We start from the raw sequence: 72,089 nt of genomic DNA, 5'->3' as shown, positions 1-72,089 counted from the left end.
GAAGAACAATCCCTCAAAGCAGTTTTGTGAATGGAGCTTTGAGCAAGGAGATCGAAAATGGCAGCAAGATGAGCAAGAACTCGGGTTTGAGCTGGTGGATGATTTTTTTTGGAGCAAGACGAAGTGTGTGGGTGCAAGGATAAGTGGAGGGGACCCACATGGGGTCCATTAGGCAGGGGGGCGCGCCCTCCACCCTTGTGGGCACGTGGCTGCTCCCCCTGCTGTGTTCTCAGTGCCTAAAATCCTCAAATATTCTAGAAAAAATCATATTTCTTTTTCAGGGCATTTGGAGAACTTTTATTTTCGGGGTATTTTTTATTGCAAGCATAATTCAGAAAAAGACAAAAAAAATACTATTTTTGCTTTATTTAAACTAAATAACAAAAAGTAAAAATAGGATACAAAGAGTTGTGCTTTCTAACTTCATCCATCTCATGCTCATCAAAAGGAATCCACTAACAAGGTTGATCAAGTCTTGTTAACAAACTCATTCTGAATCGCATGAAACTAGAGAAATTTCGAATAACACTAGGTTACCTCAACAGAGATATGCACATCACCAACAATAAGAATATCATATTTCTTCTTGACAGTAGGAAGAGAAAATTCAAAGCCTCCAATAGTAATCATTGAAATTTTTCCAATAGAATTTATACTGTGGACTTGAGGTTGTTTCCTCGGAAAGTGTACTGTATGCTCATCAGCATTAACATGAAAAGTGGCATTGCCTTTGTTGCAATCAATACACTACAAAAAAAGACACATCCGTGACATTTGGGGCCGAACGAATTTTTTTTCTGTCATACATATGACACTTCTATGACGATAATTGTGACAAAACCCGGTATCATCATAGATGTGGTGGGATCCTACTTCCATGACAAAAAATCATGACAGAAAATGGGCTTTTCGTCCTGGGCGGGCCAGAGACGCAGCTGCATGACATTCTTTGGGCCGTCCATGACGGAAAAAACCGTGGTAGAAGCGAGGGCTCGAAAAATTTCGGGAAGTTCCCGGTTACGTGGGAGGTCGGGGGCCGAGCGATGAGTGTTTCTCTCGTACACGTACGCACGTGTGTGCGAGGCGTTGGCTCTAACTAAACCCGAGCGAGGCGTTGTGCTCTAACTGAACCCGAGCGATTGCACTGCAGGCTACGCGTTACTAAACCCGAGCGATCGATCGATGGTTGTTAACTGAACCCGATCGAGCGATTCTATAAGTGCATCTAGTGCCACCCCTAGTTGGTTTTGGAGTATTGACGACAAACCTGGTTGAGGGACTAATGTGTTTGTGAGAGTTGCAGGATAACACAGGTAGAAGTCCCTCATTGATTCGGTTTTCCTACCAGAGATGACCCCTAAAAATGTATGAAGACAATGAAGTCAAATGTGGTATGTGAAGACATTCACATTGAAGACTATGACAAGAGAAGACAACATCTGAAGACTATGGAGCACGAAGACTTAGTTGTTTCGTCGTTCTTTTTCTTCTTTGTTGAGTCATAGGAACCACCGTACTTTTAAGTGGGGTCCAAGTGAACCAGTCAGAATGACTGAAGTGATGCTTAACCAAAATCCTATGTCTTCGAGCGAAGACAATGAGAGCAAATCTTATCCAGAGCTGGGTAAGTCAGCTTTGCTTGTAGCTCAAGTAAAGTTGCCGTGTGTGTTTGAAATCTGACCGTTGGAACACGTGTCAGTTCCTTAGTGACCCAGGGTCATTTCGGACAAATCAGGTCGGGTTGCCTAGTGGCTATAAATAGCCCACCCCCTACAACCATAAATGGTTGGCTGCTCAGAGTTAGTGTACGGCTTTTGTCATTTGAGAGCAACCCACCTCGAAGCCTTTGAGAGAGAATTCCTTGCGAGGACAAAGCCCTAAACACCCAGAGCCAAAGAGTGTTAGGCATCACTGAAGTCTTCCTGTCTGTGTGATCTGAAGACTTATTACACTTGAGGACTATGAATCCTCCAGCCGGTTAGGCGTCACGTTCTGAGCATCCAAGAGTCATTGTGGATCGCCGGTGAACGAAGTCTATGAAGGTTTGGAAGTCTACCTTGAAGACTTACTAGAGTGATTGGGCGAGGACTAGGTGTCCTTAGCTCAAGGGGAATAAGGTGAAGACGTGGTGTTCTGAGTTGAATCTCAGCCTCCCTAACCAGACGTACAGTTGTCATAACAACTGGAACTGGCCCAACAAATCATTTTCTTCAACGTCACTGGTTTCATCCTTCCCATCCCTTTACTTGCTGTTGGCTCTAGTGAAGTCATTATATGATTGCATTATCTTTTGTCTTCACTGAGTGACAGCTTGTTCTTATTGGCTCCACACTATCTTCCTACCTGATCTATACTGCCTAGCTGCTATTAGTCGTTGTGCTTTCACTTCATTGAATACTTGACTATGGCTTGCTTATTGTAGTCTACCTTCCGCTGCATGATAATAGGTTCATTTCTATCGTCTATCTTCGAAACTTCCATGTTTTGAAGACTTTCATAAAAATCGCCTATTCACCCCCCTCTAGTCGATCACTAGCACTTTCAGATTCCTTCGCTACTACTGCTAACTGAAGCCGATCGATGCTGCCTCTGGATGAACAGTGAGCGTTGCATGGGGGGGGGGGTGGATGAACAGTTCCTGGTGGGGGTGGATGAACAGGACCCCATGGTGTTGCCTCTGGATGAACAGGACCCCGATCGATCGAGCTGGTTGGGGCTGGATGAACAGGACCCCGTGGAGGGCTGGATGAACAGGACCACCCCGTGGAGGGCAGGATGAACAGTAGACGATGGAGGGCAGGATGAATAGTAGCCCGTGGAGGGGTGGTTGAACAGGAGCCCGTGGAGAGGGCTGGTTGAATAGTAGCCGGTGGAGTAGCGCGCGGTGGAGGCTGGATGAACAGGAGCCCGTGGATGAACAGTCGCAGGTGGAGGCTGGAGGAGGTCGACGGTGGATGAACAGTAGCTCGTGGAGGCTGGAGGGGGTCGACGGTGGAGATGAACAGTATCCCATGGAGTCCCGTTTTGCGGTACGCCACACCCCTCCCGATGAACAGGACCCCCGTTTCGACCGTAGCGCTCCAACACAAGTCCGTTTCGTCCGTTTTGCGGTACGCCACACCCCTCCCGATGAACAGGACCCCTGTTTTGACCGTAGGAGGTCCGTTTCCGTTTTGCGGTACGCCAGACCCCTCCCGATCAACAGGACCCCGTTCCGAACATAGGAGGTCCGTTTCCTCCGTTGTGCGGTACGCCAGGCCTCGTTTCCATCGCCTGTTCCGTCCAAGCCCTCCCGATGAACACGACCACGCATTCCGTTCCGACCCAGCCGGTTGGCTCCCACGCGTTCCATTGCCTCCCGATGAACACGGCGCATTCCGTTGCCTCCCCATGAACACGACGCATTCCGTTGCCTCCCCATGAACACGACGACGGCGATGTTTCTTCGTTCCGACCCAGCCATGTACACGAGCCCTGGCCGTACGTATGCGCGAGTAGGCGTTCGAGACCCCGCCCGTATGTACACATACGTGGCCGTATTTTCTTTCTTGCACCCTGGCCGCTGTACGTACGTGTACATGCTACGTGCGCGCCTCTACTACGACACGTGCGTGCCTCTACTACGATACGTGCGCGCCTCTACATCGACCAGTATGTATGTACACGTTCGCGACCAGAACGACAACGCTACGTACACTTCGACCAGGTGGGTCCCGACTGTCAGGCACTTCCTTGCCTGTGAAGATGTAGCTGGTGGGTCCCAGCAGTCAGGGGGCGAATCGTTTTTTTTGCCCGGACGCACTTCCTTGCGTGCGAAGATGTAGCTGGTGGGTCCCAGCAGTCAGGGGGAAACGTTTTTTTTTGTGAAATATAGTGGCCCGTCCGGTGGGTCCCAGCTGTCAGGTGGAGGAATCATTATTTTCCACGTAATAACGAGGCACTTCCTTGCTGCGGCCGTGGACCCAGCTGTCAGCCTCTCCACGTACAGTCCACGTCCGATGGAAGTCGTTCCTTGACCATGTTGACCACGCCGCGCCGAGAGCACCAGGGCGGTGGACGACGGCGAGGCCTAGGAAGGGGACGACACGGAGGCAGGGAAGACTCGACAGTTGTTTCCCACACGGAGGGGAGTACGATTGTACGAGGGTTTACTGGTTCGTCTGCCGTCGCCGGAGAATAATAGCAGGTGTGGGTGAGTAGAGGGATGGCTAGGCTAGCGATGGGAGTAAGGTCGGGCGGTGAGGCCTGCGCGGTAGCACAGCCGGCCGCGAGGAGGAGGGAGCAGGCAGTCCCGCCGGCGCTTGTTTGAGCAGCTGGAGCAGGAAGAGCAGAGATTGAAGAAGCATGACGGTCGTTGGATGGACATCCAATAGTCAGTGCTTGTGCGTCAACTTTTTAGGAAAGCCTCAAATCTGTGGAAAACAGCATACATCCCATCTGCCATTATTTCTAATAATTTACAGCCCATTTGCTAATTCTTAAGGTTTGTTTTGGAGCCCATATTCTTTTTGTTAGCATTACAGCCCATATTGTGGCAACGGTTAAAAAATTATACGAAATTTTGCATATTTTGGTGCGGTCCGAACTGTTTTTAATCCCGAAATTTCGACTCACATTCAAACTGATTTTAAAAATAAATGTATATCAATATAAAATCCAACAAATTCTCCACGCATAAAAATTATTGTAATTTAAAATCTTGAAATAAAAAATATATTTGAAACTAATTGCCGGTTTGATGTGTTTTAAAAATGTACAACCCATTTCTCATTACTAATGGGCCATTTTATCGGCCTGCCGAATGAAAGCTCTCCTTGTTTTGAAAGATTTGCAGCCCAACAGGTCTGACAAAGCGACTTACTTGGCAAATCACAAAAAAACTGGGCTGTGGCTGTGGACCCAGCTGTCAGCCTCTCCACGTATAGTACTCTTCTGATGGAAGTCGTTCCTTGACCACGTTGACCACGCCGCGCGGAGAGCACCACGGCGGTGGACAACGATGAGGCCTAGGAAGGGGACGACGTGATAGTGGAAGCCCGCGCGGAGAGGACTACGAGGGTTCACTAGTTCGGCTGCGGTGTGAGGCTGCCGTCGCCATAGGGCTTAGCCAGCGGTGGGAATAGTAGGGGGCGGTGAGGCCTCTGCGGCAGCACAGCCGGCCACGGGAGGCAGGAGCATGCGGCACGACCGGCGCTGCTTTGGGCGGCTGGAGCAAGAAGACCAGAGGTTGAAGAAGCACTACGGCCGTTGGATGGACATCGTACGGTCACTGGAGCTAGAATCATTCATATTGACTAAGTTGACAAAGCCTTCATCCCCGTCAACTTAGTAGGCCCACAAGTCAGCCTCCCAGCAAGGTGGGTCCCAGCTAGCCGGGGGAGTATTCATTTTTTTGTGCGTAATAAGGAGGCACTTCCGATGGGTCCGAGCTGACAGCGGGGGGAACGTTTTTTTCGTGAAATACAGTGGCCTGTCCGGTGGGTCCCAGCAGTCAGGGGAAACGATTTTTTCGCAAAATACTGGTGGCCCGTCCGGTGGGTCCCCGCTGTCAGGTGGAGGAATAATTATTTTCCGCGTAATAAGGAGGCACTTCCTTGCGGCTGCCGTGGACCCAGCTGTCAGTCTCTCCACGTATAGTACTCTTCCGATGGAAGTCGGTCGTTGACCACATAGACCACGCCGCGCCGAGAGCAGCACGGCGGTGGACGACGGTGAGGCCTAGGAAGGGGACGACATGGAGCCGTGCAAGACGCGGTAGTGGATGCCCACGTGGAGAGGAGTACGAGCGTTCACTAGTTCGGCTGCGGTGTGAGGCTGCCGTCGCCGCAGAATAACAGGGGGTGTGGGTGAGTGGAGGGATGGCCTGGCCAGTGATGAGAGTAGTATGGGGGCGGTGAGTCCTCCGCGGTAGCACAGCCGGCCACGGGAGGCAGGAGCAGGCGGCACGACCGGTGCTGCTTTGGGCGGCTGGAGCAAGAAGACCAGAGGTTGAAGAAGCACTATGGCTGTTGGATGGACATCATACGGTCACTGGAAGAATGTGACAAATCTTGTGTTTGCACGGTTGGCTACATATCGTTCTAGCGTTATTGTCCTCAGTCGAATCTCATGAGAAGTGAGAAAATCCCGATGCTTACGAATCCACCGATTGGTTATAACTTTCTTACCCCGTCCTGTTGCCTAAATAGACATGAAGATTGAAAACAATTAAGGTCTAAAAGAAGAGTGTCGAAAGAGCAACAGCTGAACGGTTAATTCTAGTACACTATATGCGGGCTTCCAATGTGCGTGCAATTATCACCTTTATATACAAGTTCTCCAGACATGGAAAGCATTGCAGCAAGCCAATAATCTTGTTCAGATCAAAACTATTCATTTGGATATATAAGATCTTGACAGAATCCAGCACCATTGATAGGCCATCCATGGAGAAACTCTTCATTGAGCATAGAACATAATATTAGTACAAAATGTGTACTCCAAGATATATAAATTATGCGCGTGCGTGACGTCTACCTGCAGATAGACGGTGGGTGCGACGTGCGAGTCTGCGAGAGGACTCGGGAGAGTCATGACTCGTGAGGGTGCATGTGCGTGAGAAAGAGGGGGGCACGTATCAATGCAATGCATGTGTCCGTAAATCATTATCCGACAAACGTTCGCCACAAGCCTTTTCCCGACGAACGCCATAAGGACCATTAGATCGGCATCTGACAGTGTCAGTTTTGCCATGTCATTTAACAGAACAGCCACTCCTCCTACACACAAATCTTCCACATGAGTGTTAGCAACTGCCGTATGCTCCCTCCGTTCCGAAATGCAGTGCATATAGCTTTATTGAAAATTCGAACCTCGCAAACTTTAACCGAGTTTCCGTGTACCAAATTGCACCTGTAGAATACCATGTATATATCATTTCATTCATCTTCGAGAGGTAACTATAAAGTTGGGTGAAGATTCTACAAAGAAAGACCATCGTATCACCCGCAGCAATTTCAAGCATCCTTTAGTGTCGAGGAATATCATAGGAACTCTATATGATATGGTTTTTATAGGATTTTTTCCTTTAGAGCCAATTGGTTCATAGGAATAGATTCATATACTCCACATTTCAAAGGAAATAAACATGATATCATTTCTATAGCTTTAGAGCCACTTGGTTCATATGAATGGATTCCTATACTCCCTTAATTTCAAAGGAAAATAAACATTAGCGTAGATTCAATAGAAAAGTTCCTATGATATGAACCAAATTACATCTCTTTTCTAATCCCTCCTCATAGGAATTGAGAAACATGTCATCTCTATATTCAATAGAAAAGTTCCTATGATGTGAACCAAATGACATCTCTTTTCCAATCCCTACTCATAGGAATTGAGATGCTCCATGTCATCTCTTTCCCTACAACTTCCATGTATACATCTTCTATTCCTAAATAGATAGTACAACCCACTAGTAGCTTTTTTACAAAACATGCAATTATGGCACAAGAACTATATAGTGTGCCAATAACTTTGAAAGATGGTCGCTAGATGAAGCTAACCCGACAGTGCAGAGATAGGCAAATCCGAGCACTACCGGCCGTTGGATATCATCAACATTCCACCAGATCTGCCACATGTACAATTTAGAAGACTCCATGGTTGAACTTAAGCATAATTCACAAACCTCAAAACACAAGCACTTCTCCTTTGTTCTAGAATCTTCTGTATCATAATTGATTATTTTTTTCTAAATGAATTGCCATTATTTGTTTTTTCTAAGTTAGTGCAAAGTTGGGTCATCTATTTTGGAATGGAGGGAGTACAATGCACAACCCCATGAATCTTAACATTTTTATAAAACTTATTGATTTTGAATGAGATGAACTATAAGAACTAAACGAACATCTACATCATGCATATATGACTCAAAGCTTTACATGCTATAGTGTGTATTTATTCATAATTTGGTTTCGAAATCTCATGCGTTCAATACATGTGTACCTTACTAGTTTTGAGTAGAGTAGCAAATTTCATGCGGCCCCGGGTATATCAAAATGCAGGGCCCATGCATCATTGCCTTTCGGTCGAACCTACGTCCACAATTTTTTGTACGTACTATATCTCCACTGGTCCCCGAACCCAAAATGCTGCCTCGTTCCCGTAAAACCAAGCGGCCCACACATATTTAAGGCGTCGGCTCGAACCCGTTTACTATGACATGGCCCCGCACGTCGTAGTACTCCTACAAACCCTACCGCCGCACTCATCATTGGTTTTCTTCAAGAGGACGAGGGAGAAGCCGATTTTTAGTGGAGGTGCTTTAAAAAAAGGATCTACAATGGAGACCCCTACCCTAGGGTGCCCTAGGTAGCTGCCGCATGCATCATTGTTTTCTCTTTTCTTTATGCTCTTGCGCCCTAGAGTGAAATGATGGTTGCTTCATCCGTCCAGCTTAATGCGGGAAAGGTGGGGCTTTGTGATTTGACCCCTCGTCGCTCATTTTCTACTACTGCGGCGCTACGACCGGGGTGCCTCCAATTCCAACCGCTGCTCCGAACTATAATTTGGCGCATCGCACGTGGAACAAGACGGTGGATGAACCATATGTCGGCCAAAGGGGTCTTGTTAAGTGTGTCGCCATTTCATGTGCGGACTGACCCTGCTTGAGTTGCTACGCCAACACGATAGGAGCAACCTACCACTTGGTTTTGCTCCTTGGTGAATCCCGACTATATTGATCTAAAAAGATACGTGCTGAACTACCCTCTCCGTCTCGGTTTTTTTATTTTTAGGCGTCTCGGTTTATAGGGCCTGCACGTAGTTCTAGGTCATCCATTTGACTAACTAAATATGAGTTACTATGTCACAAAAAGTATATCATTGGATTCTTAAGTGGATGTAGTTGTATTTAAAAGTCGAGGGCGGGGCTTTTCCTGCGCGGTAGGCGGTGGGGCAGTTCCGCCTAGTCGGTTCGACAGAGACGCGAGAAGGCGAGGGAGTAGGCTGCTGCAAACATAGGGTTGTGTGATTTGACAGCGAGTTACTGCTGGACAGGTGGGGCCCCGTGATTTGACTTGCCATTATCATTTTAACCGCAGCGCTACGACCAGCGTGAGTCTCCCAGATTCCTGACCACCTCCATACAGGTGCCTCTCCCAATGCTCCACCATGTAGTAGAGGCTGGCTCTTGCATAAGAGCCCACTTCTCCACTTTTTCCTTGCCTCTCTTTCCTCCACATATGCAAAAATGCCATGTAAAGTGCACTATTGTACTTACTTTTACTTGCTCCTATAGGTGCTTAAGCTTGCCACATAGGCATAAAGTCTAATGTGGCAAGTTAATCAAGAAGAGAGAGACTAGTTTGGTGACCCAAGGAAGAAACAGTGCTAAGCGCGTGTACCTAGGTGAAAAGACAATTTTGAGTCTATAGCTAATTAAATGAAGCAAACTTAGCAACACCATTTCATTGGAAGAGGTCACTCCTTGGCAAATGCAATAAATACACGCGCTTAGCACTGTTTCTTCCTTGAGTACGAAGAAAGAGATAGAGAGGAGTAAAAAAAATACACTTATAGCCAACCTTGTTGTAGTATGAGTGACTAAGTGATGACTATGTATGACATGCCAACATCAGATAGCCTAACGCACCGTGTTAAATCTCCAAGGGCGCGACCGCGCGAGCGACACGACGGTCGTGGTAGGCGCGACCATTATACGGGCTGCTAGCAGCCCTTTGATCTGAGATCAAACGATCGCATGCTAAGTTGCTGAAAATTTGCAGAATAACCCTCCAGGATAGGATATTCACCCATAGGTCTAGAATCACACCATGCAACCATTTGATCTTAGATCCAAGGGCTCTCGGAAGCCCGTATCATGGGAGAATGGAAAGCCACTACCCTGCCGTTCACACGCTAGCAAGCTTCACCTCATCCCGCGAGCCACCGCGCCCGTGGGCGGGGTAGACGGCGTACTAAGCAAGCTTCTCCTTGTTCTGCGAGTTGACGGGACACATCAAAAGTACTCTAGTGTATAGAGCCTCGCCTCTAAGGTAGGCCCCACATGGTTTGCCTCTTTTTTTAATTTAACATAACACGTCAAGTCGCAATTTGTTTGTTCACCTGTGGTAGACGATGCTCCCTCCACCAAGTGGACAACCAGTACACGTGCCAAATTACCACGTGGGCTGCCTTTTTCGTACAGAAATGAGCTCCACCGTGTACCCGCGCGGGTGTGGTTGGGAAAGAGACGGGAGTACGTGCGCCGTGCGTGCACCTCTTCTCTTCGTGCACGTCCCCCACCTACGTGGGTGTGTGTGAGAGAGATACAAACCTAGACATAATGCGTCGTCCATCCCCATGCCTCCGCCCAGTCCGACCACCAGTCACCACCACGCCCCACTCCTCCTCACCTTATCTCTCATCTTTCTCCCTCCATTTTTATATACAAGGGGCCACTATCAAAATCACAATTTGCAGATATACAAGGCCACTAACACTAATCGATGCAATATTAATGGTGTTTGCCTCATGGTACTAGCAAAGGAGGACATTAATTAGCTTTCAAAAAAAGGAGGACATTAATTATCCCTTGCATGCATGCGAGAGTTTGTAAAAAAATGCATGCGAGAGTTTGTAAAAAAAGATGTTCCGTGCAATGCACGGGCATCTTGCTAGTCCATGAAAACAACACATGGCAAAATTCCACGGCGAACGAGGGATTTGAATCTATTGGGAGGGGCTGTTTGGATCTTGCCCGGGGTAGCCAAAATATTGGCGACCCTTTTGTCCACCGGTGCCTTTGCCACCGATGAACGAGGAATGGCTCGGGTGCTCATGCTGTCATGCATCCTCCAGCGCGCACGTTGGAGACGAGCTCGCACGAGCTATGTTTTTTTGTCCCACAACGCCGCCCGAGCTGCCCGCAGACCGACCGGCGACCCGCAAATTACGCCATCCAACCATAGCCGCACACATTATGACAGCAACTCAACCAACCGGACGAAATTCACGCAAACACGTAGACAAACTGATATTTCATATAAACAATGACGGAAATCATATAAAATACCGGATTTTCATACAAACATGATGGATTTCATTACATTCAAATGAACTACGCGGTGCTAGTTCTGGACAGCACAGGTATATAATACCTGGCCTAAATGGTCGCCTGCCGGTCGATTTGTGTTCCTCATGTCTAGCAGCATGATCACCGGACTGCCGGGAGCCCCGGAGGTATATGCTTAAGCGCAAAGGATGGCTCGCTTCCCCACTGCCCAACTGATATCATTGGCTGGTGCCGAAGATGATGGTGGCCGGCACCGGTTCGAGTTCATCACCGGCCACTACTTCGCCATGGCCGGCACCGGCTCGAGTTCATCCTAACATTCCCCTCTTCCGTGGAGCCCATGCGGGGTCGACGAAGGTCCTCGCAAAAAAAAGGATCCGGCAAGACACCTGCTGTGTACGCTGGCGTCGCCTCCGCGGTGGCCTTCATGGGACCCAAGCGGCGGCGGCCTCCCGTGTTCTACTTCTCCTCGATGATGGCGGCGGACGCGGAGGCGCTGGCCACCGACTCGTCGCTCTCCGCGCACCCCGCTTCTGTCGCTGCTTGCATGGCGCGGCCGCTGGCATGGGAGTCTCGGCCACAGAAACAGGAGACGCGGTACGAGGCAGCGGCGTGGACGGCAGCAACGACGCCCATGTGCCGCTCCTCGTCGAGCTGGCCTGGAGCGGCGAGTTGCTGAACCGCGTGCCGGCTTGGGGTGGCAACTGGCTCCGTCGGGCGAGGGGAGGGAGGTGGATCAGCGAGCTACATAGCTCATATCCGGCAGGCTACCCAGCCGGCTTGGATGCGGAATAATTACTCTTCGTAAGCCATTGTAAGAGTGGACAAAATGGTGGAGGAGATAGGGGAGCGGCGAGGTGTGCGATTCTTGGCCGGCGTTCGGCCTTATTTAAATAGGAGATTAAATAGATGGCGGACGGGAGGAGCTCGGCCGGCGTTGCGTTTAACGCCGGCCCGGTCATGAACGGACGTGTGTCCAGAGTGGGTTTCTCGGCTTCCACACGGGCGGGTTTCATGGAGGCGTTTGAATGCGGCACGGAGGCGTGTTCAGCAGGGCGTGCCATGAGTGGCGCCCTCAATTCTGACCTAGGACACTACGCCGTTCTTCCATTGACATGCGGGCTCTTTGGGTGCATGGCATGCATGTCAGTGACCCAACGCAGGCAGCGCACAACAGAGGAACCTTTGGTGGGCCAGGGCGGTCAGAAGCGGGCATTTCATAAATCGATGATTGTTCATTAAGTGTGACGTCATCTTTTTCATGTAGATAAGCCTACTATGTTGATAGCCCGTTCGATACGTTGTGATTCATAAAGACCGCTGCAAACATCAATGTTCTACTTATCACAGATAAGATTGATTAATACCCATAACAATCCATGTCCTTAACAAAGGGTGCATGCACGTATAGGTTGAACGTGTGTCTTGCATCATGTGTTGTGTGCATGCAGGCGTGCGAGTGTTGCGTGCGTGCAATGGTACGTTTCAGTGTTGCATGCATGGGTGCGTACGTGCGTGTGTTCATGAGTGCATGTGTACGTGTCAGTGTTGCACGCCAGCATGCGTGCGTGTGTACGTGTCAGTGTTGCACGCCTACATGCGTGCGTGTCTTACGTGCGTGCATGTGCACGTGCGGGGTGAGGCTACACGTCAGTGGACTGCCTTTTTCATCTTTGGTCATTAGATTTTCCAGCCGTTGGATACGAAATCAAGGGCCTCCAGTTTATCATCAAACTCCACCCCCCCTGAGCCGCCAGCCACCACCGGCCGAACCGCCAGCCCCCGCCGCCCGCGGCCGGCCCGCCCTCCCCGAAACCACTCCCCACCGCCGGTCCGCCGCCGCACCGGCCATCCCTCTAGCCCCCCCCCCCCGCTGAGCTTTTTCTCCGGGATCCCCACCCCACCACCCAATGAACGCCCCCAACCGCCGGTGACTGCCAACCAGAGGTCTCACGACTTCGAATACCCACCGACCACTAATTTATTACCATTTCTGTCCTTCATATACGCGCTGACGGGTGGGCCCTATGGTAATGTGCGCTGCTGAATGTGGACCATTCGACTGGTCAATTGATCGTGTTATCAACAAATTACGGAGCTGTATGGTGAGCCAGTGACCGTATGATCACCCTAAAATGTACTCCTATTTTATTAACATAGTACAGACTCAAACTACCATTTCTTTCTTTCATATACGGGCTGTCAGGTGGGCCCCACGGTTACGCGCCCCGATGGTGCAACACTAGTTGCGCCGCATGGAACGTTTGACTGGTCAATTGATTGTGTCATCAACAAAATACGGAGTTGTACGGGTGAGCCAATGACCGTATAATCATGATATGTATTTGGTTAACACGGTACAGACGCAAGGGCTCATATATACGCGCAAGCACTCACCGCTATAAGCGCACACACGCGAACTCTACCCCTATGAGCACCTTCGAGAGAGTGGGCCAGCATATATGATCTTGAGATTTTACGAAGTCACCATAGGTGCCTCGTAGTCGAGTGCAACGTCTCCTCCCACTGAACATACGTCGCCAGAAAATACTGAAATTAACACAAGATAAATGCAAGCACCGGGACTTTAACCTTGGTGGGCTCGAGAAACCACTATCCTCTAACCATCCAACCACATGTTGGTTAGCACGACAAAATGTATGTGGTGACCGTGATGAGCTTATTCTGAAGTCGAGTGACCATATCGTGCTTTCGCTTCAAATACAATGACCGTAAGTGTCGTCAACAAAATACGGAGCACACATCAAATGCAAAGCCCGTCAGTGTCATCAACAAAATATGGAGACCTATCGTGAGCTAGATACCGTTGTACTATTGTATATGCTTATTTTCTTAGTGGACGATTGCGTGTGTGGTGTGGTGGACACATCATTTCTAGTTGTGGTGGGTCAACATGAAGACTCATGGGTCGGTTCCATCCTGCGCCACATATAGGTTGGACCGAGACGTGTTATACGAAGACCCATGTGGAGGACTCGACGTACAACACGAAGCTACCAGAGTCGCGGAGGACTCTATCCCCACTGGTGATTAGCCGACTATACATGATTTGTAACCCTAAGCCCTTAGTATGTTATACAAGCTTGGGGGCTAGTTCGTCGATAGTATACACACACGCACAATGCCTGGTATTCACGTGTACTTTGTACACACCTCTATCACTAATATACAGTAACACGAGTAGGCTCTTTCTTCAACTGCAATTGAATTCTAGCATGTGCATGTGTTTATTCCATATTATCGATCCATTGAGTGAGAGCGGTTTGAAATACAGGCAATGGATGCTTTTGCAATTCATATATAAACATTAATTAGTGCACTCCATGTTGTTAGTGTGAAGCACTTTATACATTTGTCACTTGCATGGATACATTCCAAATTGCTAGCTATGAAATAGAATACATGTCGAATTCAACATAAAGGGGGTTTCGAAGATTCGAATTCATAGGAAGTGCATTCATCTATTTGAACCCGAGATAATGGCATTTGTAAATCAGATGTAAAAGGGGGCATCAATCTTTGTTGTGAGTTTGAACATGCTATATATATTCATACGCATATCTAACTTTTTTTTGCAACCAAGGAGATTATATCTGGAACCATGCATGAACTGAGGTAAGTTGCATATTTTTTTAATATATACTCATGTACAATGTATATTCAAATGTACCCCCTACAAGTGTATCTTCTTCTAGGCTAACTGTTTGAAGAACAAAACCAACCATTCTAAAGTGAAATTCCAACAGACCACAGGATCTCGTAGCTATATTGCACACTGCGAGGCTCTTGTAAATAGTTGCTACTTCCTTCTTTTTTTGTGCCATATTATCGTATCTATATTGACTTGTTCCAAATACAGAGGAAATCCCGTGCGGACCAAAAAGAACCTGAACCGAATGCAGTGCAAATCTTCAAGGATTGCCACACCAGCAAGATGAAGGGCATGAGCACACCAGTTCAAGCCGCTGTTGTAAGTCCTTACTCCTCCTGCCTTGAATTGATTGGTACTGTGATGTGTTCATTTAACTACTTGGTTTGCAGCCAATGTCAGTTACTCTGTTCACTTTTATTCACAGTTGTCTTAACGTATCATTTCACCTTAGGTTTAAAAGAGATGAAGGATATTCTTTTGGTCTTGATCTGTAATCTAGTTGTTATGTTCACGTGCGCACACAATGATAAAATAGCCTGTTTGTTTTATATCTATTTGCCCATGATATGAATGATGTCATACTATGTTCATCCTACTTTAAACCATGTCTCTTTATCCTTAGATGTCAACGAATGTGAGGAAATAGACAATACAGTAGGCATGCTACATGGACATATGTTCCGAAAGTGATTTTATTATGTAGTTGGCACTACAGTACATGCTAATGTATTATAGTAGTTCACCAAAATAAGTTATGTATAAACGTTTAACCTACTTTGTTTGTTTTTGTCACATTAGTAACTTATCGGGTACACTAATCTACAAGTTCAAACTTTCAGGAAGCTATGGAACAAATGATTGAACAGCCACAACCACCTGAAGGTGACGAGGCTACTACAGGCACAATGTCACCTCTTGCTGCAGTGCGTCAGTATCTCTCCACTAATAGTGCAAAAAGCACCTTCTTGCGTAATTCTGGGTTGGTTGTCAAGGTAACCTCGTCCAAATCGCCTACTGAACAAAATCTTCCTGCTAGAGAGAGTGATATATCTGTGCTCCAGACACAAGTCCAATCCCTAATGGACGTTGTTTCGGAAACAAGAATAGTGGTTGAGAAATGTCGTCAAGATATGAATGGTTTTGAAACCAGACTATCAGACACTCGTTTCGTTGTTCAAGAGCAATGGCGGAAAAAGGTGGAGATCGTGCTGCTCCATCAGATTCTACAGCCTGAAACATTAGCACTCAGGTCAAATGATCTATGCTTCTATACATCTGATGGTGCTTTTATCTGGAAGGACTGTAAACTTTATGCCAAGAGGCCTTTTGTTGTATGGTTGGAATTTATTTTGTTGTGATACAACATTTATGATGCTGCCTCAGGCTGTAGTAATTACGATGCTTTTTTTGTATAGTGTAGGTTTATCTTAGTAATGTATTCGGCCAAAAGCTTCGTAGGAGCCCAACATGCCAACATTTGTCGGGCCCATTCCAATTGGGCTAAAAACGATTACGGGCCGAAATTGGCATGTAGCCCACTAAAAATATCTGGGCCTAAATCAGCATAAGCTTTCATATTTTTCTGGTAGGCCTGTGCCCATAGTGGGCCTTTAACAGGCCTAAACATAATTTGGGCCCTCAGTAAAAATAGGCCGTTTACAGGTGTAAATATCTCGAGCCCATAAAATACATGGGCCTTTAATAGACCGAAAGTGAGATTGGCCCTGATTGTGCCAAATAACCCACGACTTTAATAGGCCGAAATTCGGACGGGCTGTAAATGCGCCGACCTAATACATGGGACTTTAACAGGCCGGAACTTCGGTCAGGCTAGATTATCGTCATTTTTATATGGGTCATTAATGGTCCCGATATAACATTGGGCCACATATGGCCCATGGTTTACGTCCGGCGTTAACAGGCCGAAAATGACAACAGGCCGGAAGTGGCCCAAAGCTATAGTGGGCCTCTAACAGGCCGAATGTCAGACATGGCCGAATATGACCCAAATCCTTCACGGTCGTTTATGGGCCGAAAGTTTTGATGGCCTATAAATGGGCCCAAATGAAGCCGGACCTTTAACAGGCCGGAAAGACACCGGGCCGTAATTCGGCCCAATTACTTAGCAGACTGTTAACGGGCTAGAAGTGACCATGGGCCGCGTTGATGACAAGTTTAGGACAGGCCATTGATGGGCTGATTTGACAGAGAATGTTGGGCCTTTAGCTGGGCCGGCCCATTATGGTCGGCAGAATCTTGTGGGCCTTTAGCTGGGCCGGCCCATTGTGGTCCGCAAAATCTTGTGGGCCTTTAGCTGGGCGAGCCCATTATGGTCTGTGAAATCGTGTGGGCCTTTAGCTGGGCCGGCCCATCATGGTCCGCTAAATTTTGTGGGCCTTTAGCTGGGCTGGCCCATTATGGTCCGCTAAATCTTATGGGCCTTCGGTTGGGCCAGCCCATTTAATCTTTATGGGCCACTTTTGGGCCGGTCCACGTGTCAACATATCATAGGCCCATCTCGACCGTTGGATGAGTGACACCTGTGCCAACGCGGAGCTGACGCGTGGATCCGTCAGCCAATGAGAATTTTACACGTGGAAAATCGGCATTGGTCGTGGCTGTTAACGGGTTATCGGATCCAAAATCCGACCCGATAGCTTAACGGCGTTCCATTACGGTGGATGCCATGTGTCGGTCACCCTTGATGAAAGCACTTCTGTGATGCATGATTTATCATCATGGAAGTGGACACTTCCGTGATGATAATTTTGGCAATGTCATGGAACACTTCTACGACAACACATGTATGACTATCTTGATTCTGTCATAAATTTGTCATGGATGTACATGCATGACAGAAAACGCGACCTACTGTGACAAACACATATCATCACAGAAGTGTATTTTTTTGTAGTGATAACAACCCCTGCAGTATTCAAAAAGGGTCTACCAAGGATAATCGACATATTATCGTCCTCGGGAATATCAAGAATAACAAATTTCGTTAAAATAGTAACATTTGCAACCACAACAGGCACATCCTCACAAATACTGACAGGTATAGCAGTTGATTTATCAGCCATTTGCAAAGATATTTCAGTAGGTGTAAACTTATTCATATCAAGTCTACGATATAAAGAGAGATGCATAACACTAACACCGGCTCCAAGATCACATAAAGCAGTTTTAACATAGTTTCTTTTAATGGAGCATGGTATAGTTGGTACTCCTGGATCTCCAAGTTTCTTTGGTATTCCACCCTTAAAAGTATAATTAGCAAGCATGGTGGAAATTTCATCTTCCGGTATCTTTCTTTTATTAGTAACAATATCTTTCATATACTTAGCATAAGGATTCATTTTAAGCATATCAGTCAAATACATACATAGAAAGATAGGTCTAATCATTTTAGCAAAGCGCTCAAAATCCTCATCATACTTTTTCTTGGATGGTTTAGGAGGAAAAGGCATGGGTTTTTGAACCCATGGTTCTCTTTCTTTACCGTGCTTCCTAGCAACAAAGTCTCTCTTATCATAACGTTAATTCTTTGATTGTGGGTTATCAAGATCAACAACAGGTTCAATATCTACATCATTGTCACTGCTAGGTTGAGCATCAACATGAACATCATTATTAACATTATCACTAGGTTCATGCTCATTACCAGATTGTGTTTTAGCATCAGAAATAGAAATATCATGGGATTCTTAGGTGTGTCAACAACAGGTTCACTAGAAGCATGCAAGGCTCTATCATTTTTCTTTTTCTTCTTCTTAGAAGAACTAGGTGCATCAACATTAATTCTCTGAGAATCTTGCTCAATTCTCTTAGGGTGACCCTCAGGATACAAAGGTTCCTGAGTCATTTTACTCCCTCTAGTCATAACTCTAACAACATTATCATTTTTCTTATTGTTTAATTTATTGAGCAAATCATTCTGAGCTTTAAGTACTTGTTCTACTTGAGTGGTAACCATAGAAGCATGTTTACTAATAAGTTTAAGTTCACCTTTAACTCTAGACATATAATCACTCAAGTGTTCAAGCATATCAGCATTACGTTTCAATTGTCTACCAACATAAGCATTGAAGTCTTCTTGCTTAACCATAAATTGATCAAACTCATCCAAGCATTGGCTAGCAAACTTAGTAGATGGGATTTCACATTTATCAAATCTATAGAGAGAATTTACCTTTACTACCTTTGTCGGGTTATCAAGACCATGTATTTCTTCAACGGGTGGTAAATTCTTAACACCTTCAGCTTTAATACCTTTTTCTTTCATAGATTTCTTTGCCTCTTGCATATCTACGGGACTGAGAAATAGAATACCCCTTTTCTCCTGAGTTGGCTTAGGAGTTGGTTCAGGAAGTGTCCAATCATTTTCATTACTCAACATATTATTCAATAGCAATTAAGCTTGATCAACAGTTCTTTCCCGGAAAACACAACCAGCACAACTATCCAGGTGGTCTCTGGAAGCATTGGTTAGTCCATTATAAAAGATATCAAGTATTTCATTTTTCTTGAGAGGATGATCAGGCAAAGCATTAAGTAATGTGAGAAGCCTCCCCCAAGCTTGTGGGAGACTCTCTTCTTCAATTTGCACAAAATTATATATTTCCCTTAAGGCAGCTTGTTTCTTATGAGCGGGGAAATATTTAGCAGAGAAGTAATAAATCATATCCTGGGGACTACACACACAACCAGGATCAAGAGAATTAAACCATGTTTTAGCATCACCCTTTAATGAGAACAGAAACAACTTAAGGATAAAGTAATAGCGACTTTTCTCATCGTGAGTAAACAGGGTGGCTATATCATTTAATTTAGTAAGATGTGCCACAACAGTTTCAGATTCATAGCCATAAAAAGGATCAGATTCAACCAAAGTAATTAACTCAGGATCGACAGAAAAATCATAATCCTTATCAGTAATAAAGATAGGTGAAGTAGCAAAAGCAGGGCCATATTTCATTCTAGCATTCAAAGACTTTTCTTTAGGCTTAGCTAATAATTTCTTAAGATCAGATCTATCATTGCAAGCAAAAAAGTCTCTAGCAGTTTCTTCATCCATAACATAACCCTCAGGCACAACAGGCAATTCATATCTAGGGGGAGAATCTTCATCATCACTTTCATCAATATTATCAGTTTCAATAATTTCATTCTCTCTAACCCTAGCAAGTTGTTCATCAAGAAATTCACCTAGTGGCACAGTAGTATCAAGCATAGAAGCAGTTTCATCATCAGCATCATGCATAGCAGAAGTGTCATCATCAATAACATGCGACCTATCAGAATCAATAGCATGTGTAGGTGTCGCAAGTTTACTCAAAACAGAAGGTGAATCAAGTGCAGAGCTAGATGGCAGTTCCTTACCTCCCCTCGTAGTTGAGGAAAATAAATCTTGGTTCTTTTATATTTCAAGTTCTTCATAGTGATCAGCAAATATAAATCCCAATTGACTCAAAGAATAGAGCTATTCTCCTCGGCAACGGTGCCAGAAAATAGTCTTGATAACCCACAAGTATAGGGGATCGCAACAGTTTTCGAGGGTAGAGTATTCAACCCAAATTTATTGATTCGACACAAGGGGAGCCAAAGAATATTCTCAAGTATTAGTAGCTGAGTTGTCAATTCAACCACACCTGGAAACTTAATATCTACAACAAAGTGTTTAGTAGCAAAGTAATATGATAGTAGTGGTAACGGTAGCAAAAGTAACGGTAGTAGTTTTGGTTTTATAGTGATTGTAACAGTAGCAACGGAAAAGTGAATAAGCGAAGAACAATATAAGAAAAGCTCATAGGCAATGGATCAGTGATGGATAATTATGTCGGATGTGATTCCTCACGCAATAGCTATAACATAGGGTGACATAGAACTAGCACCAATTCATCAATGTAATGTAGGCATGTATTCCGAATATAGTCGTACGTGCTTATGGAAAAGAACTCGTATGGCATCTTTTGTCCTACCCTCCCGTGGCAGCGGGGTCCTATTGGAAACTAAGGGATATTAAGGCCTCCTTTTAATAGAGTACCGGACCAAAGCATTAACACATAGTGAATACATGAACTCCTCAAACTACGGTCATCACCGGTAAGTATCCCGATTATTGTCACTTCGGGGTTAACAGATCATAACACATAATAGGTGACTATAGACTTGCAAGATAGGATCAAGAACTCACATATATTCATGAAAACATAATAGGTTCAGATCTGAAATCATGGCACTCGGGCCTTAGTGACAAGCATTAAGCATAGCAAAGTCATAGCAACATCAGTCTCAGAACATAGTGGATACTAGGGATCAAACCCTAACAAAACTAACTCGATTACATGATAAATCTCATCCAACCCATCATCATCCAGCAAGCCTACGATGGAATTACTCACGCACGGCGGTGATCATCATGAAATTGGTGATGGAGGCAGGTTTATGATGACGATGGCGACGGATTCCCCTCTCCGGAGCTCCGAACGGACTCCAGATCAGCCCTCCTGAGAGATTTTAGGGCTTGGCGGCGGCTCTATATCGTAAAACACGATGAATCCTTCTCTCCTATTTTTTTTCTCCCCGAACACGAATATATGGAGTTGGAGTTGAGGTTGGTGGAGCACCAGGGGGCCCACGAGGCAGGGGGCGTGCCCAGGGGGGTAGGCGCGCCCCCACCCTCATGGAGAGGGTGTGGGCCCCCTGGCCTTGATTCTTTCGCCAGTATTTTATATATATTCCAAAAATAATCTCCGTTGATTTTCAGGTCATTCCAAGAACTTTTATTTCTGCACAAAAATCACACCATGGCAATTCTGCTGAAAACAACGTCAGTCCGGGTTAGTTCCATTAAAATCATGCAAGTTAGAGTCCAAAACAAGGGCAAAAGTGTTTGGAAAAGTAGATATGACGGAGACGTATCATTGGGCCGGACTGATGGGCCGTGAAGATACAAGGTAGAAGGCCTTCCCCCGTGTCCAGATAGGACTCTCCTATGCGTGGATGACAAGATTGTCGTCCGGATGTATAATTTCCTTCTTCTGCAAGCCGACTCTGTACAACCCTAGGCCCCTCCGATGTCTATATAAACCGGAGGGTTTAGTCGGTAGAGGCTATCATAATTTACATAGGCTAGACAACTAGGGTTTACACGGCCAGGTGTCATGTACCTTGATCAGCTCCGCAGGACCTTAGTTCCTCGTCCGGCCTTCGCTGCTAAACGAGGCCCTGGACTTAATGTGATCTCTCGCCATTACGGAAGTATCATCTCCGAACTACGCCCAACCGGGATTAGGGGCTGAGAGCGAGGAATTTTATGTCCCACCCACCACCCACTTAATAGCCACTGTCGAAGACTTAACCGACATGCTAGATTACACCTCTGAAGACATCAGTGGTATGGACGACGATGTCGGAGACAAACCAGGACAAGACCCGCCATTTATCGGGCGCTGGACGGCCACCTCCACATATGATGTGTATATGGTGGATACACCTAACAAGGATGACAACGACGGCAGGAAGGACCCGAGCAAGGACAATCTCATCGAGGCACCACCGAAACGTCGACGTCAGCGGCGCCGCTCAAAATCGCGTCGCAAAAAGGAAAGCAATACCGGCACCAGAGACAATAACACTCTGGATGATGCCGAAGATCCTGAAGACCCCACCGAGCCTGGGTCCGAGCAGGATGATTGGGAGGAGGGACAAGTTAACCCCGACGAGCCGGTCGGGAATGAGGATTTGGAGGATAGTAACTATATACCGATCTCCTAGGAGGATGTCAGCCTCCGTAACGAGGACTTCATCATGCCAGAGGAACCCCTCGAGCAAGAGCGCTTTAAGCAGCAGCTAATCGCAACTGCGAGAAGCCCAAAAATGAAACAACAACAGCTCCAAGCCGAACATGATACACTCAATGACAGATGGACCCAGGTCCTAGCTGCCGAAGAATATGGACTCGAGCGCCCAACAAAGAGTTGTCCGAAGCGTCGGCTACTGCCACAATTCGATGATGAGGCCCTTGAGCCAATACCGTCAAGATATAATCATGCTGATAAACCAGACCGACCACCACATGGGCGAGGCAAAGCGGCTACTTATGTCGAACACCAGCCCGCACCACCTTGTCGTCGAGGCAAAGAGGTAGCAGCTCCGGGCTACACCTACGACTTACGCCAGGACCTGGACAATAGAGCCAGTCTGGCCAGATCAATCTATGGATCAAGGGGGCGTGCTCCAACGCGAGACGACGGCCATCAAGCCTGGCGCGATAAGCATAACCTCACCCGGGCTGAAAACCGAACACGGATGTCATCCGAACTCTGTCGTGACGTTGCCCGATACAGAGGCACCGCACACCCCTTATACTTGATCGATGAGGTAATGCAGCACCAGTTCCCAAAAGGGTTTAAACCCATAAACATTGAAGCATACAATGGAACGACAGATCCCACGGTATGGATTGAAGATTTTCTTCTCCATATTCACATGGCTCGCGGTGACGATCTCCACGCCATTAAATACCTCCCCTAAAGCTAAAAGGACCAGCACGGCACTGGTTAAACATCCTCCCAGAGAACTCTATTGGCAGCTGGGAAGATTTGTAGGACGCATTTCGAGACAACTTCCAAGGTACTTATGTCCGGCCACCAGACGCCGATGACCTTATCCACATAGTCCAGCAACCCAGAGAGTCAGCCCGCAAACTCTGGACTCAGTTCTTAATTAAAAAGAACCAAATCTTCGACTGTGGGGCTGCTGAAGCCCTAGCGGCCTTTAAACATAGCATCCGCGACGAATGGCTTGCCCGACACCTCGGCCAAGAAAAGCCGGAGTCTATGGAAGCTCTTACCGCACTCATGACCCACTTCTGCACGGGAGAAGACAGCTGGTTAGCTCGTAGAAGCAACAGTACCAGCGACCCCGGCACCTCCGAAGACAGGGACGGCAATGGACGGCTGCAATGTAACAAGCACAAGCGTCGGAACAACAATGAAGAAACCGAAGACACAACGGTCAACGCCGGAGTCAGCGGCTCTAAACCCGGTCAGTGGAAGAAGCCATTCAAAGGAAACAGGGATGGCCCATCCAATTTAGACAAAATACTCGATCGGCCTTGACAGATTCATGGTACCCCCAACAAGCCTGCAAATCATTCCAACAGAAACTGTTGGGTCTTCAAATAGGTCGGTAAGTTAAATACCGAACATAGGGGAAAGGTCCCCCAAGCGAGGATGATGATGAGACCCTCCACCGAACACAGGGGGGCAGAAGAAATTCCCCCCTCCCCCGAGGTAAAAATAGTGTGAATATGATATATGTCACTCATATCCCCAAGAGGGAGCACAAGCGCACGCTAAGGGACGTCTACGCCGTAGAGCCGGTCGCCCCAAAATTCAATCACTGGTCGGCTTGTCCGATCACCTTCGATCGCAGGGACCACCCGACCAGTATCCGTCATGGAGGTTCGGCAACTCTGGTCCTCGATCCAATCATCGATGGATTCCATCTCACTCGAGTCCTTATGGACGGTGACAACAATATTAACTTGATTTATCAAGACACTGTTCGTAAAATGGGTATTGACCCATCAAGAATCAAGCCTAGTAACACCACCTTTAAAGGGGTGATACCTGGCATAGAGGCCCGCTGCATGGGTTCCTTAACATTGGAAGTAGTCTTCGGTTCACCGATAACTTCCGAAGCGAAGACTTAATCTTCGACATTGTCCCCTTTCGCAGTGGTTATCACGCACTGCTCGGACGAACCGCCTTCGCCCGCTTCAATCCAGTCCCGCACTATGCTTACTTAAAGAACAAGATGCCTGGACCGCGCGGAGTTATCATAGTCACTGGAAACATGGAGCGCTCCTTCCGTACTAAGGAGCATACCGCGGCCGTTGCGGCTGAGGTGCAAAGCGGCCTCATCAAGCCGAACACTTCATCGGCCATCAAGCCTCTGAACACGGTTAAACGAGTCCGACCTACCCTGCAGAACAACAGCTCGGTGAATTCTAAGCTGGACTAGCAGTTCTGCCTCCATCACTCGCCCCATCTAACCGCGACATATGTACCTCATGTGCATAAATACGCACTTAAAATACCTTGGGAATTGATGGAGGCACAATGCGGGCAGGGTCTATAGTGCGGTTTAACCCTATTTTGACCTCAACCCCTTCCTTTTTCTTCCTTTTTTCTTACTCCCACTACTAGGGAAAAGCATATACACAAAATCTTACCAGCAGCGCGCTTTAAAATAAGGCGCTGCTGCTACGTAGCAGTAGCGCGCGCAAACAAAGCTCGCTGCTGAAATAAATATAGCAGTAGCGCGCCCGCTCTAAGACGCGCTACTGCTATAATTCCCACGCCGCCGCCGCGAGGCTAGTTCTAGCAGCAGCGCGTTATCACGAAGAGCGTTACTGCTACGGATCATAGCAGCAACACATTTCACCAATAAGCACCACTGCTAAGTTTACTACAAAAATTTAGTCCCACCTCGCTCCGTGAAGAGAGTTTCTACCACCTTAAATATGTTACTTCTCAAACTTTGACAAGCACTTGGTCTTCATTGAACTCTTTGTGTAGAATTTGTGACCGCAATATGAGTCTTCACCGGTTCCTAAACTGGTGAGGACTCATATTGACAAATCAGATTGTACACAAAAAGATCGTTGATGATCAATGTATTTTTGATGTCTATTTTTACATGCTGACACATAGCAGTAGCGCATTCTTTGTGAAATTGATAGTAGCGCACTATTTTTGATGTGATCAACGTATTTTTGATGTCTATTTTTACATGTCCTTTCTCTATAGCGCGCTACTGCTAAGACATTCCATCTCCCACCCCCACCCCCACTCTCCTCTATCCGATCCACTCACACTCACACACTCACTGGATCTCCCCCTCAACCCCCCGCGCCGGTCCTCCCCCGATGCCCCTCCTCCCTCCGTGCTGCATGAAATGGTCGATCGGCATGAAATGGTATGTTATACTGACTGCAGTAATTTGATGATATATATATGCTTTATTGTTATACTTACAAATGCAAATTATCCGATGATATGCTTAGTGAATCTGATGATATGCTTAGTGTAGAGTCCAATGATATGATTTGTGGAATCTAGTCGATGATATGCTTTAGTGTAGAGTCTGATCACATGCTTATTAGTGTAGAATCCAAGGAACTATTAATAGTGTAGATAATCCATATATACTTATTAGTGGAATTCATGCTTAATTAGTACAAATGTGTAGTACTGTGTCTTTTGATAGTGTAGAAATCTATACTTAATAGAAATATATTTGCAAGAGTATGTGCGAGGCTATTTATTAATTGATATGTTTTTCTTATTCAGAAATTGCCAAAGAACCTATCTGTGAGTTGTGGTATCGAGCCTGATGAAGAAGGCTCAGCTGGATTACGCCTTACCGCAAGGGGCTCCATCACCACCTGTACTTACCGCATGGACACAGACGGTCGCGCACACTTAAACTCGGTTGGGTGGAAGAGATTCCTCGTTGGCAAGACTCTTCGTGTTGGACAGGCCATCCTAATTACTATCAGGAACACCCATCGCCCAGGCTTCATGATGATGATCGTCGTCGATATCATCTAGAACTACATATGTGTGTGTGGCTATATCATCTAGAACTACATATGATGATCGTCGTCGATATCATGTAGAACTACATATGATGATCGTCGTCGATATCATCTAGAACTATATATGATGATCGTCATTGATATCACCTTGTACTGCTTGAGGATGCATGTTGACTATATATGAAATTGTTATCTAGTACTCCTTACTCATCATGGTTTTAGTTCAAATTTGAATTAAAACCACGACGAGTAATTTGGAACGGAGGTAGTACTGCCTAGTACCTATAATGCTTTATGAAATTGATATCTAGTAGTACCTAGTATCTGGAAATTGCAGTTTATTGAAACTGAAACTGGGTAGGAAGCGGGAAAAAAAATCATGAAACACATAGCAGTAGCGCGGGGCTAGGAAAGCGCTACAACTAACTAATAGTAGCGTGTTTTGGAAAAGCGCTGCTGATATAGTCAATAGTAGTAGCGCGGGTGCAAACAACGCTACTACTAATAGTTAGCTGTAGCGCCTTATTGGTAGCGTGGCTTCCCGCACTGCTGATAGCCTCAAAACCCGCGCTACTACTAGGGTTTTCCCTAGTAGTGTCCTATTATAGGTTCGTTAAAACCTAATCACCTGACGGGCGCACAAGGGCTCTTTCACAGGCCCCTTCTATGCACGCGATCATCGATTTCTCCTCTCAAAGGATTCGGCACCAAGGCGACAGCGGCGCAGACGTGCGGCAGGGCATCAAGGGAATCTTCAAGAATACCTTTTCTTTTTTTGCCCTATATACAGCTTCCCCTTGTGTACAAATTCTCGGCATGTAAAATAGCCTTGATCTTTATGGCATTCACTACTGGAATCAGCTACTTTGCCATCTGCCAGCTCTTTGCCGTCTGCTAGCAGACGGCAAAGAAGCTCTTTGCCATCAGCTACCCGAAAGCAGACGGCAAAGAACTGGCTGATGGCAAAGAAAGCCTTTGCCATCAGCCAGTTCTTTGCCGTCCGCTAGCTGACGGCAAAGATTCTTTGCCGTCGGCTAGCAGACGGCAAAGAGGGAGGGGCCCCACTGATGAGCTGCTTAAAAAAAAACTTAACGGGCCCCATCTTTGCCGTCTGCTAGTGGACGGCAAAGAGCAAATAAGCGGACGGCAAAGGGGGGCGGACGGCAAAGATTTAACATATCTAACGGCGCGCCCCCCACCCCGCGCCCCCTCTCTCTGTTTCTCTCCCCTGCTCCCATACGCGTGCTGCCGCCACCACCACTCGCCGCCGCCGCGCCCCGGCCCCCCCGCGCCCCACCGCCCCGGGCCCGACACCGCCGCCCCGCCCCCCTCCTCCACCGGCCCCCCGCCTCGTCGCAACTGCCGCCGCCCCGCCCCCCCTACTCCACCGGCCCCCCGTCTCAGCGCCGTCGTGCCCCGGCCCCCCACCCCCCCGCGCCCCACCGCCCTGGGCCCGGCGCCGCCGCCCCAGGCCGCCCCGCCCCCCTCCTCCACCGCCCCCCTCCTCCACCGCCCCCCTCCTCCACCGGCCCAGGTGAGCTCTACCTCTCCTCTGTTTTTCCTTTTTTTTTTTTCTGTTTTTTTAGTTTTAGGTTTATGTTTAGTTTAGATTTAGTTCCAGTTTTAGTTTTAGGTTTAGTTTTAGGTTTAGGTTTAGTCTTAGTTTAGTTTTAGGTTTAGGTTTAGTTTTTTCCTTTTTTTTCTGTTTTTTTAGTTTTAGTTTGAGGTTTATGTTTAGATTAGATTTAGGTTTAGTTTTAGGTTTAGTTCAGTTTTAGGAAAGAAAAAGAAGAAGAAGAAAAAAACAGGAGAGGAGGAGAAGAAGAAGAGGAAAAAGGAAAGGAGGAAGAAGAAGAGGAGGAGGAGGAGAAGAAAAAAGAAGAAGAGGAAGAAGAAGAAAAAAACAGGAGAGGAGGAGAAGAAGAGGAGGAGGAGGAGAAGAAAAAAGAAGAAGAGGAAGAAGAAGAAGAAGAAAAAAACAGGAGAGGAGGAGAAGAAGAAGAGGAAAAAGGAAAGGAGGAGGAAGAAGAAGAAGAAGAAGAAGAAGAAGGAAAAAAAGGAAGAAAAGGAAGAAAAGGAAGAAGAGGAAGAAGAAGAAAAGGAAAAAAGACCCCAACCCGGCACCCCGACACGACACCCCGACCCCGAGACCCCGACCCCGACACCCCGAGCCCGACCCCGACCCCAACACCCCGACCCCGACCCCGACACCTCGACCCCCCGAGCCTGACCCGACACCCCGACCCCGAGCCTGACCCGACACCCTGACCCCGACACCACACCCCGACCCCGAAACAACACCCCGACACCGACACGGCACTACCCCGACATCGACACGACACCCCGACCCCCCGACCCCGAAACAGCACCCCGACCCCGACACGGCACCCCGACACCGACAGGACACCCCGACCACCGACACCTCCCGAAAAGGTGTTCTTTGGCCTTCCAGAGGCCGACGGGGTCATATATTTGTGAATTATTAGTTAGGTCATATATTTTTCGATTTTGTTATGAAAAACATCATATATAATTGTGTTGATCGTGTAGTTTTAAATGTGCAGTTGTTTCATCGCTGCGAGGTTTGGTGTTCGACGACCTCGCCGTGCGTTTGACAAGCTCTGCCCCTTCGTTCGTGGGTGAGCACAAATGACAAGTCCTCCTCCCCCATTAATTATTTGATCTATTCCGATGAAACTTGATAGCTAGCTATATATGTGTCTTGAATCATCAGTATGCGTAACCAATATGTGTCTCCCGTTCGAAAGTCTCATAGTTATAAATATGCATGCATTTGCATATTTATAACCTTGATTCTTTCGAATTGTCCAACGCTATCCATGGACAGCCCGAGTATGTGTAGATTGGGTTCGTTTTCCCATATGCTTTGCTCCGGATCCGACGCATATATTTCGTCAGTGCCTCCCCTGTTGTTCTCCGAGTACACATCCTCTTTGTTTATTGCAGAGACGTGTATCAGGAGAACAGCGGGGAGGTGCTGCCGAAATTTTGCGTCGAATCCGAAGCATAGCATGGGAAAATGAACCCAATCTACACATACACGGGTGGGATTAGGACCTATCATTACCTATTAGAGTGTAGGTTGCATGGACGTAATAAAATTGACAAAGTAGATCAACTAATGAATATATACATGGTGAATTACATATATAATTGTTGTGTGTCCAGTAGCTCTGAAAGTCAAGATGAGTGACCGTGCTTGGATGTATACCGGTCACACTGGTCAGAACAAATGGAGCGCTGAATGGTTCACAAAAACTAAGGGGTTTGTGCAAGCCGCATTTGCAAATGGCCAAAAGAAAACCTGGTGCCCCTGTTTCCAGTGCGGCAATTGGGAAAAGAAGACAGAGGCTGAAATGGGCAAACACCTGCAGAAGAGTGGTTTTACGCCCGATTATACGGTGTGGACATTTCATGGTGAGTCTGCCCAACGTGACCGAGCTGAGGTGGATCGTCGTTGCACCGACGAGCATGGTACCGGGATGGAAAACATGGTGCAAGGCTATGATGATGCTCGGGATTCGGACGAGGAGATGGAGGAATCTGCAAAGGCCTTCAATGAAATGTTGGAGTCTTCGAAACGTCCGCTCCACGAGCACACTGAGCTTTGTCAGTTGGATGCCATCTCACAAGTAATGGCTCTGAAGACTCAGTTCAACTTGGGCAGAGAATGCTATGACGCAATTATGACAGTATTTGGACGCTTTCTACCCAAAGGCCATGTAATGCCTGCAAACCTGTACCAGTCGGACAAAATCCTCCGTGCACTGAAGATGCCCTATGAGAAGATACATGCCTGTGAGAAAGGATGTGCCTTATTTAGGCTTGACTATGCGGACTTGAACTATTGTCCCATTTGCAAGTCTTCCAGGTATATTGTGGTAGACAACGGTATGGGTGAGAAGACACAGACCAAAATCCACGTTAGTGTTCTTCGGTATATGCCAATCGTACCAAGACTTCAACGTCTTTTCATGGTCGAAGAGACGGCCAGACAGATGACATGGCACAAAACAGGCAAAAGAACCGAACTAGATGCAGATGGGAATCTGATGATGGTACACACATCGGATGGTGTTGCATGGAAAAAGTTTGATGAATTACATGCTGACAAAGCGGCAGATCCGAGGCATCCTCGAGTCGGCATCAGCACGGATGGGTTCAGTGTGTTTGGTATGACGGCAGCCCAATACAGTTGTTGGCCCGTATTTGTCTTTCCACTCAATCTCCCCCCCGGACAGATTATGCAAAGAAAGAACATTTTCCTGACATTGATAATTCCAGGACCCAACTATCCGGGCAAAAATATGAATGTGTACATGCAGCCGCTTAAGGACGAATTGCAAGAAGCCTGGGATAATGGGTTCAAGACATACGACGCCTTTAGCAAACGGAACTTCATAATGCGTGTCTGGTACATGTACTCGACGCATGACTTGCCAGCGTATGCGCTATTCGTTGGCTGGTGTGTGCATGGAAGGTTCCCATGCCCCACATGCAAGGGAGCTCTTGAGTTTTGTTGGCTTCAGGCCGGTCGCAAGTTTTCTTGCTTCGACATGCATAGACAGTTCCTGGATCCTCGCCATAAGTTCAGGAAAGACAAGAAGAACTTCATCAGGGGTAGAGTTGTCAAAAACTCTGCACCACCTGCATTGACAGGCCAACAGACCCTGGATCAGTTAAACGCTCTCGAGCCAGATCCACAACGTCTAGGGTACTTCAAGGGGTATAATAGTAAGCACGCGTGGACTCACAAAACATGCTTATGGGATCTGCCTTACTTCAAAGACCTCCTTTGCCCACACAACATCGACGTGATGCACACTGAGAAGAATATCGCCGAGGCACTTTTTGGTACATTGTTCGGCATAGATGGGAAGTCAAAGGATAATAGTAAGGCTAGAGTCGATCTGGAGGCGCTATGTGATAGGCCGTTACAAAACATGAAAGAACCGAAAGGAAAGCAGAACTAGACGAAGCCAAAGGCATGGTTCAATCTTGGAAGGCCAGCTATGAGGGAAATTCTCTTGTGGGTGCAACAGCAGTTGATGTTCCCCGATGGGTATGCAGCGAATCTAAAGAGGGGAGCGAATCTTGATAAACTGAAGATATTTGGTCTCAAGAGTCATGATTGGCACATATGGATTGAGCGGGTAATGCCGGTGATGTTGCGTGGCTTCATCCCTGAGGATGAATGGCTAGTACTGGCAGAACTCAGCTATTTCTTCCGTGTTCTTTGTGCAAAAGAACTATCGCCTGGCGTGCTAGAACAAATGGAAGAGTTGGCGCCGGAGTTGATCTGCAAGTTAGAGAAGATCTTTCCACCAGGCTTCTTTAATCCAATGCAGCATTTGATTTTGCATCTCCCGACCGAGGCAAGATTGGGGGGGGGGGGCGTGCAAAATCATTGGTGCTACCCAACTGAGAGGATGCAGAAGACGCTTCGAGAAAAATGTAAAAATAAACGTAGAATTGAAGCATCGATGGCTGAGGCATTCATCACAGAGGAGGCGGCAAACTTCGTAACAGCGCACTACGAAGCCAAAAATCGTCATTTGCATAATCCGAAGCCTCGGTACAATGCTGACGAGCCTAAAAAGGGTGGATCCAACCTCAGCCTATTCAAAGGGAATCTCGCACCAGCTAGTGTTTCGCATCCAGTATCTTTGGATAACGAAGAATAGCGGACCATTTCGTTGTATATCTTCAACAACCTGATAGAAGTGCGGCCGTACATCGAGTAAGTTCTCGGTACATTGTTTCGCAACTTCTATTTCCTTTGAACTACTCTTATTCCTGGATATGTCATACAGTCGATACATCGCCATATTCTCGTATGGAGCGGAGATCCAAAAGGATTCCGTCGAAGAGTATGAGCTTATCGCAAAGCAAGGAGGTGGCTATCCCGGTTTCATCTCTTGGTTCAAACAAATGGTAATTTCTATTAGACAATTTCATTTCATTCACTAATTTGTGCATAATGCAACAATCCTTTCATATTAAACTTGTAGGCTAATTCAGAGTCTATGGACGCCGAATTGAGACAAGTCGCTAATGGTTTTGACTATAAGGTCCGTTCATTTGACAAGTACGACATCAACGGGTATCGCTTTCGTACCTATGGCAAAGAGCTATCTATGGCCGACCGAAAGTCTACAAATTGTTGTGTATCTGCTATCGGCGAAGGAGGTACCGAGTATTATGGGAGAGTTGAAGCAATTTATGAACTTCTGTTCTATGGTGAAAACCCACCGAATGTCGTAGTCTTCAAATGTTATTGGTTTCAGCCGAAGGAGACTAGAAGGACTCATGAACATATAGGGCTAGTTGAAATCAACCAAAGCACTCATTTAGATGTTCCTGATGTCTATATTATGGCTCAACAAGCGACCCAAGTATTCTATCTACCGTGGGCCTGCCAAACTAATCCAAATCTGAAAGGTTGGGATGTCGTTTATGAAGTGCCGCCACGTGCTAGACTTTCTCCCCCAAAGGAAGAGGATTATGAACCTCACATTAACCCAGACACATATGGAGGAGAATTCTTCCAAGAGACACGTCTTTCCAAAAAGCGTTTCAAGAACCGCTATACTTCACCCCAAAACATTGAAGTAGACAGCGACAATGAATCCGACATCACCCCAGAGGAGGAACAAGAAGAGCCGAAACAAGAAGAGGTTACTGCTGCGGATGACCTGTCAATGCTTGACCGATTACGTCAAGGTGGCCTTGCACATGTTGATGCCAATGAACCCTATGAGCCCATCATTGATTATAGTGATGATGATGATTATGCATTTATTGATGATACTGATCGAGATTATTAGTAGTGTCAGGTATTCAATTTTTTTATGTTGTACTTGATGATGATACACTTAAGTGATATACATATTATTATTCATGTCGGTACTTTTTTTATGTTGTACTAATTTCGTTTATTCTTTGTCATGGCAGGTGTTGAAAGATGGTGGGCGCTGGCCGGGAGCGCGCCGAGGCCCCTTCTTCGTCGGCGCGTGGTGCGAGGTCTTCCATTCCACACGCACCTCTCCGCCGAGCGTTGCTGGACAGTATGGCGACACCACCGGGCCCTTCTTCGTCGACCGCGGTGCCCAGCAGGGGACGAGGTAAGAATAAGAGAGGAGCTGGAGCACGTGGTCGCGGGAGAGGACGTACGGTGACTGCTAGGGCGCCTTCCTCGCCGCCACCCCCAGCTGTTTCACCCGAGCACGTGACTGCTAGGGTGGACTCGTCTGAGGAGGAGGCTGCACGGACTCCGGTCCACGAGCCTCCGGTCCACGAGTCTTCGGCCCACGAGCCTCGGGGCGATGGGCCTTCGGCCCACGAGACTAGGGCCCACAAGACCCCGGAGGAGCACACGTCTGGATGGGGTACCTGGCCGGGTCAGCCTGAGCATGGCGGGGAGCCGAGTGGCCATGCTGATGATGGCGGGGAGCCGACTGATGAGGAGGGGGAGGAGGGGGGCAACGTCTACCAGCGTGGTGCTACACGGCTCCCGTCCGTGCCGGTGACCCGCGAGCAGAGGTGGTTGATTTTCCCTGATGGGGAGAGGTACGTAAGTGCATTTAATATTTTTGTACCTTCTGCATTCACGTTTCTTCAAATAACTAATGCGTTGGCCTTGTCATGCTGCAGGGGTTGGGACCACCATCATAGTGTCCGCCGGCCCAACTCCGTCCTTGGAGTTCTTTGCCGGCAAAACTTCCCGGGGTTTGTCACGTTGCCTGGTGAGGGTCGGCTTGCAGAGCTTGGATTGAGCTAGGAGCACTACGTGGCTGCCCCGGCCCCGCCGGATGAGATTATCGACGGTGTCGTGTGCGACACGAGGGCAGACATGATGATCAGAAAGTTCTGGGTAATTTCTCCTTTACACATTTAAAAATCTTCAACTAGCTAGTTATTAATTGTACTAATCAATATTGTCTCATTTGATTGCAGACATTCTACAGGTGTGAGGAGGGATACGAGGAGGACGCGGCACATGTTATCGAGAACGTCTGCAAGCGCCTACTCCAGAACTTACGGCACGAGGCTCGGGTGCAGGCTGTTCGAGACTACTACGCCTTGCGTGGTATCAAGAAGACCAAGCCGGCGTGCCGCGATAAGTTCCTGAGTAAGGAGCAGTACATGAAGGTAATTCTTAAGGCCTTCTCTACTTAAGTTCCTTCATTTAGTAATTCTTAGCCGTAGCGCTCAAGTTTCTATTTGCTAACTTAGGCGCCTCCGAGATGGTGTGCGGATAGGATGGATTGTTGGGAGGTGTTGGTCGATGAGTGGTGCTCAAAACAATGGCTAGCCCTCCACAACAAGGCCAAGGACAAACGTGCCCAAATGGAAGGTGTGCCACACCATCAAGGCAGCTCCAACTTATATCAGTTCGGGCACAACTGGGTATGTGGTTTGCTTCATGATTCATGCAATTCATTCATCATGCTAGCTTGAGCCCTTTAATTACTAATTTTCATTGTTTCTCTCTTTCAGGCACGCTACAATAAGGCGGATAAGGTGCCAGAGGTGTACGACCTGTATGCCATGGCCCACACTGCCTCTTTCAAGAAAGTCAAGGCTTTCTCTCAGTCTGACCTCGATGATGCAAACAACTTCACCAACATCTCCTCCCACAACAAGCTCGTGAGATATAGAGATGAGGGGAAGGCGAGGAAAGGGGAGGACTTTAACCCGAGCCAGGGTCCCATTGATCCAGAGCTGGTGATGATATCTGGTGGCGAGAGGTCCCATGGCTCCATAGCCATTGGAGATGGACTTATCCGTTGTCCTAGCACTCTCCCGGAGATCAAGGCGCGCCAGTCGAGCTCCGCTCCTGAGATAAGGCCTCGTGAACGGCCAGTGCAACTCGCCATCAAGGTTAGTGATACGTACTCAGTTATCTTTCTCCATTAATTACATTGTGTGCGCTTCCATCAATGATTACAAATGGTCATGCGAGTGGTGTTGCAGGCTGCTATACAGAGTGAGAGAGATAGAACGGAGAAACTTCTGGCGGAGGCGGCGGAGAGGCAGCGGGAGTTGGAGGAGAGGACGACAAAGATGATGGAGGAGGAGAGGGCACAGAATGACATGCAGGCAAGGGCCATGTACGAGCTCCTTGTGGTAAGTTTCTTCTGCAGATTAGCCAAAACATTCATGTAGTGTTTGTCTCATTACTAACTAGTATGACTGAGTCGTCAAAACCAAATGTGTAGTCTGTGTGCGAGAAGACAGGTCAGACCGCTCCGCCGATGCCAGTGATTGCTCCTGGGACCACGGTGAGTTTTATTTGAATGGACATTACTTGCTAGTCTTAACATTTGAGTGTCATCATGCTAACAAGACATTGGAAATGATCTTTGGTGCAGCGTAACTCCAGACAAGCATCGCACGATCCTTCTCCATCTACCGACACGAGCCACCCCGCTCCTACACCTCCTGGATCTTGGTAAGTTTATCTAGTGTTTTGCTTAACACATGCATAAAGACCTAGACTTAGCTTTATTTCCTCCAATGCTTACCATAATGACCTAGACTTAGCTTCTTCTCCTCCAAAATGACTTAATAAGCTTACTGACCTCCAAAACCATCCATTTTACCTAAGTTAGCTCTAAAACGATCTGTACTTAGCTTAGTTAGCTCATAGACGATCCATTTTACCTAAGTTAGCTCTAAAATGACCCATTTTACCTAGGTTAGCTTATAAATGATCCAGTTCATCCAAGTTAGCTCAAAAATGACCCATTTTACCTAGATTAGCTCCTAAATGATCCATTTTACCTACGTTAGCTTTAAAATGACCCATTTCACCTAGGTTAACTCCAAAATGACCCATCTTACCTAGGTTATCTCATAAACGATCCATTTCAACTAATTTAGCTCATAAACGATCCATTTCACCAAGTTAGCTAAAAACGATCCATTTCACCTAAATTAGCTCTTAAATGATCCATTTCACCTAAGTTAGCTCAAAAAGATCCATTTCAACTAAATTAGCTCATGAATGATCCATTTCACCTAAGTTAGCTCAAAAACGATCCATTTCAACTAAGTTAGCTCATAAATGATCCATTTCACCTAAGTTAGCTAAAAAACGATCCATTTCACCTTAGTTACCTCAAAAACGATCCATTTGACCTTAGTTAGCTCATAAATGACCCATTTCAACTAAGTTAGCTCATAAATGATCCATTTCACCTTAGCTAGCTCATAAACGACCCATTTCAACTTAGTTAGCTCATATATGATCCATTTCACGTAAGTTAGCTCATAAATGACATACTCTTCTTGTTCTAGTCTTCTTCTTGTTCTACTCTTCTTGTTCTACTCTTCTTGTTCTAGTCTTCTTCTTGTTCTACTCTTCTTCTTGTTCTACTCTTCTTGTTCTAACTTTCTTATTTTTCATTTTGCAGATTTCATTCACTTGACGAAAGCTTGCATAGATGGAGTGCTCCTTATCCCTTTCTCTGTTTCTTTTGTATCGTTGAACTATGCATGTATCGTTGGATGAAACTATTGTAATATATATGGTTGGATGCCTCTATGTTGAACTTGTTATGTATGATGGAACTATGCATGTAATATATATGGTTGGATGATGAAGTTATGTGTTGGATATCTTATATGTTTGCTCTGTAATGGCCTTTTGAAATATATCTATATATGTCATATATATTTGTGATGAAAATTGTTGGATTTAATAAAAAACAGATAAAAGAGCCAACATGGCAGGCTCTTTGCCGTCTGCCACCGACGACAACGGGCTCTTTGCCGTCTGCCGCGGACGGCAAAGAAGACACGTGGCATCCAGCTGTGCTTCCTGGGAGCTGACCCATTTGGTCAGTTTGCCTATAGTGGCAGACGGCAAAGACTTTGCCACAGTGGCGGATGGCAAAGAACCTGCCATGTAGTGACGTGTAGATGACATCATACGGCGGATGGCAAAGACACTAGAAATTTTGCCGTCAGCGGCGGACGGCAAAGGCCTGCCGTTAGCCACTTAACGGACTGACAGCGCAATTATTGCCGTCCGCTCTCTTTGCCGTCCGCCGCAGACGGCAAAGGTCCTTTGCCGTCAGCCGCCAGGAAGCAGACGGCAAAGTAGCTGTTTACCGTAGCCTACTTTGCCGGAGCCTTTTGCCGTCCGCGGCTGACGGCAAAGGCCTTTGCCGTCCGCCGTTCATGCCTTTGCCGTCCGCCGTGGCAGACGGCAAAATAGCTGATTCCTGTAGTGATTATCTGTAATAGCACGTTTTGACGTATCTATTAGATTATAATGGAAACAATTTTTCACCAACCCCTGTTCGGCATTGGTTTATTTCATAAAATATGTATTCCTTCTTTGCGTCAGATTGCTATATATACTTTGGTATGGCTTAAATGCCAGGGGCTCTATTCGTCCACACATATTTTCAAAAATTCCGAACACTTCTAGAGTATACTTCGGCGTCCTGAATATTGCATTATATGCATCAGCTTCAAATCATGTCTTTGGTCAATAGCTGGGTTGCCCGGCTCCTGTGATTACTACCTTACGCTCCTCTTGTTCGGCTAGGGTAGTAAAGGGAGAACTATTGCGATTGTGTTTCTGGTTTGTCCGGTCAAACACCTTAGTAGAGAAAGCCGAAAACTGACTGTCATGATACGGCGAGAGCTGGCCGACGATTCGATGACTTGCTATAAATCTCTTGCGATTCTTCCATATTATACGAAGGACTGGCCTTCATCTAGTCACGCGCCTAAGGCATCCCAGTTCGGATAGCCGCATATGCACCAGGGGCTAGTACTTAGTCCCCCCGTCAAACTCCTATGGCTAAGTGAAAGTGATAAAGCCGCATAGTCTGATTGCCTGGTTCGTTGTGCAAACACCTCCTTTACGGACCAAGACGTTGGGTCAAGTGTGACCGTGCGCTATTCCGAACACCCCCGTAGCATCTACGTGGGGGCTGAAGCCGACGTCTGACAAACTCTCAGAATTAAAAAACGGCTGCACAGGAGGAAAGTAATTTCAGATAAAAGCATACATATATTATAGGCCCTGGTTCATAACACAAAGTCTGGATAAATATATCATATTCACTCAAACATAATATCCTTTGAGCATTGGCCCTCTACTATTCGGGCACCCTCCACGACATCGTCAAAATACCGCTCCGGCTTACGGTGGTCATTGCCTTCGGGTGGGCCCTCGGTCGCCACGACGGTGGCCTTCATCTTCGCCCAGTGCATCTTGACACAGGCAAAGGCCATCCGCGCACCCTCTATGCACGCTGAGCGCTTTACAGCTTCAACTCGGGGCAGTGCGTCGGCGAGTCGCTTCACCAGGCCGAAGTAGCTGCTAGGAATAGGTTCGGTTGGCCAAAGCTGGACTATGACGTCCTTCATGGCCAAGACGGACATCCTATGCAGCTCCGCCAGTTGCATCATCTGGTTGTTCAATAGCGCCGGACGCTCCAGCGCCAGGAACTGTGACCAGAAGAGCTTCTCCGTCATGTTCCCCTCCTGGGCCCGGAAGAACTGCGCGGCGTCGGTAGCACTCTTCGGAAGATCCACAAAGGCGTCTAGAGAACTCCATAGTCGAGTGAGCAAGGCATATCTTTGACCACCAAATATACTCTGCAAAAGAGAGGGCTTACCAACCGCTATCTGTTTGGCCTACCGGATCTCCTCCCGAGCCGCCCGGGACTCGGTCCGCGCCTCTTTGGCCTCTTGGAGGGCCTTGGCGAGATCGGCCGCTTGGGCCGCACTCTTTTCCTACAAGGCCTCGCACTTGCCGATGGCGTCCTTAAGCTCTTGCTCTACCTCGGCCACCCTCTCCTCGTGCTGGCGGCGGCGACCTGTTCGGTCTTTAAATCCGCAGCCGCTTTATCAGCGGCCACTTTGCTCGCCTTCGCCTGCTCCTTGGCTTGGGCAAGGGCGCTCTTGAGGGTCTCGACCTTGGCCGCGCTACCTGCAATCATAATCATAGCAGTGCATGAGCTTAACTCTGAATTTGCATATCACTTCAGGCATATAAGAGCTCTTTTAAACATACCTTGCGCCTCATCGAACCGCTTGTTAATGCGGTCGATCTCATCATCAGCCAGCTTCAGCTTTCGATTGAGTTCGGAAACTTCAGCGGCCTGGGCAGTCGCCACCAACAGGGAAGCCTGTTATCCAATAGACAAGTACGTCACCTCCTGCGATTACTACTCGATCCTCTGTTCGGCCTTTTTCAAAACCGAGCAGAGTCTCAAGGGCTACTATCTATATACAGGCATATTTCCTTCATATGAAAAGCGTCTAAGAGTATTACATCGCATACCTCGAAGCCTGTTAGCACGCTGGTGAAGGCTTCGTTCAGCCCGCTCTTTGCGGACTGAACCTTCTCAACCACCACACCCATCAGGGTGCGGTGCTCCTCCATGATGGCAGCATGTCATAGTGCCTCTGTTAGAGTATTCGGCACCTCCGGATTAGTGGAGGTCGCCGTCAGAGTCGACGCTCCCCCTCCTTTGAAGGGGGTTGCTCGCTCGATTCCGGAGCCATATGGGTCTCCAGAATAGTGTTTGACTGGGGGCCGGATTGGTCAGGCCCCCCGTCGTCGGTCTCCATGGGGGTTGCATCCCCCATGTTCTCGGCAACCGAGGCCTCACCGTCAGGCGCCGTATTGGCAGCCTCCCTCACCTCTCCGTGGCCCGGAGAGGCCCTTCGGGACAACACCTCAGTGTCATCCGCGGTGGTTGGCGGAGAGGCTCGCGGAGGCGTCTCGCTCTCCATCATCTCTGGTGCCAGAGAGCTCCCCTCAGGTAGCGATGGATGGGGGAGGTCGCGGGCAGGACTGAAATACACACAACATAATATGTTATATTGAAAACATAAAAGACCGGATATTTGTAAAGTATCCTTTGATACTTACAATGTGGCCAGGGGCTTCACCCTGGGGCGCCTCTTGGGGATGTGTTCGGCATCCGAATCCGAACCATCCGAGAGGGTTATCTTCCCCTCTTGGACATCCCCTCCTCCGGGTCTGTGGAGGCTGCCATTTTCTTTTTCCTCCCCATGAGGGGAGAGTCACTTTCCGCCTCCTCCTCCTCCTCCTCTTCGTCTTCATCTCCCTCGTGGGAGGAGGGGACTTCGGTCTCTCTAGACACTACGTCCGAAGTACCCTTACGGCGGAGGCCGCCCATAGCCTCCTTGCTCTTCTTCTTGGCCTTCTTCTCTGGCGTCTGATAGGGCGTCGGAACCAGCATCTTCATGAGCTAGAGTGTGGCCGTATCTTCAGGCAGCGGTGCCGAAAAAACTTGATCCGCTCCGCCTTCGCTATCCAGCCTTGTGAGATGGACGGAAAACTCGTTATGACCAAGAATTTGTGGGCCAAGTGTATGTTCGGGAATAACACACTTACCGGAGTGGCCGGATTTTCGCTGTCGAGGCCGATGTCTTCGGTCTTCTTCGGCCATGTCTTCTGGGCATTGAAGAGCAGCTTCCAGATCTCTTCGTGCATTGTGCCAAAGAAGCGCTGCAGGGTCCGGGGAACTTCCGGATTGAACTCCCACATATGGAGAGGCCAGAGTTGGCAGGGGAGGATCCCGCGGAAGAGCATCACCTGAATCACGTTAGTGAGACTGGTGTTCTTGCTTATCATGTTTTTGATGCGCTTTTGCAGCGTCAGCACTTCCGCGGTCGACCCCCAGTCCAAACCCTTGTTGGTCCACGACGCGAGTCGCATAGGGGGTCTGGATCTGAACTCAGTAGTGGCCGCCCACCTGGCGGCGCGGGGTTCGGTGATGTAGAACTACTCCTATTGCCACACCTTGACGGTCTCCATGAAGGCCCCTTTAGGCCAAGTGGTGTTCGGGAGCTTGCTCACCATGGCGCCACTGCAGTCCGCGTGCTGCCCATCGACCACCTTCGGCTTCACATTGAAAACTTTTAGCCATAGGCTGAAGTGTAGGGGATGTAGAGTAGCGCCTCGCACACGACGATAAACACCAAGATGTGCAGGAAAGAATTTGTGGCTAGATCATGGAAATCTAGCCCGTAGTAGAACATGAGGCCGCGAACAAAGGGGTGGAGGGGTAACCCTAGTCCATGGAGGAAGTGAGGGATGAACACAACCCTTTCGCCGAGCTCCGGGGTGGGGATAACCTGCTCCTTGGTAGGGAGCCTGTGTGCGATGTCCGCAGATAGGTACCCCGCCTCCCAGAGCTCCTTGACATCCTTCTCCGTGACGGAGGAGGCCTCCCACTTGCCCTTCGAGCTAGATCCAGACATGGCTGGAGAGGTTGGTGGCGGTGGGAAAGATTGAGGCTTGGGCGCTGGAGCTTGAGGGTGGGAAAACAGGAGACGGAAGAAGGCGTGGGGAGAAAAGCAGGATCTTTATCCACATATATAGGCAATGGATATCAAGCGCCCCCCTCAAGCCTTAAAACTCGCCTATTCCCAAGGGGTCGTGCGAATGACATGGTTGGACTACCCAAACCGTATTGATGAGGATCCCACGATAAGCGGACACGATCTCTGTTTTTATAAGACGTGTCAATAGAGGCCGCGCCTTGGAACACGAAGCGGGAGGCAAAAACGGTTCAAAATGTTAAAGAGGCCAGACGTGGCATTTTGCTGAAAAAGTTGCAGGTGACAGACATTATTTTGATTAAATATTTTGCCTTCGTGGTTGAGGGTTGTGACTGTCATGTAGAGCCGGATACAGTTCTTTTATTCAGAAGATTGCTTTGAAGTATTCGGGAGGAGGAACTCGCCTTGCAATGTCAAAGACAATCTGCGTGCCGAACATATTGCCATTGAAGACTAGTTCAGGGGCTACTGAGGGAGTCATGAATTAGGGGGTCGTCGGGTGTCCGGGCTGTGCGATATGGGCCGGACTGATGGGCCGTGAAGATACAAGGTAGAAGGCCTCCCCCCGTGTCCGGATAGGACTCTCCTATGCGTGGATGGCAAGATTGGCGTCCGGATGTATAATTTCCTTCTTCTGCAAGCCGACTCTGTACAACCCTAGGCCCCTCCGGTGTCTATATAAACCGGATGGTTTAGTTCGTATAGGCTATCAGAATTTACATAGGCTAGACAACTAGGGTTTAGCCATCACGATCTCGAGGTACATCGACTCTTGTAACCCCTATACTCATCAAAGACAATCAAGCATGAAGTAGGGTTTTACCTCCATTAGGAGGGCCCGAACCTGGGTAAACATTGTGTCCCCTTTGTCTCCCGTTACCTTCGATCCTCAGACGCACAGTTCGGGACCCCCCTACCCGAGATCGGGCGGTTTTGACACCGACAAACACCTCCATCATCTGGCGATTCTTCAGGGACCCAGATGCCTGTCTTCAAAGTCGCCCCTGGGTAAGTATTTACACTTGCTTTTATTTGTTGATCAATATGTTATGATTATATACTCATGTTCCTATATTTTGACCACAAAGGGATGGCCAAAGCTAGTAAGAAGCATAAACTTGGCGGGTCTTCCAAAGATCCTAAAATGGTTGAGCCAGAAAAACAATCTGCCAATATCTCCGAGGCTCATACTCAAGATCCAACAGAGCTCATTAATGACCCGCCACGTTCAGCTGATGTCACCATCCCTGAACAAATGGATGTTGAAGTTAACCCGACGACTAGTCATGGCCCGCCGAGCCCTGCCAAGCCCGCCGAAGAAAACCCCTCTCAAAAGGTTGCCGAGGATGTTATCATCACTGGCACAGGCTACACAGAACTAGGGAATTCTACTGCCTTAGCCAAACACAGTGCCAAGGAAGAGGTTTTAACTACCAAAAAAGGAAAATTGAAGCTGGACCTGGAGATTTACGCAAGCTTTAGCGCAAGTGATATCCACGCAGGCTACTTGAGTCACCTCCATACCAACCGTGACCTGGAGGCCGACTTAGTAAACCTTATTAAGGAACTCTTTGAGGTAAATTATCAACCCCTTTCCATATGAATCCATGTTTAGCCGCCAAGTCTAGAGGATAAGAAAGAATTGAATGTACTATATACTTGAATAATAGTCTTCACACTGTAGCTTCCCAAAACCAATTTATCCCAATTAGATCTGAATCAGTAGCCCCCAAGGGCCGACTTAAACTTGAAAAGCTGAGCTGAGACTTAGAATCATGGAAAAAATCCAAACATGTAGCCCCCAAGGGCTGGCTTAAACTGAAAAATTGAGCCAGGTCATTAAACAATTTTGAAATGACCTACATTAGCCCCCAAGTGCCAAGTAGAGTGCTTGTAATGTGCTTGGAGTTCAATAAAATAACCATCATAACTGCTAAGTACTGCTTGATTATTGCATTTCAGGCTGAATTAAGCACGAAGGAATCACAAGTGGGCGATTTGAGGCAGAACATAAAGTCGCAGCAAGCAGAAACTTCCAAGTCCAGGTCAGAACTGGAAGCCGCCTTGGAAGTAACTGAAAGATAAAAAATAGACTTCAACACTGAAAGAGCCGGCTGGGAGACTGAGAAGGCGGCGCTATTGAAAAGAGCCGAAGATGCTCTTAAGCCGGTGACTGAGGAGTTATCCGGCTTAAAGCGTCACATTAATCTCATGAGAGCTGTCATCTTCAGTAAGTAACACTTAATTTTTAGCCTTTCACAACCTATTTATTTTGACCCGTCTGGTGACTCATCTGTACGTTTACTCAACAGGCCCCAGGAGCTCCAATCTTGGCCAGGACATGCTTGTAAAGCTCAAAGCCACATATGCATTGGTTGAACAATTATATACTCGCACTCAACGGACTCTTGTGGCTATCTCCAACGGTAAACATCCGCCAACACTCATCAGTGAGATGCTAGCCAAATTGTCTATAATGCCTCAAACCTGGTAGAGATAAAACGATCAGCCACCCGCGCTGGTGCCATTACAACTCTTAGAGGAGCCAAAGCATGGTAAGCGGAACTGGACCCAGAGGAAATGGCTACTGGCTGCCCAAGACTCAAGGAAGACGGGTTTCCTTTTGATCAGACGAACTTTGCAAAATGCGTAAAGGAGATGCGTCCCTTGGCGTGCAAATTGGCCGAGGATACTGATTTATCCCGATATCAACCGCTGTACACCATGGAGAATGCTAAGGCCAAGGCGCCGGCTTATGATGTCGTGGATCTCACACCTCCAACGCGTAAGCATACTTTTGCCCCTGATGTTGATCCGTCCCCAATTATCAGTGATGAAGCTATATTCAAAGCCTTAACTGGCATCGACTAGATGTCACCTGACATCCAGATGGGCGAAGAAGGAGAGCCGGAGCGGGATGACCCGGAGTCATCAACCCGCCGCGATGAAGATAACTGATACCAGGCGGCTCTCAAATCAGGGCATATACATTCTATGCTGAAAAAACACTTTGTTCCAATTATGCAGGTCCATGGTGACTTTGTAATAGGCTAGTTTTGAAAACAATGATCTGTCATGCCATCGTGCATGTTAGCCTTTAACTGTTTAAACCACCAATTTGATATTTATGACCCACCACTGTGCTTTCCCATAATATCATCATTCACGTTGGGCAGATCAATTTTTTCATATTTCCCGCACACAGGTTAAACAACATATACCCTATCGGTTTAAGCCAAGGCGGGTGGCAAACCCAAATATAACAGTGTTTGAAATATTTACAGAGACTAGTCAAAAGGCCATCTAACCCAAGATATTCTGGCGACTTAAAGTCTAAAGCCAGGGCAGATTATCACACCCCAAATACTCATATAATTATTGAAAGACATACTTGTAGACTGAAATCATGGTATCATCTTGATAATGAATATCTGTAGAGGGTATTAACCCGAAGCCATGAAATATCATGATCTTGTTTTCTCAAGGCAATAGTGTCCTGGCGACTTAAAGTTCGCCATCAGGGCAGGTTACCAAACCCAAAAAATGCTCAAACATGAGTCATATGTTCAGGGCTGCATGGCCTGAATTGTACCAAACGGACTTGAGCAGAAAAATTCTTCAAACGATACAAATCCAAAATGTTCATAAGGAAAGGAATTCAGAAAAATTCAAGTGCTTTCATAGCCCGCACAACCTTAAAATTCAAGTGCTTTCATGGGCCGCATAGCCTCAAAAATCCAAGTGCTTTCATAGGCCGCGCAGCCTTAGAGTTATCCTCGCTCACTGTAAGCTGGCCTTCACATGACAAACCGTCATTTTAACCTTAACGAGTTCAGGGTCTTACAAAAGATTGACTGTTAAGAGTACGGCGGGTCATTTAGGATTACCTGGCGGAGTAGCATCATGCAGATAGGCAGGACAAACTCGGGATTCGGCGTCCATGCCTAGTCAAGAGGGTAAGAAAGCTAAATCCGGTGGGTTGGAAGCCCCCAAGTGACCTTATGAACAAATAATAAAGACTCAGATGCTTATAAATGAAACAACAGAGGCCCTGAATTATCAAGGATGTCGGCTTTATTACATTGATCATAATATATACATTGATAAAAGTATGTACAACAACAAAAGCCGGTGGCTCAAATGTAATAAGGCCGAAGATGAGCAATATTCCAGGGCCGACGGGTCTCCTCCTCCGACTTACGCAAGTCCTTGTGTTCTCGTATATCAATGAGGTAGTATCACCCGTTGTTTAGGTTCTTGCTAACCACAAAAGGTCCTTCCCAAGGTGGGGATAGCTTATGCATATCCGTTTGGTCTTGAATCAATCAAAGCATCAAGCCGCCTTCTTGAAAGGTTCGGGTTTTGACTTTGCGGTTATGATAGCAACGCATGTCTTGCTGATAGATCGCCGAACAAGTCGCCACAAGGTCACGCTCCTCATCCAACACATCAAGTGTATATTGGCGTGCTATCTCATTAGTAGCTTCAGCATCAGCCGCCACACAAGGCGAGTCATGACGGATATCACTTGGAAGAACCGTCTCTGCCCCATAGAACATGAAAAAGGCGCATAGCCTGTTGACCTGTTGGGGTAGTTTTGATACTCCAAAGTACTGAGTGTAATTCCTCGACCCAACAACCCGGTGTTCGCTGCAAAGGAACCATAAGCCGAGGTTTGATACCTCTCAAGATTTCTTGATTAGCCCTCTCGGCTTCACCATTAGACTGTGGATGAGCCACTGAAGAGACGTCAAGACAGATATGCTCATGCTGACAGAATTCTCTCATAGCACCCTTAGACAAATTAGTGCCATTATCAGTTATGATACTATGAGGGTAACCAAAACGGAAGATTACTTTATTTATGAATTGAACCGCCGTCGCAGCATCACACTTGCTAACTGGCTCTGCCTCAACCCACTTGGCAAATTTATCAACCGCCACCAGGAGGTGGGTTTTCTTTTCCTTAGACCTCTTGAAAGGTCCAACCATATCAAGCCCCCAGACTGCAAACGGCCAAGTAATTGGAATCATCCTCAATTTTTGATCCAACACATGAGCCCATCGAGAGAACTTCTGACAGCCATCACACTTACTAACAAGATCCTCTGCATCAGCATGAGCCGTCAACCAATAAAATCCATGTCGGAAAGCTTTGGCCACAAGATATTTAGAGCCGACATGATGACCACAATCCCCTTCATAGATTTCCCTTAAAATCTCACGGCCCTCTTCAGGAGAAACACAATGCTAGAACATGCCCGTGACACTGCATCGGTGTAACTCGCCATTGACAATAGTCATAGACTTAGACCACCGGTTTATCTCTCTGGCCAAAGTTTCATCCTCAGGTAACTCGCCCCGGGTCATATAAGCCAAGTATGGAACTGTCCAATCAGGAATAACATGGAGAGCTTCCACCAACTGTGCCTCCGGGTCAGGAATAGCAAGATCCTCCTCTGATGGTAATTTGACTCAAGGATTATTCAATACATCAAGAAAGACATTAGGGGGCACCGACTTACATTGAGACCCCAGCCGGCTTAACACATCGGCCGCCTCATTCTTCCTCCGATCAAGATGTTCTACCTGGTAACCTTTGAAGTAACCAGCAATATTGTCAACCGCCCCGTGATAAGCCACCATGAGCGGGTCTTTGGAATCCCAAGTGCCTGAAACTTGCTGAGCCACTAAATATGAATCGCCAAAACACCTGACCCGACTTAAATTCATCTCTTTAGCCATCCTAAGGCCATGAAGTAATGCCTCATATTCAACCGCATTGTTAGTGCAAGGAAACATTAACCTTAAAACATAACAAAATTTGTCACCTCATGGGGAAGTCAAAATAACTCCAGCCCCGAGCCTTCTAGTTGCCTGGACCCATCGAAATGAATAGTCCAATATGTATTATCCGGCTTCTCCTCGGGCATCTACAACTCTGTCCAGTCATTGATGAAATCCACAAGAGCCTGAGACTTGATTGCTGTTCTGGGCATATATTTCAAGCCATGAGTTCCAAGAAGCTCTATTGCCCACTTGGCAACCCGTCCTATGGCCTCTCTATTTTGAATAATATCTCCCAAAGGTGCAGAACTGACAACTGTAATGGGATGGCCGAGAAAGTAGTGCTTCAGCTTGCGACTAGCCATGAACACCCCATACACCAACTTCTGCCAATGTGGGTATCATTGTTTAGATTCAATTAACACTTCACTGACATAATAAGCCGACCTCTGTACTGGGTACTCCTTGCCCGTCTCCTTCGTTCCACTACAACCGCCACACTAACAGCTCTGCTGTTAGCCGCTACATATAAAAGCAAGGGTTCCTTCTCAATAGGAGCTGCAAGGATGGGTGGCTCAACCAGCTGTTTCTTGAGTGCTTCAAATGCCTCATTAGCCGCATCACTCCAAACAAAGTGGTCTGCTTTCTTCATAATCTAGTACAGAGGGATTGCCTTCTCTCCCTGGCGACTTATGAATCATCTCAAAGCAGCAATATGACCCGCCAGGTGCCGAACATCATTGATACATGCCAGTTTAGCCAATGAAGTAATAGCCTTAATCTTCTCTGGGTTAGCTTCAATGCCTCTCTCGGAGACCAGAAAGCCCAAAAGCTTGCCTGTAGGTACATGATACGTCTCCGTCGTATCTACTTTTCCAAACTCTTTTGCCCTTGTTTTGGACTCTAACTTGCATGATTTGAATGGAACTAACCCGGACTGATGCTGTTTTCAGCAGAATTGTCATGGTGTTATTTTTGTGCAGAAATAAAAGTCTTCGGAATGACCTGAAAATTCACGGATATCAGTTTTGGAATTAATAGAAATACTGGTGAAAGAATCCAGTGAAGGGGGCCCACACCCTGGCCATAAGGGTGGGGGCGCGCCACCCCTCCTTCTGGGCCCCTTGGACCTCCACCGACCTAAACTCCAACTCCATATATTCACGTTCGGGGAGAAAAAAAATCACAGAGAAGGATTCATCGTGTTTTACAATACGGAGCCGCCGACAAGCCCTGTTCTTCCTCGGGAGGGCAGATCTGGAGTCCGTTTTGGGCTCCGGAGAGGGGAATCCGTCGCCATCGTCATCATCAACCATCCCCCATCACCAATTTCATGATGCTCACCACCGTGTGTGAGTAATTCCATCGTAGGGTTGCTGGACCATGATGGGTTGGATGAGATTTACCATGTAATCGAGTGAGTATTGTTAGGGTTTGATCCCAAGTATCCACTATGTTCTAAGATTGATGTTGCTATGACTTTGCTATGCCTAATGCTTGTCACTAGGGCCCGAGTGCCATGATTTCAGATCTGAACCTATTATGTTTCATGAATATATTTGTGTTCTTGATCCGATATTGCAACTTATAGTCACCTACTACGTGTTATGATCCGGCAACCCCGGAGTGACAATAGTCGGGACACTTCCCGGTGATGGCCGTAGTTTGAGGAGTTCATGTATTCACTAAGTGCTAATGCTTTGGTCCAGTACTCTATTAAAAGGAGGCCTTAATATCCCTTAGTTTCCAATAGGACCCCGCTGCCACGGGAGGGTAGGACAAAATATGTCATGCAAGTTCTTTTCCATAAGCACATATGACTATATTCGGAATACATGCCTACATTATATTGATGAATTAGAGCTAGTTCCGTGTCACCCTATATTATAACTGTTGCATGATGAATGCCATCCGACATGATTATCCATCATTGATCCATTACCTACAAGTTTGTCATATATTGATCTTTGCTCCATCACTTTTCCGTTGCCACTATTATGATTGCTACAAAAGTGCTACTGTTATTTTTGCTACCGTTACTTCTATACTACTTTGCTACTAAATACTTTGCTGTAGATATTAAGTCTTTCAGGTGTGGTTGAATTGACAACTCAGCTGCTAATACTTGAGAATATTCTTTGGCTCCCCTTGTGTCGAATCAATAAATTTGGGTTGAATACTCTACCCTCGGAAACTGTTGCGGTCCCCTATACTTGTGGGTTATCAAGACCTTTTTCTGGCGCCGTTGCCGGGGGGCATAGCTCTATTCTCTGAGTCACTTGGGATTTATATCTGTTGATCACTATGAGGAATCTGAAAGACAACAAAACCAAGATCTATCCCTCGACTACGAGGGGACGTAAGGAACTGCCATATAGCTCTGCACTTGATTCTCCTTCTGTTTTACGTAAACGTGCGACACCTGCACCTACTATTGATTTCTATATGTCGCATGTTACTGATGATGCCACTTCTGTTGTGCACGATGCTTATGATGATACTACTTCTATGCTTGATAATGCTGCCACTAGGTAATTTCTTGATGAACAACTTTCTAGGGTTAGAGAGAATGAAATTACTGAAACTAATGATATTATGGATGATGAAGATTATGATTCTCACCCTAGATATGAATTGCCTATTGTACCGGAGGGTTATGTTATGGATGAAGGAACTGCTAGAGACTTCTTTGCTTGCAATGATAGAGAGGATCTTAAGAAATTGTTAGCTAAGCTAAAAGAAAAATCTTTGAATGCTAGAATTAAATATGATCCCAATTTTGCTACTTCACCTATCTTTGCTACTGATAAGGATTATGAATTCTCTATTGATCCCGAGTTAATTAGTTTGGTTGAATCTGATCATTTCTATGGTTATGAATCTGAAACTGTTGTGGCACATCTTACTGATACGTCTCCAACGTATCTATAATTTTTGATCATTTCTCTCTATGCTTCACTTAAATTTTTATGAGCTATGGACTTGCTCTAGTGCTTCACTTATATCTTTTTGAGCATGATGTGCTTTAGTATTTTTGAAGAAATGCTCTCTTGCTTCACTTCAATTTATTTGAGAGCTATTAATTTTTTCAAGAAAATTCTCTCTTGCTTTACTTAAATTAATTTGAGAGAAAGAAATATTATGCTCATGATCTTCACTTATATTTGTTTGAGCTTATCAAAATCTACACATAAAAATTAGTCCCGAAGTGATAGATATCCAAGAAGGATATAAATAAAACTTTCATGAATATCATTGGACAAAATAAACTTGATTCTTAGTAATAGTTTTGAGATATGATGATGTGATATGTGAGTCATCTTGATGAGTAATTATGCTTTAGTAAGAATATTATTGTTAAGGTTTGTGATTCCCTACGCAAGCACGAAATTCAATAATTATGCAATGAAATTAGATCCTACTTGTGGTGCATTATTCGGTGTTAATTATGCTTAATGCTCGCTTATGAGATTATTCGTTTCTTGGTAGGCCGCTTCTTAATATTTTGCTAGCCTTCATTTTTCACTAAGTATGATCACTACTTGTGCATACAAAAACCTTTAAACCAATTTTGCCAAATGAGTCCACTATATCTACCTATATGCGGTATTATTTTGCCGTTCTAAGCAAATTTGTATGTGCCATCTCTAATTTTCCAAATAAACTTCTCTTCTGTGTGTTTGTTCTGCTCGCGGAGCGGTGAGGGGTGGCTACTATTTTCCATGCTAGATGTGTTATTCTCACGATGAGTGTTTATTCACTTGTCATTGCACAAGAGTAAGGCAATGGTATTAGGGATGCCCAGTCTCGAAATGAAAAATGAATTGACTTTATGTTGTCAAATAATAAATTCCTTGGAAAAGTGTTGGTATGGAAGGCACCCGTGGATACAGTTAGCCATGGAAAGTGAAAGTATGGAGGAAAAAGGAATAAACTTTATTTTCTGTTTGGGAACCGCCTATGATATATCTAGCATGGAAAGTGTTGGGAACTCTAAGTCATTTTCTTTGGTGGGAAGGGCACACCTCCCAAAATGTTATTTATCTCTAAGTTTTTCGCTTTGAGCTCTGACACCTCTACAAATCCCTACTTCCCTCTGTGAAGGGCCTTTCTTCTACTTTATGCATTTTTTTAATTTGAGTCTCCATCTTCTCTTATAAAATCACCAACTAGGTGGCACTATAATCGTGCTTGAGCATTGGGTGTAGTTAATATGCGAGTGTGTTTCATGAATGGATCAATGATTAAGCATGATGGCTAGGGATATCTTATTTTAGCATTGATATTTTGAAAGACATGGTTGCTTGTTGATATGCTTGAGTATTTAAGTTATCATGTCAAAACTAGAGTATTGCTTTGAACAATATAAAAGTCCAAATTTCCATGCTATAAAGAAAATAATATGATATGGCATGTTAGGCAACATTCCACATCAAAAATTCTGTTTTTATCACTTACCTACTCGAGGACGAGTAGGAGTTATGTAACGCCCACGATGCGGCTATATCTCCCACGTGTCGAAGCACGACTTAGAGGCATAACCGCATTGTAAGCAATGTCGCAAGAGGGGTAATCATTACACATCCCATGTACTGAATAAGGAAAGAGGTACATAGTTGGCTTACAGTCGCCACTTCACTCAATACATGCATATAACATTACGTCATCCAGATAAAAACAAGGTCCGACTACGGAACCAAAATAAAAGAAGACTACCCCTAATGCTACAGATCCCCGATCGTCCCAACTGGGCTCCTCTACTGATCAACTGAAACACGGAACAACATAACGAACACGGTCTTCATTGAGCCCCTCCTTGAGCTCGGTTGCGTCACCTGCATGGTTTCATCGGCACCTACAAACTGGTTTTGGAATTAATCTGTGAGTCACGGGGACTCAGCAATCTCACACCCTCGCGATCAAGACTATTTAAGCTTATGTGTAGGTAAAAGGTATGTGAGGTGGAGCTGTAGCAAGCACTAGCATATATGGTGGCTAACATACGCAAATGAGATCGAGAAGAGAAGGCAAAGCTCGTTCGAGAATCTATGATCAAGTGATCCTAGACTACTTACGTTCAAGCATAACTCCAACACCGTGTTCACTTCCCGGACTCCGCCGAGAAGAGACCATCATGGCTACACACGCGGTTGATGCATTTTAATTAAGTTGAGTGTCAAGTTCTCTACAACCGGACATTAACAATTTCCCATCTGCCCATAACCATGGGCACGGCCTTCAAAAGTTCAAATCCCTGCAGGGGTGTCCCAACTTAGCCCATCACAAGCTCTCACAGTCAACGAAGGATATTCCTTCTCCCAGGACGACCCAATCAGACTCGGAATCCTGGTTACAAGACATTTCGACGATGGTGAAACAAAACTAGCAAAGCCACCTGATGTGCCGACGAATCCCGATAGGAGTCGCACGTACCTCATTCTCAGGGCAACACCGGATGAGACTAGCTACGAGTAAAACCATCCCTCAAGTTTCCCCGAGGTGGCCCCGCAGGAAGCTCAGTTTGGACCAACACTCAGAGGAGCACTGGCCCGGGGGGGGGGGGGTAAAATAAAGATGACCCTCGGGCTCCGAAAACCCAAGGAAATGGCTAGGTTGTTAGTGCAAATGGTAAAACCAAGGTTGGGCCTTGCTGGAGGAGTTTTATTCAAGGCGGACTGTCAAGGGGTTCCCATTATAACCCAACCGTGTAAGGAACGCAAAATCCGGAAACATAACACCGATATGATGGAAACTAGGGCGGCAAGAGTGGAACAAAACACCAGGCATAAGGCCGGGCCTTCCAACCTTTACCAAGTATATAGGTGCATTAAGATAAATAAGATAATATGGTGATATCCCAATAATAAACATGTTCCAACAAGGAACGATCTCCAATCTTCACTTGCAACTAGCAACGCTATAAGAGGGCCTGAGCAAAGCGGTAACATAGCCAAACAACGGTTTGCAAGGACAAGGTGGGTTAGAGGTTTGACATGGCAATATTGGAGGCATGATAGGCAAGTGGTAGGTATCGTAGCATAGGCATAGGAAAAGAGCGAGCATCTAGCAAGCAAAGATAGAAGTGATTTCGAGGGTATGGTCATCTTGCCTACAAAGTTCTCAGAGTTGACTTGATCCTCGTAAGTGTACTCAATGGGCTCCTCGTTCACGTACTCGTCTCCCAACTCTACCCAAACAAGAACAACAAGCAAAAGGAACACAATCAACCACGTGCAATGCTCAAACAACATGATGCCAAACATGTCATGATATGCGGGATACGTTATGCGATGCATATGCATGATTTGGAAAGGAATGATTGAACCTGGCCTCAACTTAGAAATCCAAGAGTGCCACTGGAAAGGGGAGTTGATTTTGGTCGAAATCGATATAAAGATCACCGGAATCGGATGCACAGTTTGGAAATGGCAAGCAAAACAAATATGGCACCGGTCTGCGATAAACAGCAAGTAGCCTTCTAAATGCATCAAGGACAACATGCTACAGCACCCCAACATGACAACAAAATACATGGCAGGTTCAAACAAGCATGGCAAAAGTGCAAAAGATTACAGGTTTGAGACTTAGTGAAATTAACAGCATGTCGGGAAGTTAACATCAGGAAGCAATGTTTAGAGCATGATAACTACATGCTACAGGGACATATCATGGCAAAGCAAGGCATGGAATGTAGCTACTCAAAGAATACAACAAAAGTCCCTTACTGACCATAAGCCAAACGGGATCAGAAAATACAATTGCAAGCATGTGAACATAGCAAAAACATAAACAGATTCAGACTTAGTGAAAAACTGGAGCATGGCAAAACAGATAACGAGTAGGCATGTTTACGAGCTCGATGCACTCACTACGAGGCATTGCATGACAAACTAATCATACACCTAGCAAATAGACATGGCATAGAAGCTAGACATGGCAAGAACAACAACATAGCATGCACGGATCAACAACAACAAGCTCGGCAAAATTGCTAAACATGTTAACAATCTGCTAGGAACATTTCATAGCAAAAGTAGAGCTCGATTGACTCAAGCTAGGGTGCTCCATAATTTCAAACAAAGACATGGATCGATAGAGCACAACAATATCTACAAAATATCATTACTGATCATGCTCAAAAGAGGAGGGATCACTAGGAAACAACATGAACATATGGCATAAAAATAATGACAGGGCAAGGACTTAGTGAAATTCTAAGTCCCTGAAATCAGCATCATTGAGTAAGCTACTTTGCATGCTTGTGCTAGTCACCACAAAGATCACAAAAATACATGGCATACACCCCTGTAAAGATGGCATTGCATTCTTCAAAACACATGTAGAGCTCAGGATCATAGCATGCACACATTAATCATGGCAAAAATGACAAAAGTTGGACCTCGCGGAAATTTTGATATCCTACACGTACGAATCGGAGCAATGGTTGCAGAGTTACAGCATGACAAAAATGCCTAAAAGCTACTGGGACAAAATGACTTAGAGAAAATTTGGACCTCGCGGAAAGTCAACGCGGGCGGCAGATCTCACCGGAATTCCATCGGAGTTGGCCGGAGAAGGCCGGGGAGGTCGAATCCGGGGCTTCCTCCATCGGAGCTCGCCGGATCCGGGCTGGAGCTCGTCTGGAGGCGACGGGAGGCGAGGTAGGGGCGCGGGGCGGCGCAGGAGGTTGGTGGGTCATGATCCGGCGGCTGCTCCGGCGATGAAGGTCGCCGGTGATGGCGACGACAAGCGGCGGCGCACTGCGAGCGAGTGAGGAGGCGCGGAGAAGGTCGGGCTCGGGTGCGGGGTTCTCCGAAGCGGAGCAAGGCGGGCGCGCCGGCGGGTGGCGCGGGGAGATCCGGCAGCCGAGGCGTCGAGGTCCGGTCACCGGAGTTGGTCGCCGGCGACGGTCGTGAAGGCGGCGCGAAGATCCGGCGAGGTTGCGGGCGCGGGCTCCCGCGGGGTGGCGGCGGCGATATGGGCTCGCGCGGGCCCCGGATGGGCTCCGCGGGCCGCGGCAGCGGTGGGACGACGGCGGCCACATGGCGAGACGGGATTCGCTGCGGCGGGCGGTTGGACGTGTCCGACCGCCGGGCAGACATGTCCGGTGGCGCGGGGAGGAAAAAATTAGGGTTCATCCGCGAAAATGGAGGGGAAGGCACCTATTTATAGGTAGAGGGAGCTAGGAGAGTCCAAATGAGGTGCGGTTTTCAGCCACGCGATCATGATCGAACGATCTAGATGATGGAGGAGGTTTAGGTGGGTTTTGGGCCACTTTGGAGGGGTGTTGGGCTGCAACACACACGAGGTCTTTTCGGTCCCTCGGTTAATCGTTGGAGTATCAGACGAAGTCCAAATGGAACGAAACTTGACAGGCGGTCTACCGGTAGTAAACCAAGGCCACATGACAAGTCTCAGTCTAATCCGACAACGTTTAATACCCGCACACGATAAGAGGTAGAAAGGGACACCGGATGACATAGGAGCGCCGGAATGCAAAACGGACAACGGGGACAATGCTCGGATGCATGAGACGAACATGAATGCAAATGCGATGCACATGATGACATGATATGAGATGCATGACACGCAAGCAAATGACAAGGCAACAACAACGAATAACTAGAAGACACCTGGCACATCGGTCTCGGGGCGTCACAACACTCCACCACTATGAGAGGATCTCGTCCCGAGATCTAGAATGGCACCGGAGGGAAAACGGAAGAGAAAGATAAGCGGTAAACTAAGTTGATTCTTTGACAAACGTGTGAAACCAAAGAACCTTGAGAGGTTGACCAACTTCGAGAAAAGAATACAACGGGGATGAACAAAGTTGAAAACACTCCGTTAGGAAAGAGGAACAAGGAACATTACTAGAACCTTGTAGGTTGAACGGCATAAGAAAAGTGTTACAAAGGATAGGAAGTACATGCAAGAACTCCGGTAGAAATGAGATGCAGAAGGAACGATAAAGATCAATTACGACAACACCCCGGTTAAAACAAGATAGAGGAGGAAAAAGAATGATATAATTTGTACAGCACTCCGACTGCAAATAGAAGGAATTGAACATGATCTTGACAAAACAAGATGATGGGTCGAAGAGAGCAACATCACAATGCCTTCGGAAGAAATGCGAGAATGGAATGGAATGAACGGAGGAGAAAACAACATGTTCTACCTCAGATGAATTTGAGAGAGCATCCTTAAAAAGAAGGATTGAACGGAGTTGTTGGGAAATCAACAACGAAAAGAACAGGCTTGTTGAGGGCTTATGTAAAACATCTCAAGAACTTGAGGTGAAAACCTACCACAAACGAAAACAATTGCTTCCTTGAGAGCAGCGGAGAGATGAAAAAATCTTTCATCGTGAGAATAGGAGGAATCTTGGATTATTGATAAGCACCCCAATAGCAACATTCCTTAGGGAAGGATTTAGGTGACATATAACCCAAGATAACTCCAATGAAGAGATTGATGGGTTGCCAAGGATCTCATGAATGAATTGAAAATGATGGTTTTAAAATATGTCATTTCGAACAACTTGTCGATCATGAAACATGAAGGAAACTGTCAAAATGACATAACACCACCTGAAAAGATAAGGTAGAAGGAATTGCACTTCGAAATGTAAGATGAAGAATGATTGAGCTCCTTTGAATAGAATCTCGATGAAAACTTCGAGAAGGAATTAAATCCTTTATGAACCATCATGTAGAGCCTCCATAAAGAACTCCGGTAATAAAAGAATGATCAAATGAAATGAAGGATGAAAAGAATAAGGTTGAAGCCTTGCAATGATTAGATGGATCTTCATGACGAGATAAAACGGCGAAACCTCGGGACTTCGGGAAAAGAAAGATGAGCAATTGAAAACGAGAATTTGATTAGCCTCCGGAATAAGGAATTGATCATTTGGGTGAAACAAAGAATAAGAATTACATTATGGGCATCCTTCACCAATTTAGATTGATGACAAGCAACGGATTTGGCATACTACTTATTCTCGTTGAAAAGGATTAAGGTAGATATAGCACAAACTTGAGGAGGTCTTCAACAAACCAGCGGTAGGATTTGGAAAACAACGACTGACTTGATATGATGACAAGAGGAAAGTAATCTTGAACGGACCACCGTAAGAACTGAAAAAAGAACGAATAAAAAATGAAGAAACACCGGGAAGGATTAGCAAATAAACGAAGATGGTTGAGCGAATTTAGATCCATGAGAATGAAGAGATCACGAGCTGATTAGATAATACTTGAGTGATGCACCGGTAAGATTTGGAGAACGAGAGCTGAAAGCTAGAATGAATGATATTTGAAAAGATGACCTTCGGAGGAAAGAAATGGAAACAACTCATGAAAAGCTCCGGATGGGTGAAAAGAATTCTCAAAATCAAAAACAATTATGATAGGATGCCATCAAGCTAAAACCATGGATCCTTGAGAGAACGGATAAGATATGGAGGAAAACTCTTCTTCGGTCTTCAAATGCCGAGAGTGATGACGAGAAAACACCATCATGAATTGTTGAGATACTCCGGGAGAATGAAAAGCGAAGAGGATGAGCCAACAATGAAAAAAAATTAGGAAGATCTTGGAGAAAGGCATTTGGCTAATGATAATTCATACTTACGTCAATCTTTGAATGAATTTGAAAATAACTCCGGAAAGAATTAGAAGAGTCAGGTAAGACCGTGGAAAAAGACCTGTGGGTTAGGGCCCACTCAAAAGAAACACCGTTGAAAAGATTGCTTGAAAAGAGAGATTGCACCGGTTGAATTAAATGGCTCGAATGAGATAACAACCTCGAGATATCTTCAGCACTCCGGAACAATTGCATAGCGAGAAGTGGAATGATAATAAGGTGCATCGGCATGGAAGACATTTGAAATGAGTTAAAGGATATGATCAACACCAAAAGCTTGAATTGAATCCACCGGAGAAGAAAAAGAATGAAGAATGATGAACTTGAGGCTCCGTTAGTATCTTCATGAGAATCACCGGGTAAGAACATTGAAAGAAAGGAATGGAGAAAATTCACATGAATAAAATGGATACTTGATTCAGAAATCTGAGCCCTTGAAGAAACAAAGGGAGGGAGGGTGAGAAAACAAAGGCAACTTGGGACGGATGAAACAAACACCATTGGGAAGAAATGATAATTGATCTTACTGATGTTGAAATGATCGGATCCACTTGAAGAGAAACACACCGGTCGAAAAAGATTGACATGACAATCCCAATTCTCATGAAGGATTGATATTCACATAGGAGTATGAGAACACCATTTGGGGAAGGTATGGAATCAACATTTGACTTCGAAGCAACTTGAATACCACAACTCAAAACAAAACAAAGGATTGGCTTGCAAAATAAGCCAGAACAAACATATGATAGAGATTTCGTCCGAAGTTTTCGTGGTGGGGCCTACACGGGCTCGATCGTATAGCACCATCATGTACAAGGCAGTGCACATGACATACGAAGCGTCCCCAAGTCAGCATAGCCAAGGCCTCTTTAAGACACAACGAGACCACTGTAAAACCAACCGTGGATAGGCGGACCACTAGGCGTCGAACCCCAATCTCATATCATACATTTGTCGGAAAGATAACCTAAGAGCTACTTGAATTCCCACTTATAAACTCCCGAAACTTTCCGGTTATGCAATCAAGTGTTGGGGATACAGGGGAAGCATAATATCTCACCCAAAACTAACAAATCCTACATCTAGTTATATCCATCCTTCAACACATAACCAAGAAACCTTTGGAAATCGTTTACCTCAACCTTCGAAAAGCATCCGTTATACGAGTTATGGAAATACTCCCGAACTCCCGCCCCAGTACTGGGTGGCATCGAGGTTGTCTCACCAACAACTTCATAAAAGAGATTTTTGATGTCGGCGAAACTCAGGTATTCCAGAACTACAACGATAAAATTGTGACGACAACACCTCGGAGCTCAACTCCCCGGGACACTGCCACAACCCCTAAATGTCAGGAGGCACCAAGAACAATGTTCTCGTTACAAAACCATCGGAACGATTCCAAGATACCCGTGTGATCCTAATTTTTTTAGTGAAATCTGAGAAGAGAAGAGAAGAGTCAAAACTCTACGTCAGGATGCCTCACCAGAGCGACGAAGGGACTGAGGAGTAAAAAGAATTCCTAACTCTCTGATATATAAAATCCTAAATGACTCAAAACATTTTTCTAGACTCAACAACGCCAGCGATTCGATCAAAGCAGGGGGCTCCTAAGGTCGGGGAAGGCTCTGATTACCAACTTGTAACGCCCACGATGCGGCTATATCTCCCACATGTCAAAGCATGACTTAGAGGCATAACCGCATTGTAAGCAATGTTGCAAGAGGGGTAATCATTACACAACCCATGTACTGAATAAGGAAAGAGGTACATAGTTGGCTTACAGTCGCCACTTCACTCAATACATGCATATAACATTACATCATCCAGATACAAACAAGGTCCGACTATGGAACCAAAATAAAAGAGGACTATCCCTAATGCTACAGATCCCCGACCGTCCCAACTGGGCTCCTGTACTGATCAATTGAAACACGGAACAACATAACGAACACAGTCTTCATCGAGCCCCTCCTTGAGCTCGGTTGCGTCACCTGCACGGTTTCATCGGCACCTGCAAACTGGTTTTGGAAGTAATCTGTGAGTCACGGGGACTCAGCAATCTCACACCCTCGCGATCAAGACTATTTAAGCTTATGGGTAGGTAAAAGGTATGTGAGGTGGAGCTGCAGCAAGCACTAGCATATATGGTGGCTAACATACGCAAATGAGAGCAAGAAGAGAAGGCAAAGCTCGTTCGAGAATCTATGATCAAGAAGTGATCCTAGACTACTTACGTTCAAGCATAACTCCAACACCGTGTTCACTTCCCGGACCCCACCGAGAAGAGACCATCACGGCTACACACGCGGTTGATGCATTTTAATTAAGTTGAGTGTCAAGTTCTCTACAACCGGACATTAACAATTTCCCATCTGCCCATAACCGTGGGCACGACTTTTGAAAGTTCAAATCCCTGCAGGGGTGTCCCAACTTAGCCCATCACAAGCTCTCACGGTCAATGAAGGATATTCCTTCTCTCAGGACGACCCGATCAGACTCGGAATCCCGGTTACAAGACATTTCGGCGATGGTAAAACAAGACCAGCAAAGCCACCCGATGTGCCGACAAATCCCGATAGGAGTCACACGTACCTCGTTCTCAGGGAAACACCGGATGAGACTATCTACGAGTAAAACTAGCCCTCGAGTTTCCCCGAGGTGGCCCCGCAGGCAGCTCAGTTGGGACCAACACTCAGAGGAGCACTGGCCCGGGGGGAAGGGGGGGGGTAAAATAAAGATGACCCTCGGGCTCCGAAAACCCAAGGGAAAAGGCTACGTTGTTAGTGCAAATGGTAAAACCAAGGTTGGGCCTTGCTGGAGGAGTTTTATTCAAGGCGAACTGTCAAGGGGTTCCCATTATAACCCAACCGTGTAAGGAACGCAAAATCCGGAAACATAACACCGATATGATGGAAACTAGGGTGGCAAGAGTGGAACAAAACACCAGGCATAAGGCCGGGCCTTCCAACCATTACCAAGTATATAGGTGCATTAAGATAAACAAGATAATATGGTGATATCCCAATAATAAACATGTTCCAACAAGGAACGATCTCCAATCTTCACCTTCAACTAGCAACGCTATAAGAGGGCCTGAGTAAAGCGGTAACATAGCCAAACAACGGTTTGCTAGGACAAGGTGGGTTAGAGGTTTGACATGGAAATATGGGAGGCATGATAACCGAGTGGTAGGTATCGTAGCATAGGCATAGGAAAAGAGCGAGCATCTAGCAAGCAAAGATAGAAGTGATTTCGAGGGTATGGTCATCTTGCCTGCAAAGTTCTCAGAGTTGACTTGATCCTCGTAAGTGTACTCAATGGGCTCCTCGTTCACGTACTCGTCTCCCGGCTCTACCCAAACAAGAACAACAAGAAAAAGGAACACAATCAACCACGTGCAATGCTCAAACAACATGATGCCAAACATGTCATGATATGCGGGATGCGTTATGCGATGCATATGCATGATTTGGAAAGGAATGATTGAACCTGGCCTCAACATGGAAATCCAAGAGTGCCACTGGTAAGGGGAGTTGATTTCGGTCGAAATCGATATAAAGATCACCGAAATCGGATGCACGGTTTGGAAATGGCAAGCAAAACAAATATGGCACCGGTCTGCAATAAACAGCAAGTAGCCTTCTAAATGCATCAAGAACAACGTGCTACAGCACTCCAACATGACAACAAAATACATGGGAGGTTCAAACAAGCATGGAAAAAGTGCAAAAGATTACAGGTTTCAGACTTAGTGAAATTAACAACATGTCAGGAATTTAACATGAGGAAGCAATGTTTAGAGCATGATAACTACATGCTACAGGAACATATCATGGCAAAGCAAGGCATGGCATGAAGCTACTCAAAGCATACAACAAAAGTCCCTTACTGACCATAAGCCAAAAGGGATCAGAAAATACAATTGCAAGCATGTGAACATAGCAAAAACATAAACAGATTCAGACTTGGTGAAAAACTGGAGCATGGCAAAACAAATAACGAGTAGGCATGTTTACGAGCTTGATGCACTCACTACAAGGCATTGCATGACAAACTAAGCATACACCCAGTACATAGACATGGCATAGAAGCTAGACATGGAAAGAACAACAACATAGCATACACGGATCAACAACAACAAGCTCGGCAAAATTGCTAAACATGTTAACTATCTGCCAGGAACATTTTATAGCAAAAGTAGAGCTCGATTGACTCAAGCTAGGGTGCTCCATAATTGCAAACAAAGACATGGATGGATAGAGAACAACAATATCTACAAAACATCCTTACTGATCATGCTCAAAAGAGGATGGATCACTAGGAAACAACATGAACATATGGCATAAAAATAATGACAGGACAAGGACTTAGTGAAATTCTAAGTCCCCGAAATCAGCATCATTGAGTAAGCTACTTTGCATGCTTGTGCTAGTCACCACAAAGATCACAAAAATACATGGCATACACCCCTATAAAGATGACATGGCATTCTTCAAAACACATGTAGAGCTCAGGATCATAGCATGCACACATTAATCATGGCAAAAATGACAAAAGTGCATTTGCTGAAACAGATCTGAAACTATCATCACCTAGCCCTCATCCAATAGCATTTCAGGCATCAAGATGAGCTCAAATGAAAATGATGCAATGAGATGAAATGATGTACTCGTCGAGACGAACATTTTGATATGCTACACGCACGAATCGGAGCAACGGTTGCAGAGTTACGGCATGATGAAAATGCCTAAAAGTTACTAGGAAAAAATGACTTGGAGAAAATTTGGACCTCGCGGAAAGTCAACGCGGGCGGCGGATCTCGCCGGAATTCCACCGGAGTTGGCCGGAGAAGGCCGGGTAGGTCGGATCCGGGGCTTCCTCCACCGGATCTCGCCGGATCCGGGCTGGAGCTCGTCTGGGAGGCGACGGGAGGAGAGGTAGGGGTGCGGGGCGGTGCAGGAGGTCGGCGGGTCGTGATCCGGCGGCTGCTCCGGCGATGAAGGTCGTCGGTGATGGCGACGACGAGCGGCGGTGCACTGCGAGCGGTTGAGGAGGCGCGGAGAAGGCCGGGCTCGGGTGCGGGGTTCTCCGAAGCGGAGCAAGGCGGGCGCGCCGGCCGGTGGCGCGAGGAGATCCGGCAGCCGAGGCGTCGAGTTCCCGTCGCCGGAGTTGGTCGCGGGAGACGGTCGTGAAGGCGGCGCGAAGATCCGGCGAGGTTGCGGGCGCGGGCTCTCGCGGGGCGGCGGCGGCAAGATGGGCCCGCGCGGGCCCCGAAAGGGCTCCGCGGGCCGCGGCGGCGGTGGGACGACGACGGCCACATGGCGAGACGGGATTCGCTGCGGCGGGCGGTTGGACGTGTCCGGCCTCCGGGCGGACATGTCCGGCGGCGTGGGAAGGAAAAAAAATAGGGTTCATCCGCGAAAATGGAGGGGGAGGCACCTATTTATAGGTAGAGGGAGCTAGGAGAGTCCAAATGAGGTGCGGTTTTCGGCCACGCAATCGTGATCGAACGATCTAGATGATGGAGGAGGTTTAGGTTGGTTTTGGGCCACTTTAGAGGGGTGTTGGGCTGCAACACACACGAGGTCTTTTCGGTCCCTCGGTTAACCGTTGGAGTATCAGACGAAGTCCAAATGGCATGAAACTTGATAGGCGGTCTACCGGTAGTAAACCAAGGTCGCATGACAATTCTCGGTCCAATCCGAAAATGTTTAATACCCGCACACGAAAAGAGGTAGAAAGGGACACCGGATGACATAGGAGCGCCGGAATGCAAAACGGACAATGGGGACAATGCTCAGATGCATGGGACGAACATGAATGCAAATGTGATGCACATGATGACATAATATGAGATGCATGACACGCAAGCAAATGACAAGGCAACAACATCGAATAACTGGAAGACACCTGGCATGTGACGCCCCCGATTTGACCGTACACTAATCATAGATGCAAACATGTACGATCAAGATCAGGGACTCACGGGAAGATATCACAACACAACTCTACAAATAAAATAAGTCATACAAGCATCATATTACAAGCCAGGGGCCTCGAGGGCTCGAATACAAGAGCTCGATCATAGATGAGTCAGCGGAAGCAACAATATCTGAGTACAGACATAAGTTAAACAAGTTTGCCTTAAGAAGGCTAGCACAAACTGGGATACAGATCGAAAGTGGCGCAGGCCTCCTGCCTGGGATCCTCCTAAACTACTCCTGGTCGTCGTCAGCGGGCTGCACGTAGTAGTAGGCACCTCCCGAGTAGTAGTAGTCGTCATCGACAGTGGCGTCTGGCTCCTGGGCTCCAACGTCTGGTCGTAGCAATCGGGTATAGAAAGGGGGAAAAGAGGGAGCAAAGCAACCGTGAGTACTCATCCAAAGTACTCGCAAGCAAGGAGCTACACTACATATGTATGCATTGGTATCAAATGGAATAAGGGTATCATATGTGGACTGAACTGCAGAATGCCGGAATAAGAGGGGGATAGCTAGTCCTTTCGAAGACTACGCTTCTGGTAACCTCCATCTTGCAGCAGGAGAAGAGAGTAGATGGTAAGTTCACCAAGTAGCATCGTGTAGCATAATCCTAACCGATGATCCTCCCCTCGTCGCCCTGTGAGAGAGCGATCACCGGTTGTATCTGGCACTTGGAAGGGTGTGTTTTATTAAGTATCCGGTTCTAGTTGTCATAAGGTCAAGGTACAACTCCAAGTCGTCCTGTTACCGAAGATCACGGCTATTCGAATTCGAATAGATTAACTTCCCTGCAGGGGTGCACCACATTTCCCAACACGCTCGATCCCCTTTGTTCGGACACACTTTTCTGGGTCATGCCCGGCCTCGGAAGATCAACACGTCGCAGCCCTACCTAGGCACAACAGAGAGGTCAGCACGCCGGTCTAAATCCTATGGCGCAGGGGTCTGGGCCCATCACCCATTGCACACCTGCACGTTGCGTACGCGGCCGGTGAGCAGACCTAGCCTCCCTTATACAAGAGTAGGCGTTCCAGTCCAACCCGGCATGCACCGCTCAGTCGCTGATGTCACGAAGGCTTCGGCTGATACCACGACGTCGAGTGCCCATAACAGTTCCCGCGTAGATGGTTAGTGCGTATAGGCCAGTGGCCAGACTCAGATCAAATACCAAGATCTCGTTAAACGTGTTATCTTGAAATAACCGCGAACGCCGACCAGGGCCAGACCCACCTCTCTCCTAGGTGGTCTCAACCTGCCCTGTCGCTTCGCCACAAAGATCCACACAGAGGGCCGTCGGGAAAGTATGTCCTTCCAGCCCCCAATTCGTGAATCAACCGCGGGTACTCCTCGAGCCAACCCGACTTTAGTCATCACATGTATCGTGTATAAAGTATATGGTATATACCCGTGATCACCTCCCGGGTGATCACGGCCCGATAGTATAGCATGGCAGACGGACAAGAATATGTAGGGCCACTGATGATAAACTAGCATCCTATAATAAGCATTAGGATTGCAGGTAAAGGTAACAACAGTAGTAGCAAGGACAGGCTATGCATCAGGATAGGATTAACAGAAGGTAGTAACATGATACACTACTCTAATGCAAGAAGTAGAGAGAAGAGTAGGCGATATCTGGTGATCAAAGGAGGGGCTTGCCTGGAAGCTCTGCAGACGAAAGGAATCTTCGGAAGCGTAGCCGTAATCGAACACCAAAGCATCAATGGTCTCGGGGTCTATCGCGGTATCGGAGTCTACTGAAAAGAAGCAACGAAGGGGAAACAAATAAATAACAGAGCAAACAAAGCAACACAAATCATAACATGGCAATGCGCGGTGCTAGGGATGACCTAACGCAGTATGAGGTGATACCGGTGAAGGGGGAAACATTCGGGAAAATATCCGTGATGTTTCGCTTTTTCGGACAGATGAATCGGAGGGGGAAAGTTGCGTGTTCACTATGCTAGGGATGCGTGGCGGACGAACGAGCTGCGTATTCGGATTCGTCTCGTCGTTCTGAGCAACTTTCGTGTACAAAGTATTTTCATCTGAGTTATTGATTAATTTATATTATTTTTTGGAATTTACTTATATTTAGAAATTACACAGTAAAATAATTTTGTCTCCTAGTGCTATTCTAGCATAGTGTATGACAGTGGGGCCAGGGGGTTGGGTTGAGCCAGTCAAAGGTTGACTAGTCAACGTATGAACAGTGTATGGGACCACATGTAATTGACTTAGACAATTATTTTAAATTTGTTTTTCTCTAAACCATTAGTGGGTCCACATGTAATCTACTATAGGATAAATTAGCTAGTACTACTAATTATAAACTAACTAAAAGGCTGGCCAGGGTGTGGCATAGCCGGCCACACACGGCTGTGGTGCCTACACATTACGCACTCACGCACACACACTATGCTAGGGAGTAACTCTATTTCTTTTAACACAAGATAGCATTTTGTGATTTTTGTAGGATTTAATCCATACATTATCTGAAACAGGTCCAATGAAATAAAATGAAGCTTGTTACGTCTACTTTCTATTCATATAATTTTTACCCATCTTAGGACTTGTCTTAATGCTGTTTAGGGGCTCTTTAGAGAGCTAGTCAGCGTAAAGTCAGTAAAGCTAGCTACTGCTACAGTAACTTTATCTTACTGTAGCAGTGTTGCATAGCAGCAGGCAGCGGCAACAGAGTAGCTACGGGCGAAGCCGGCCCGGCCATGGCGCAGTCAACCGCGCGTGTGGCCAGGGACGGATATGAGTAGCTGCAGCTTCCGGCAAGCAGTGGTGCTGCGCGGCGCTAGCGAGCGCAATAGGCGGCGGCGACTGCAGTGCAGCGGGCGACTCACGGACCCGGCGAGGCCGTGCGGAGGCGGGCGCGTTCAGGCGAAGGCGGGCACGGCCGGCGTGGTGTACGCAGTGACGGAGCGCGACATGGCTGCGGTTACGGTGAGCGCGACTATAGTAGGCGGAGTGGGTGCGCGCGTGGCGCAAGTGGAGCGGCAGGCAAAGACCAGTGGGCACGCGTGCGGGGCGAGCCGAGCGCGGGCAGGGGCGGCGCAGCGCGACAGTAGCCGGAGACGGAAGCAGGTGCAAAGCAGCATCAGCAAGGAGCAGCAGCGCGGCACACACGTACGCGTACACGTACGCATACAGGAGAGCTCGGGTGTGCTCGGGGACGGCGGGTACGGGTGGTGTTCGTTAACGGGAGTAGAGGAGAACGGGAGGAGGGGACGCGCGGCTCACCGGGAGCCTGTAGGTGTGCAAAAGGAAGCTCGGGGAAGGCTCGCTGGCTCCGGAACCGTCGCGGAGTGCGTCGGAGCCGAGGAAGAAGAAGACGAGGCATGGCGGCGATGCAGGTGCTCCGGGGTGGACCCCGTCCATGTAGACGATGTAGTCGACGATGATGCGGCTGCTCGACACATCCTCAAGCACCGGGGAGCTCGGTGGGCGCAACCGGGCGAGGTGGCCAGTGACGGACACGCCCGACAAGGTGAGTCCCGAGCGGAAGGAAGGAAGGAGGAGTGGCGAACAAGGAGGGAAGGCGGATCTGGGAGGAGTGGGGAGTGGAGCAGGGGGAGAGGACCGAGGAGGTGGGGCAGTCCTTATCCCCTCGCCCATGCCGACGAGCTGGTCCGGCGGGGCTCGCCCCTGTAGCGACTGCTCGGGGGAACAAGGCGATCAACCGGGGGGGGGGGGGGGGTTGGGCTGGCTGGATCGGCCTATTGGGCTAGGCCCAGCGGCAAAGTAGTTCTAGGCCTTCTTCTATTTTTTTGTTTTTCTACCTTTTCTTTTACAGAAACAGTTTTCGTATTTAAATAAACCATCAAATGACTTTTGCAGATAATGGAACTTGGCCAATAAATGCAATGCAATATTTGGCCTTGCCATAAAAAGTTTGGAGCTTAGTTGAACTCACTTGAATTTTTCTTAAAAGTAAATAGGTTAAATGGGATTGTTTTGGTCCTGTTTTAAATAGGTTAGAGGCGATTTATTAACTCAAATAATGGATGTTTATGCATGAAAACTAACTAGTAAATATTTTCAACCCAATGAACATTTTTGTTTGACAGTTCGAGGAAATGAAAACTTATCTTGAAATTTAAATTTGAATTGAGTTTGAAATATTTCTTGATTGATTTTTTTTGGCATAATGATGATGACTTGGCATCATTAGCATGGGGTTACTGTAGCTTAATTATCCGGGCGTCACAATTCTCCTCCACTACAAGAAATCTCGTCCCGAGATTTAAGAGGGGAGTAAGGGGGAAGAATATGTTACGAAATCCTAATGATTCTTCTTGATCTTTGTTGCTCTTCTCGAAGAGGTCGAACCATAACATTGATGTCTTCATTCCTATGCTTCAGTCACCATGATGAAGCCGGCATCCCTTCTTCAGGATCGCCATCGTACTTACGAAAGAATAGAGGGTGGGTATTCCAGAAGAACAGACCTCTGCAAGGTTGACTATCTGGTCGATAACATCAGGGAAGGTGGCGGAAAGTAACTCTCGAATTGAAACTTAAGAAGATGTCGAGAGTAAAGTAAGGAGTTTTCAAGCAGGTAGGCAATCGTTCGTTGCCTGAAACAAAGTGTGAAAGGGGTCCAGAGCAACGAGAATAAGTATTGCGTGTGTTACCAAATTAGATCACTAGGAAGGTGGTCCGTGAATTATATACGATGCCATGCACGAGGAACAACCTTGCGAACATGGGGTGTACAGGAGAGTCAGGTTTCGATCCTGTGGAACTGTGGGTTATGGGCCCACCATGTGGGTTAATAGTAGGAAGAGGGGTGACGTCTTGCACGATCATGCAAGCAAGGCATGTCAGAGAATAACCGGCCAGTTATGTTGGCAGCATCGTTGGTACCAAGGGCGAGGGACGACGAGAACCATTTTCCTGCTCGTTGAATGAGGCAAACCTATAGGCAAAGTTCTCGTCCATCAGTGGCAACCGGAATGTCATCAACAATAGTAACAGGGTCTTGCTGACATAATTGTACAACGAGGTGTTTACATAAGTAGGAGAATATTACTGCTTAGATTATATAGATCACAAGAAATGTTAAACCAACCAATGGAAAGGAAAATGTGTTTAAACACATATTTCAAGGGTATATCCTTCCCAAGGACAAGCAGAGTATGATATCCATGACAGGATATAATGTAGAAAACTCTTTAGGTAAGGGGAGAGAAATTTCAGGACATTACCCATACAACGGTGTTTGGATAATTGAGCAGGAAACATTTAACATTAGGCTTTAAATGTTCTTGTTGAAAATTGGAGTACCATATATATGCTTCGAGATAGCATTGACATGGTCTTCAGGCAAAGGTCAGACTTTGGAAACACAAAGGATCCATCAGGAATAACTTGTAGAATAAGTCTTACAATTTCCTCATGGAAGAATGGATAACCTTGCTGAAAAGGAATCTATAACCATAGGGCCTCCGGCTGGGTGTGCTAAGCACGACATCCTTGATATAAAAGATGGTAATACTCCAAGGTAAAGAAGAACAAATGTTGGATATCAAGGAACTCAAGGTATAACACAGAACACGAACAAGTTTGTGTTGGAGGGAAGGCAATAAAGTTGTCGATGATAACAAAATTCATCGAGGGGCAAGGATGGTATTTCTTATCATGAATTCGATTGATATCCTAGAAGAGCTCATAAGATTGATGATGATCATGACACAATTGTTGAGAGATTTCATGAAGATGTAATCCATCGGCGATGACATCAAGTCAAATGAATGATGAAGCGAAAGGTTATTGGAACCACGGGTACGGCACAAACTCGAAACCAAGCTTGTGGTTTAAGGAGAAATGATATGATGAGGAAAATCGACGTAGGCTTAGCTCATCATCGGAAATTGTGCTCCGGGAAGAAGGACCGGGTAGCACAGTTAAGAGTAGCACGATAATGATATAGCCGATCAAGCTAGGAATGACTTGAAGGATTATGTAAAATCGTAAGTAATGAAAATTATTTAGGGTTATTGAATCGGAGTGTGGACTCGATTCACTATTCGGTGTTCTCGGTTGACGACAACCCAGAACATAGGAACAATTGGATCCGGTGAGTAATAATAGTTGATGAAGAACCCATAAGAAGTTACAATGTCCCATGATATCTCGAGATACCATGGGGTAATACTCGACGATAGACCAAAGTAGAGATTGGATTGGGGTATTGCTCTGCAGAAGACAAATGCTTAAACTTGCACGAGTAATGGTATTTAAAAGAGAACATGGTCGGAACCACGTTCACAGATACAAGATGAACTTATAACAAGGGAATAATTATTTTAAAAGAAGCTTCCATGATAAGGTATACATCGTGTCCATGGGCATGGACATAGGGTTCAAGGTTGACTCCCACTTCTCCAATGCATAACCTTTCATTCACTTCTTTTTTCCGAAGAAGTTGTAGTGTTGAATTATCTGTCAAAATACCAGACGAGTATGGCTCGTGAAAAACTTTTGAGTTCACACATAATATGGAAGGCATAGGTTCAACCCATCAGGGCATCTTAGGAACATATACCAAAAATTTCGGAGTAAATAGTACAAGCTCGAAAGTAGAGCATGGTTCACAAAGCAGAGGATACAATTTACCAAAGGCATTATATACCCATGGAAAGGCTCACAAGGTTATTCAATATGAAGGACATTGTCGGATAAAATCTGACAAAGGGTCTGGTGGTCCACAAGGGATCTGATGTGAGCATCGGTACTCAACCAGAGGAAGAAAGAATGCAAACGAGGTCAGATTATAGAAACAACTGACTAACTCAAAGCTCAAGTGCAAAAGAATTAAGATTTTCCAAATCAAGGGATCAGAAGCATAGGCTCTGATCAAAAGATAAATAAGTTTAATAGTTATAGATCGGCAATCAATCAAGGTTTGAATTTCCGAGAACCAACTCATGTTCGGGGTGACGCCTGAGGCCGGAAGAACAAATTCTAAGGTCTGATTGAGGATTGCGAGTATTCGCAACATATTGAATCAATGGACTCAAATGATGATGACAAAGGATGCTAATAAGATTACCACACTTATGGGAATAATCATAATGAAAGCAAGAAAGAAATTCCAAAGCAATAGGTTGCTGAGGATCGGAAGATCGAATGGTATTTCGAAGACTTCTTGAAACACATGGACAACTGGGACGAGTGGATACTCGGTAAGTGCGAGAAAGTATCCGTGGGGGTAATTCTGTGGCAAGGAACTACAAGACAGTGGTACAAGGGGTCCTTAAAAGTCAGAGAGCAATTCGATGCATCTTGTAACAACAAGAGAAACCCAGAGTAATGGTATGAACAACAAGTGTATGTTGTTATCCATATGGATATATCGGTAGTAGGGAATTGAAAATGCAAAGGGCACAAGGGTCTCGGGAATGATCGAAGAGTATCTTCAAAATCTTCTGGTGCAGTAGACGATCATCTGTAATAAGGGGATCTCCGGAAGGAAGTAATTACGAGAACCTAGAGTTAGAGTTAGCAAAATCTTTTAACCTGACTAGAAGAGAGATCAGAGTCCCAGAGTAAGGATCGAGGAGTAAAAGATTCTAATGCCACCCAAATGGCGACGTGGGCCCGTAAGGCACACAACCATGTTAGTAAAAGTTTTTGTAATGTCTAGACTCGACTTCGGCCAAGGAGTGTGGAAGGGGGATTCCTACAGGTAGTCGGCTCTGATACCAACTTGTGACGCTGCCGATTTGACCGTACACTAATCATACACGCAAGCGTGTACGATCAAGATCAGGGACTCACGGGGAGATATCACAACACAACTCTACAAATAAAATAAGTCATACAAGCATCATATTACAAGCTAGGGGCCTCGAGGGCTCGAATACAAGAGCTCGATCATAGACGAGATAGCGGAAGCAACAATATCTGAGTACAGACATAAGTTAAATAAGTTTTCCTTAAGAAGGC

The 72,089-nt window shown here is 46.5% G+C and overlaps 1 long non-coding RNA gene across 1 annotated transcript; it reads left to right on the top strand.

Moving 5' to 3' along the window:
• The first annotated feature begins 35,156 nt into the window (after positions 1–35,156).
• On the top strand, positions 35,157–35,815 carry LOC147959147 (uncharacterized). Its single transcript, XR_015610522.1, has 4 exons — positions 35,157–35,244; positions 35,338–35,490; positions 35,583–35,645; positions 35,736–35,815. It is a non-coding gene; the product is annotated as an uncharacterized LOC147959147 (long non-coding RNA).
• Positions 35,816–72,089: the final 36,274 nt, after the last annotated feature.

The sequence above is a fragment of the Triticum urartu genome, chromosome 7A (assembly GCF_056163025.1).
Source record: "Triticum urartu cultivar PI428250 chromosome 7A, HENAU_Tu73, whole genome shotgun sequence".
Classification (NCBI taxonomy): domain Eukaryota; kingdom Viridiplantae; phylum Streptophyta; class Magnoliopsida; order Poales; family Poaceae; genus Triticum; species Triticum urartu.
This window is presented reverse-complemented; position numbering and strand designations above follow the sequence as displayed.